The sequence below is a fragment of the Spinacia oleracea genome, chromosome 2, assembly GCF_020520425.1.
Source record: "Spinacia oleracea cultivar Varoflay chromosome 2, BTI_SOV_V1, whole genome shotgun sequence".
Lineage (NCBI taxonomy): Eukaryota > Viridiplantae > Streptophyta > Magnoliopsida > Caryophyllales > Amaranthaceae > Spinacia > Spinacia oleracea.
Genome location: NC_079488.1, coordinates 81,472,886 through 81,544,974, shown reverse-complemented (window position 1 = coordinate 81,544,974; position 72,089 = coordinate 81,472,886). Strand labels below are relative to the sequence as shown.

The 72,089-nt window shown below is 40.6% G+C and overlaps 2 protein-coding genes and 1 pseudogene across 2 annotated transcripts; all 3 read left to right on the top strand.

Annotated features, from left to right (window-relative positions):
* The first annotated feature begins 10,455 nt into the window (after window positions 1-10,455).
* Window positions 10,456-12,444, top strand: LOC130467573 (uncharacterized). Its single transcript, XM_056836118.1, has 2 exons — window positions 10,456-11,162; window positions 11,250-12,444. The coding sequence occupies exons 1-2, from the start codon at window positions 10,456-10,458 to the stop codon at window positions 12,442-12,444; spliced, it is 1,902 nt and encodes a 633-aa protein (XP_056692096.1).
* A 32,463-nt stretch (window positions 12,445-44,907) lies between these two features.
* LOC130467572 (probable CoA ligase CCL7) lies at window positions 44,908-52,598 on the top strand (annotated as a pseudogene).
* Window positions 52,599-57,324: 4,726 nt separating this feature from the next.
* LOC130467571 (secreted RxLR effector protein 161-like) lies at window positions 57,325-57,759 on the top strand. The gene has a single exon (XM_056836117.1). The coding sequence runs from the start codon at window positions 57,325-57,327 to the stop codon at window positions 57,757-57,759; it is 435 nt and encodes a 144-aa protein (XP_056692095.1).
* Window positions 57,760-72,089: the final 14,330 nt, after the last annotated feature.

Here is a 72,089-nt window from a genome sequence, read left to right as displayed (position 1 = left end):
GGGCGCGCGAGCCATCGCTCGCTGGGCGCGCGACATCGCTCGCTGGGCGGGCGACATCGCTCGCTGTGCGCGCGAGCAATGCTAGGCGCAGCGCTCGTGGCACGCGAGCTTGCGCTCGCTGCGCGCGAGGCTGCGCGCTCTTGTGCGAGGCAGCGCGCGTTGTGGCGCAGCTCGCTTGCTGCCCACACGCGACTGCCTTGGCTCGCCCTACGCCCATGCCCATTCGTCCATTGGTCGTGGCACACGACACAAGGCAGGGCTGCTGCCTTGTGCTCGTGCACTACGCCCTTGCTCATTGCATTCGTGCCGCACGGGCGACGAGTTCCCTTGCTCGTCGTCGCATGCCCGCATTATACAACACCCCTTAAGGGTAACACGAAGCGTCCATTGCTTCGTGCGTGCAAGTTATATGAACGAATCGCATAAAAATTTAAAATTTATATTTAAAATTAATGACAAATTAATAAATAATATTAATTTCATAATTTTAGGGCGAAAAATCGAAAATTTATTATCCAATTGATTTCCGATTGTTATGGATTCAAGTCTAGGTCATAAAAATTTAAAATTTATCGTAAATTTACAATTTTTATGGTGGTTTTTAATCATAGGTTTCTAATTAAATTACAATTAATTATGAAAATCAAATTAATTCTAAATTATTCTAATTTTCAACAAATTAATCATAATTACAAATTAGATTGCATAATTAACAAGACTAGGCATTCAAACTTGTTAAACATATGCAGTAGGTCAATCAAAAATTCAAGATTTATCAACAAGAATCGCAAATATTTAATTTAACATCTTAAATTTACGAAATTTTGCATTCGAAAAACTAAAACCTTCGAAAAGTCATAGTTAGGCTTCGTATTTGAGAATTCTGGGTTCGGCAGAAAAAAACTATTTTTGTCAAAATTTTAGAATTCCTTTTACATGCGGAATTGACACAAAAATCACTCAATTCGGATGAGTAACGAAGAAACTGCCGAAAAACTGCGTACGTATAATTAAATAAACGCAATTTGCAATTAATTAACAATTACGAAAATTAATCACCCCTTTTAATTCTTGCAAATTTGTAATATTTAACCATGTTCATGCAATTTAGATTATGAAAATAATAAGGGGCTCGTGATACCACTGTTAGGTTATGATACATATGACAATTCATAAATCATGCGGAAAAACCATAAACCCAGGAAAACATATTATTTACACATAATCATTTAGCATAGATTAGATGCATACTCTTTGTTGCGTGCCTTCCCTAGCTGCGCCCGAACCGAACAAGAACAAGTCTTTAGGACTCCAAGTGTCGTCCCTCCGTAGATAGTCCACAGCACGTCCGGATCCGCCTTAAGATTGACCAACTAGAATCGCCCTTAAGGTACTATTATTTTCGGCACTTTATAGGCAAATGTGTGACTGAATTTTTCTCTCAAAAACTCACTTTGAATACTTTGAAACTTGTGTTATAAATTGTGAGCCCTAGCCTCATATTTATAGCAGTATGGAAAGGGAATCGAAATCCTATTCAGATACAAATTAATTAAACCTAGAATCCTACAAGAACTCTAATTTAATTAATTTATCAAATAGAATTAGGAATTTAATCATTAACCGAACTCTGCATGTTTTAGGAAACGTGCACGAACACAAACACTTGCACACACACGCACGGCAGCCACGATGGGCCCCATGCGTGCGCGCGAGCAGCAGCCCACTTAGCGCCCGCGCGCGCTGCGCGCTGCGCGTGCTGTGCGCGCTGTGCGCGCTGCGCGCTGCGCGTGATGTGCGCGCTGCGCGCTGCGCGCAGCCTGCTGGGCCTGGCCTTGCGCTGGGCCTGGCGTGGCTGTTTGTGCGGCGCGCTTGGCTTGCTGGGCGATGGCCTGGCTTCGTGTTGGGCATCGTCCGGCAGGCCTCGTCCGATGCTTATTCGTACGATGCGCTTCCGATTAAATTTTCCGATTCCAGAATTCATTTCCGATACGAACAATATTTAATATTTCCGATTCCGGAATTAATTTCCGTTTCGAACAAATATTTAATATTTCCGTTTCCGGAATTATTTTCCGATTCCGGTAATATTTCCGATTCTGACAATATTTCCGTTTCCGGCAATATTTCCGATTCTGGCAATATTTCCATTTCCGATAATATTTTCCGACACGTACCATGTTTCCGTTTCCGGCAACATCTACGACTTGGATAATATTTATATTTCCGATACGATCCATATTTCCGTTTCCGGCAATATCATCGTTTCCGGAGTATTCATTCCTTGCCTGTGACGATCTTAGCTCCCACTGAAACCAAGATCCGTCGGTTCCGAATATTCATAGATGGAGTATTTAATGCTATTAAATACTTGATCCGTTTACGTACTATTTGTGTGACCCTACGGGTTCAGTCAAGAGTAAGCTGTGGATTAATATCATTAATTCCACTTGAACTGAAGCGGCCTCTAGCTAGGCATTCAGCTCACTTGATCTCACTGAATTATTAACTTGTTAATTAATACTGAACCGCATTTATTAGACTTAACATAGAATGCATACTTGGACCAAGGGCATTATTTCCTTCAATAGCTCATGTCGTTAACATTTAAAGCTCCAATAAGTTTCCTTTCCCATTCAAAAAAGTTAGTCAAGTTTAACTCGACATCCAGAATTTCTGATGCTTTGATTGTTGTTTTAGACATTCTACATTTGAAAAGAATTTGCAATAAATAACCATTCATAATCCTTTAATAACATTGAAATAAAAGCAATCATGCAATCAGTAAAGCTATTAAACATTACATTCATGCAAAATAAAACATGGTCCACAATGAATGAAACGATTCCAAGACCCTAAAAGTCCTAAATTCTTAAGCATGCTTTGGCTTGTCTTAAGTCTTTTAAGATTCTAGGTAAGCAAAAACCAATTGCTAGTAATCTCCAAATTACTCTTGGTTAATAAATTAATGCCATAATTTATTCCTTTGCCACAACATATGCCATTGTTGTTTGAGTTAAAACCACAATCAACGTGCTCCTTTGGGATACCTTACCATCTAAGTCTACTAAAGTAGCACCTCGCTTTGGCTGAAACCTACTACCTTAGGTCCTTAGATTTTTGTAAGTGCTTGATTTGGAAGGCAATTATAAACTCAATATTACTTTGGACCTAGTTGTTTCTATGTTGGTTTGATTATTTAGTGAACTAAATCTAATCAAACATACAAAAAACATTCATGCATAATATACATTCATTCAAAATATATATATAAGTGCATAAATAACTTTGGTGAACTATTATGGCCCAAAACTTGGTCTTGGAGCATCCAATTTTCCCTTCACCTTGTTAGCTTGGTATCGTCTTGAACTTCATTCAAAAGCTAACTTAAAGTTCTAAATATCCTAGAAGAACTTGAAATAATAACTTAATTACATCAAAACTTCAATGGTACGCATACCATATTTAAAACTTTACATTCAAAGATAAAACGGTACGTAAACGGCATTTAACTATCCTAGATTGGCCATACTAGTCACCTTCAATACCCGCAATACATAAAATAATTTCTATGCATTCATCCATTCGTGTCCTAAAACGAATGGCCCAAACAAATATGCAAGTATTTATATGATTTATTTAAAAATCACGTTCACGTGAAACGCGTCCTAAAAGATTAATCAATTCCGAATTATTAATCCTTAGAATTATTCTAATCAAAATTTAATTTAATTAAAATAATGGTGCCCTACGAAAAATAATTAGAATTAATTATTTTAAATAATTTCATTAAATGGCTCCCACTTAAACCAATATTTTAATTTGGACAATTTAATTTTAAATATATAAACTCACGACCCGGCCCAAGTCCAATAAAATAAAATAATCAAAAGTCCACGTACCGTTAGCCCTTTTCGTGCAAAATTAAGCCCAAAACCCAAAATTTGGGGCTTGAAATAAAAAGCAAAATTGCACATTCGGGTGCATCGTGGGATAGACGAGTGCCCAGCCAAACGACGCGCAGTGCCATCGTAGTATCGCACCAACACGAGGGCGCAAGCCCATCGCGCAGGCACGAGGCATCGCAGCAGCACATAGCCTCGTCGCCCATGCCCGCTGCCTGCTGCTGTCGTCGCTACTCAAAGTCTCGACCCAGCGCTGCTGGCCTTGCCGTGTGGCGTGCCGCGAGCTTGCCTTGCTCAGCGCGCACCCACTTCCTTGCTGCTGCAGGCATCGAACCGCACACAAGGCCAACGCCCATGCTGCCTTGCTGTGCGTGCTTCCCTTTCGTTTCGCATACGGGCAGCAACACTTGCTTCGTTCAAGTGGCTTGTTGTCCGATCCCTTTTTTTTTTAAAAAAAATCAATTTTTAATATTCGAAACAAAATTTCACGAAAAATTATTTTTCATAATATTAACAAAATTATTCGTTTCATTTACGAAAATAACATTTTGAGTGATTTTATTAAATTTCAAATAGTCCAATTTGAGAAATTAATAAATCATGGCTAACAATTATTCAAATTTAACGTACGATTAATATCAAAAAAATTTGAATGATTTTGATAATCAAATCCAAAACTTTAAATCGTTCTAAACATTTAAAAATTAGATTTTTATCAAATTTGGTTTAGGTGATGATTAAAATTAACGAATCCAATAAAAATTTTAATCCATGAATTTTTAAATTTGTCATTTAAACATGAAATCATATTCCCCTTCTCACCTAAATAAATTTTCAGATCTAAATAATTAACAAAATCGATTTACGATCTAAAATTCATTAAATTAGAGAAAAATCAAATTAGGGTTTATACTTAATATTCATGGACGAAAAAATTACCTTAAATCCATAATATAACCAAGAACAGTAGGAAAAAATTTAAATGAATTCCGAGTTGTTTATGTCGAGTAATTAATTGAAAAAGTTTCCAAATTTGTTAATTTAATTCATTAATTAACAAAAACGTCCAAAAACTCAAACGTCGGGGCCTGTTTTTGCAATTCTTTTCACTTGAATTCATCTTAAAACGCCATTTTCAATCAGATTAGGGTCATAAATATCGAAATTCCGACATTTTACGAATTCAGAATATTTTCTACGACTTATCCAATAATCCAGAAAAAATTCAAAAAATTCACGAACTAATTCAGAAAAATTCGACAATAATCACAAACATAATAACATGATAATAAGTACTTTAAATACATGTTTCTCATGATAACACTGCAGGGGTTTACAGTTAAATACATATTAACATAGCGGAATAATCCCCACAGCCAGGAACCATGTATAAAGTACAGATCAAGCAGACTTACGTTTGTAGCGTGTTTTCCCTAGATTCAACGTATCACAAACACGAACAAGAACTCCAGATGTCTTTCCTCTACTTGGTTCACCGACACATTCAGATCCGTCTTGAGATCGATGGCTTAGAAGTCACTCAAGATATTTGCTTTTTGGGAAGAACATTTTGTAACGGAGGCACAAAGAGAGTTTAGGGTTTTCTCTTTTCGTTTAGGTTAAAACTGATTACGTAAAAGTGTGTGGAAAAACATAAGGGGTGGGGTGGTGTTATAACCTTAGGGTTATAACACCAACCGGCCAAGGCACTAAGGCCAAGAGCTGGCCAGCATTGCCCGCACAAGCCCACGAGCACACAGCCACGCGAGCTGGGCCGTGGGCCTTTCCGTGTGCGCTATGCTGCTGCTGCTTGTCCCCGCGTGCGCCCAGCCGAAGCATGGGCCTTGCTTGGCGCTAGCACGCTGTTGCGCCTCGACGGGCCTTGCGTGGTTGCGCGCTTGGCTTGTTGGGAAGGTAGTGTGCCTTCTCATATTTTGCGTCTAATGCCTTCCGGAGATTATTTATTGTATAGTGCTTTGACGATCCAATGTCGTGCATATACGATTATTCATTTCGCGTAGGTTACAAATATACGCAATATGATATACATTTCCGATACAACGTCATATCGTATATTTATGTTTTTCCGAACTAATTCCAGATAAGCTATTAAATGAATTTCCAATTCATTTAATCCGGTGATCTGTTACATGTCAATGGTGTGACCTTATAGGTTTAGTCAAGATTAAGCTGCGAGCCTAATATAGATTAGAACTCACTGATCGGAAGCATTGCTCCAGCCAGCTGTTCCGATCACTTGATCTCACTGAATTGATTGTTTGTAATTAATCTGAATCTTAGTATAAGACTAATGCAACTTTGGTGAAGGACATATTTCCTTCAACGGTAAGATTTGAATTTGAATATTTTATTCTCGTATTCTTGTATTCTTGTATTTTGTATGACTTGGATCTTGTATATGTGTTTGCAGGTCGAGGAGGTGGACCCGGAGGATGTTCCTCATGCTGACAGGGTTCTCCGTTATGTGGACTCGGATGGGGAGCATATAGAGTTCGCTGTCTCGGTGGCCTCTCCTTCAGAGAGGATGGCGGCAAATGCTCTTCCTGAGTAATACACAGCTGTGAGTGCTTTTGTATTTCTTGAAATGGTTGTATTCTTGTATATAGAAATTGACTTTTGAATTTTGTATGTGTGCAGGCGCCTCGAGAAAGAGTGCAACGCTGGATGATCGTAATAGACTCTTTGAAGAAGCATTGCGTTAAGCTGACTAGGAAGCTCACTGGTCGAGATCGAGCTGTAGGTTTATCATCTCTGTACTGTTTGTATCTTGAAACTTGTACATAGATATCCGATGCTTTAATTTTGGACTTTGTATAAGAGCGCCGTCGGGGCCGTAGGGAGTCCGAGGATAGAGCTCCCCAGACTGGTGCTTCGATGGAGCAGACTGGGCGGAACTTGGGTCCGGGCCCTGGCTCTAGTGTTAAGACTCGTCGGAGGCGCTCAGATGCTGATCTGAGGGATGTTCCCTCTTCTTCTACCCAAACTGACAGCTACTCGTACTCCTTTGTAGATACGAGTAGTCAGCCGCTTTAGGGGCTGACTATGGGTGACTATGGAGTCATGGGTGGATCTCCATCATTGAGTGCCAGCTTCACAATGCCGACCATGACTTAGTGGCAAGAGTATGAGAGGATGCGTTTGTATGAAGAGATGGAGATGCGACGTCGATTTGTTGCGCCCAACATTCCTATCAGTTCTTTTCCCATCAGCAGGGACCTCAGCAGTTTCCCAGTACACTTTGTATTTCGGAGCAGGAGCCAGGTACCCCGGGGATAGAGTTTGACCAGGACTTGGAACGGTATATGAGTCGGAACAGGGGAAGGGACCTGTCGAGACTATGATTGATGATGATTCAAATTGATCATGCATGGTAGCGAGATTTAGCTTTGCCTTGGATGGGCTTTTGTACGTGGGATTTTTGTATGGATATTTGTAGGTTTGTACTCGAATTGGATTTGTACGGTTTTTGAATTTCGGATTTTGTACTTTCTACGATTTTGATTTTTATGGTTTGAATATGTTGCTGCGTGTTTTTTGCAAGATTTGAATTGAACTTGTATGTGTTGTGTGTGCATCTTGAAATTTGTGGCTATATGTATGCATGCAAAATGAAAAAAAATTGCCCATTTTTTCGGGTGTATATAGCCACTATAATCCCCCACTTTGACTGAGGATTTTTTGTTAGAAAAAGAGCAAGTCAAAGTATATTCGACTTTTTCTTATGCATATGATGACTTGACTTAAGACGCCGATCTAGGAATAGAATGCTTGAATTTTGAACAAATAACCCGAAATTGACCCGGGTCTTGATTCGAACTGCTTGAATTTTCGCGACTTGCGGCTTTTCGGAACATTCGGTCCAATCATTGAGCTGATTTGTTTGTACATTGCAATGAAGAGAGGCGTACTTGATGCAATAAAATGAGGAGTTGGGCTAGTCCTTCCGGCAGGCCCTGCCCCCGGCGCCGGCCTTGCGCCTAGCGGAGGTGGTACTTCTAAGTACCGCCATAAATGTTGGCTCTTGTATAAATAGTGGGCTTTGCAAATCATTTTCTTTGCACCTCTCCTTCCCTGTTCTGTTTCTCTCTCTACTTCTTCTTAAAAAAAAGAAAATGGCTATGTCTTTTGTAAACGCCTTGAACTCGTGGCTTGGTTCTCTAGGCAAATTGGAGAAAAGAGAGCTATATGTCATGCATCTTGGAGTGCTCGTCTCTTTTCAATTTGTAAAACTTGATCTACACTTCCTCCATGCTACTTTGGAGGCTTGGGATACGATGAATCACGTTTTCCGCTTCGAAACCAACAAGGTATGTCCCCTCCCTGAAGAGTTTAGAGCTATATTGGGTTGGCCCCTTATGATAGAGCCTTGTTTGCCTAGTGTTGAAGAACACTTCTTACCGACTTTTGAAAGATATCTCGGTCTTAAGCCCCCACTCTTGAGTGTTGTTGAATATGGGCGGAGGTTGGACTTATCCCTCTTTATTTCTCACTTTGCTGGAGTGGACATCCCCAAGGTCCGCCGCTTGAGGGCCTTGAATTTTTTTTTATCTTTGCTCGTTTCTTCTTCTCGAAACATGGGGTTGGCAATGGCGATGCCTCCATAATAGATATTGTTGAGCAATTCGCTTGTGGCAAAGACCCCATGTCGTTTGTAATTGGAGAGACATTGCTAGGTCTTGATATGCTGAAATCAGACCCCTCTACCATGCCTTCAGGAAGCCCGGCGCTGCTCCAAGTAAGAATCTGGCATTTCTTGTATATTGAAATTTGTATTTGTATATAGAACATTGAATATTGAATTGTTTTCTTGTATTTTCCCCAAGGTCTGGCTTATGGAGAGGCTCATGTCGGTGGAACCACCGGAGAACATGGCGAGCTATAATAAAGAGAGGTTCACCGTACGGCCCATGTTGTGTGGCCGACTTTCTTTGGATGAGTGGCGCTGCGCACTCTCGGAGATTGGATCTTCCATCAGGTGGGTAATTCCGTGGTGAGGAATTGCTTCTATGAGGCATGCACCTGACTACCCGTATCTACAAAGGAGTACGAATACCTGTCAATCTCGGTAGAAGAAGAGGGAACATCCCTCAGATCAGCATCTGAGCGCCTCCAACGAATCTCAGCACTAGAGCCAGGGCCCGGACCCAAGTTCCGCCCAGTCTGCTCCATCGAAACACCGGTCTGGGGAGCTCTATCCTCGGACTCTCTACGGCCACGACGACGCTCCTATACAAAGTTCAAAATTCAAACATCAGATATCTATGTACAAGTTTCAAAATAGAAACAACACAGAGATGATAAACCTATAGCTCGGTCTCGACCAACAAGCTTCCTAGTCAGCTTAACACAATGCTTCTTCAAAGAGTCTATTACAACCATCCAGCGGTGCACTCTTGCTCGAGGCGCCTGCATACATAAAAAATTCAAAAGTCAATTTCTATATACAAGAATACAACCATTTTAAGAAATACAAAAGCACGCACAGCTGCGTAATGCTCAGGAAGAGCGTTAGCCGCCATCCGCTTTGAAGGAGGGGCCACCGGGACAGTGAACTCTACCTGCTCTCCACCCGAGTCCATATAACGGAGGACCCTGTCAGCATAAAGGACATCCTCCGGGTGGACCTCCTCGACCTGCAAACACACATACAAGATCCAACTCATACAGAATACAAAATACAAGAATACAGTATTCAAATTCAAAGCTTACCGGTGGCACAAAATGAACTGCCGGAGAAAGCCTCGGCAGGAAGTCTCTGTAGTTACTGTTATCCCACTTTATTGAACTAACGACATAACTTCTTTGACGTCTGATACTGTCGTGCCATCCAGGTATCATCGTGTCGCAGGTAACGTCGCGTCAAGTGGACCTGTCAAGTAAGCGACAGACGACAAGGCTTAGGCGACATAAGACCAGCGACAAGGCACTAAGGACAAGGGAAGAACAACGCTCGAGCAAGTAAGTGAGGATAGGTCAAGATCTAAGCCCAGAAGCCCAACACAGGCCACGCCGTCATAAGATTGGAAAGAGTCCAAGCTTTGACCGAAGACTGCGGAGTTTGTTGAAGATGGGAAGGAGACGTGAGCAACGGCCAAGGAGAGATCCCTACCTTCCAGGGATTTTCCCAACCAATAGGGCCGTTGGTATTTGGCATATAAAAGCATAAGGAACAGCATAATGGTGGACATACGTTAACTCAAGCACTCAAACTCTTAAGCTATCAAGTGTTTTAGCATTCATTGTTATATTTTAGATTTTCAGTATTGATTCTTAGAAAAAAGCATAAACAATCATACAGAATACTTAGTGGATTGATAGCCTCATAGCTATCCGCGGTTTTTTACCTTATTCCTGGGTTTTCCGCGTCAACACTTCTCTGTGTCGTGTCTCTTTATTCGTGTTATTAATTCTTTGCTTAGTTAGTGTCGATCCTAGCCGAAAGTCGCCCCCATACGAATTTTGGCATAAACAGTTTGGCGCCGTCTGTGGGGACATTAACTAGGTTTTACACAAAATCACTCCTTTCACCATGACTACTGGAGAGATGACGATCGCAGAGATGAAAGCGGCTTACGAGAAAGCCCAAGCTGAGCAAGCCCAAGAGAGGGCATCCAATGAAACCCTCCAGAAAGAGCTCGAATCCGTGAAAAGCAACAAGCACCAGTCCCGCTACAAAGGTGGGAAGCCAAAAAAGCTGACGTTCGAGATGCCCGATGACTTCGAAGATATGACCGATGAGGAGGAAACCCGTGAGGAAGAAGACGGAGAAGCTCCCGATCCGGTGACCCAGCGCCTGAACAAGATGGACGCACGCATGACGAAGCACTACTCTCGCCTGATGAAGTTGATGACCAAGTTTCCCGGAGCACCTACGCCAGTGGAGACCGAGCCAACCGACGGGTACGCAGCGTCGCCGTTCTGTGAAGCGATCGCTAGAGTGACAGTTCCACACACGCTCCGACTCCCTACCTGGACCACCCTGTACGACGGGACATCCGACCCCTACAGGCACGTCAACTTCTACAAGCAGCGCATGTGGCAGATCGGGATCCCATACGACCTAGTGGAGCCTGTCATGTGCAAATCTTTCGGCGGCACCCTTGATGGAGCAGCTTGGGAATGGCTCACGAACGTCCCTCCCGGATCCATCTCCTGTTTGTCCGAACTCATCAACGCCTTCTACCAACAGTTCGCCAGCAGTCGCCAATTGGAGAAACAAACCAGTGATCTCTATCGGTTGGTTCAAGGGCCAACCGAGTCGGTACGCGATTATTTTAACCGTTTTAATTGTGAAAAAATTGGTATAAAAAACTGTGATGTCAGGACTGCTATTGAGGCGTTCAAAAGAGGCCTCATCCCCAATTCGGAGTTATACCGGGAAATAACCAAATACCCCTGTGCAACTTTCGAAGAGGTGCGATCAAGGGCCACCGCCCAGATGCGAATCGAAGACGACGAGGTCATCCGAACAGCATCTCAACGGTCGACAGGGGGCAGCAGCGACAGAAGATCGTACACCCCGAGGAACAACAACTGGCGACACCAACCATACGTTCGGCAAAACCAGGTACAAAGTGTCAATCAGTATTATGATACTAACGATGTTTACAGGAATGAGCGGGTCGAACACCCTAACATCTCCGACTACGGCTTCAACGTCGACATCGGAGGTGTGGTGAACGCCCTTCAAAATGTAGGTGGAACAGTCAGATGGCCCCGGAAGAGCGACAGACCGGACTCCATGAAGAACATGAGCAAATGGTGCGACTTCCACCGCGACAACGGCCACACAACCGAGGAGTGCATCTCCCTCAAAAAGGAGGTCGCATACCTCCTAAAACGGGGGCATCTAAAAGAGCTGTTGAGCGACAAGGGAAAAGAAACGTTCTCCAAAGAGCAAACCACCCTGCCCGGCCCAACAATAAGCAGCGAGCGACCAGACCCACCACCGTTCAATAAAGTGGTAAACGTTATTTCCGGTGGTTCAGATATTTGTGGACTAACCTCTTCTGCAGCTAAAAAAATTAACAGGGGAGAATCTGAAACCGTGGAAGAGGGGCAAACCGAAGACGAGGTCGCACTGCACAAGTCCCTGACCGCAATGGCTATCACTTTCGACGACTCAGATTCTGTAGATACACAGCGGGAACATCACGACGGGTTGGTAATATCGCTCCCAATAGGGAACGCTTTGATAAAAAGGATACTGGTCGACAACGGAAGCTCAGCCAACGTACTGTTCTTGGAAGCACTGCAGGAAATGGGATTAGAAGAGAAAAATATTGTAAGGAGATCAACAGTTCTGGTAGGATTCAGTGGAGAGGCACTACGGACAGTAGGAGAGATATTGCTGCCTACATACGCAGAAGGCGTCAACATGATGACCAAGTTCAACGTCGTCGATTGTCCATCAGCATACAACGTCATCCTAGGACGACCATGGATCCACAAAATGAAGGCAGTGCCATCAACATACCACCAATCAATCAAGTTTCCAACCAAATGGGGGGTCATGTAAATCAAAGGACAACAAAGAGATGCGAAGAAATGTTATGAGACGGCACTGAAACCATCCAAGTCGTCCATCTAGCAACTACAGCCAGGGTCGACATCGGACGACCCCGACGACCAACAAATCGACTAGATAGTCCTGGACCAGACAAAGCCAGACCAAGTCATAAGGATCGGAGCCTCACTGCCTGACAACATCAAAAGTCAGATAGTGTCGTTCCTAAGAGAAAACTCGGACTGCTTCGCTTGGTCGCACGAGGACATGACAGGAATCAGCCCAGACGTCATCACCCACAAGCTCAACGTCGACCCCAACTTCAGACCGGTAAAACAGAAACGACGTAAGTTCGCACCCGAAAGGAATAAAATCATAGACGAAGAAGTCCAAAAATTGATAGATTCAGGGAAGATCAGGGAAGTTAAATATCCAGATTGGTTGGCGAACGTCGTCGTCGTCAGTAAAAAGAACGGAAAATGGAGAGTCTGCATCGACTTCACAGATATCAACAAAGCTTGCCCCAAGGATCCATTCCCACTGCCGCACATCGACGCCCTGGTCGACGCCACAGCCGGACACGAGCTGCTCACATTCATGGACGCCTATTCAGGATACAACCAAATCCTTATGCACCCAGACGACCAGGAAAAAACATCTTTTGTAACGGATAGAGGAATTTATTGTTATAAAGTCATGCCTTTTGGTCTTAAAAATGCAGGTGCGACATACCAAAGATTAGTCAACAACATGTTTAAAGACCAACTCGGAGACACAATGGAGGTATACATTGACGACATGCTAGTAAAATCGAGGAAGGCTGACGATCACGTGGAACACCTACGACAATCCTTCGACGTATTGAAAAAGTACGGTATGAAACTTAACCCAACTAAATGTTCTTTCGGAGTGTCCGCAGGAAAGTTCTTAGGTTACATCGTCACCCAACGAGGAATCGAGGCCAGCCCCGACCAAGTGCGCGCGATAATCAACATTCAATCCCCCAGGAACATAAAAGAGGTACAGCGCTTGACAGGAAGGGTGGCAGCACTAAACCGTTTTATATCGCGATCGTCGGACAAGTGTCGATTATTTTACGATGTCTTGCGCAAAAACAAGGGGTTTAACTGGTCCGACGACCACGAAACAGCCCTGCAAAACCTCAAAAAATACATGATGTCGCCACCCCTCCTGTCCAAGCCAAAAGAAGGAGAAGTCCTACAACTCTACTTAGCCGTCAGCTCGGCAGCAGTCAGTGCGGTCCTAGCTCGAGAAGACGAAGCACAACAACTACCCATTTATTACATCAGTAAGTCACTACTGGAAGCAGAAACCAGGTATTCCTCCCTCGAAAAACTCATTTTAGCACTCGTTACCGCAGCCAAAAAATTAAGGCATTATTTTGAAACTCACCAAATAGTGGTGATGACTAACTATCCAATCAAGTCTGTGATGCGTAGGCCAGAACTGACAGGTCGAATGGAGAAGTGGACAATGGAACTAGGAAGCTTCGACATCAAGTATCAACCAAGAACGGCTGTAAAATCGCAGGCCCTAGCAGATTTTGTGGCAGACTTCAGCCCCGACTTAGAGAGAATAGCAGACGACGAAGTCAAACTCATCAACAACATAGAAGGAATATGGACACTCTTCGTCGACGGCTCATCTAACTTTCGTGGTGCAGGTTTAGGCGTCGTACTAAAGTCACCACAAGGGGACATGATAGCACATGCAATCTGCTGCGATTTCAAGGCAACTAACAACGAAGCAGAGTACGAGGCGCTAATCGCTGGAATGACATTAGCTATGGAATTAGGGGCAAGCGGACTCAACATCTTCAGTGATTCACAACTAATCGTCAACCAGATTAACGGCGACTATGAAGCTAAAGACCTAAAAATGACCTTATATCTCGAGAAAGCGAAAAAGTTAACCTCCAAATTTAAACCCTTCTCCATCAAACAAGTACCAAGAGACCTAAACACGCAAGCCGACGCCCTTGCCAACCTAGGATCCGCACTCAGAAAATCACCATTCTCGACCATACCTCTAGTACACCTACTGTCACCCGCCATCGAAAAAGACATACCACAAGACGCCAGCCTCGTCCTATCAACCGTAAACACAGACAGTTGGACCAAACCCATCTTCGATTACCTAAAGCACGAAACTCTACCCGACGACAAGCTAGAAGCCAGAAAGATACTTTTCAAAGCTTTACGATATGTTATTTTGCAGGACGTACTATTTAAGCGATCAGCAAACGGAATGTTGATGCGATGTGCCGAAGAAATCGAATGGGAAATATTACTGAAACAATACCACGAAGGAGAATGCGGAGGACACGAAGGAGGACGAAGCTTATCAACCAGAATCAAAAGAAATGGATACTATTGGCCAGCAATGCTTAAGGACGCCATGAGGTACGTATCCAAGTGCGACAAGTGCCAACGACACGCAGGTATGACACACAAACCATCTGAGTTCTTGCATCCAACTCTAACTCCGTGGCCTTTCATGAAATGGGGGATGGACATCGTTGGCAAATTGCCCGTCGCCCCAGGACAAAAGGTCTTCATGTTAGCCCTAACAGACTATTTTTCCAAGTGGATAGAAGCAGGCGCATTCCAACAAGTAAGGGACAAAGAGGTATGCTCGTTCATATGGACTAACATAATATGCAGGTTCGGAATACCGTCAGAAATCATCTGCGACAACGGATCACAATTCATCAGCGACAAGACAAGGGCTTTCTGCAAAACATGGAACATCGAGCTAAAGACGTCGACGCCTAGATACCCCCAAGCAAACGGACAGGCGGAATCCAACAACAAAACGATCATCGCGTCGCTGAAAAAGCGGCTGGACGACAAGAAGGGGCGATGGGCAGAAGAACTGCCATCCATCCTATGGGCCAACAGGACGACGCCTAGGACGGCGACGGGACAGACTCCCTTCTCACTCGTTTACGGGTGCGAGGCAGTACTAACCCCTGAAGTGACGTTGCCCAGTGCACGATATTGACTTATGACGCCGGAGAAAAACGACGTAGAACTCAGTGAAAACCTCGACAACACACAAGATCTCAGGGAAGCAGCGTTGATAAGAATGGCGTCGCAACAACAGATCGTGGCAAAATGCTTCAACAAAAATGTCAAAGTGAAAATGTTCAAAGAAGGAGACTGGGTGCTGCGCAAAGTATTTCAAAACACAAAAGAATTAAACGCAGGTAAATTTGCGCCAGCTTGGGAAGGGCCGTACTTGATCGATAAAATCGTCGGAAAGGGGGCATACAGACTCATTACCAAAGATGGCAAGTCGGTCCCCCGAAGCTGGAACGCTACACATCTTAAACTCTACCATTTTTGAAATCTCGTCGTAACCAATTTTATCAGTCATCGTATCGTCGTCTTTATTTTTCTTTATCGTTTTATTTTCGTTTAAAAACCATTACTGACTTAAGCATCGGAGGGCCGTTGGCATCCCCAACGGCCAATCCTCCTAGCGACCCATGTTTTCTTTTGCAGAGTGCAAGACGCACGACGAATGATATCCATAAGCAACAACGTACGACTCAGAACGAGATCGCGAGAGACAACGAACAAACAGCGCAGGTATGATTTTACACATCAGTCGATTCAATACTTATTACTTGCAAAGCATCTACCACACGAAACTAAGACATCAAAACGCGACGGGATAACCATAAGGAACAAAGAACTAAGGGAAAGAAAAACAAACTTATCATACACAACACACAACGCGCGACCCCAAAGGCCACGACTTTCACATTACCAAGCAAAAGCACAAACACACAAAATATCCAAACACCTCGCCGCCGCCATCTACGACGAGTAAAAACATCCAAAATACGAAAACAGAAAATAAAATATCCATACCACTAACTATTACATAAACATCAACCAGCCATCACACCTGTTCGTCTGGAAGGGGGGTCGAGCCAACTTGATCCAGTATCGGGGGCATGTCAACATTGACCGTCGCATCTGCCAAAGCCACCTCTGGAGGGGCGACGACGGAAACATCTCCCTCGCCTTGCTCCATGGGCACTTCCCCCTCTCGATCCACGGAAGAAATGTCCTCGACCAGAGGAGCGACGTCGGCATCAGCTCCGTTGGTACCAGCAGTGTCGGCTTCCATCGCCAACTCATCCGCGTCCACCACCGGCACCGACAACTCCTCAAGGGTACCACCATTAGCAAGATAGTCATCCACCTCTTTTTGGCATGGCCAGAGGCTGGTCTCCCCCTTCAAACACGAGAACATCATCTGCGCCCTCGTCCTCCACACAGCCAAAGCCTCGCAATCCTTAAACTCCTCCTGCAAAGCGTCGTATAAAATCCTTAACCCTTGCATTTCTTCCACGGTCGACGCCAACTCCCCCTTTACCCTTTCCAACTCCTTCGACGCGTCAGCAATCTGGTTGTTCATCTTTTGACTCCCCCTTTAGTTGTTCATCTTTTGACTTAACCACCGCAGCAAGGTCAACCGACTTCTTCTCGGAAGCCACCCACTTACCTTCCCAAGAAGCCGCCGCTTTCTTCACCATAGCCACTTGGTTCTTCAAAAAAGTAAGCTCGTCGCACAACAAGGAGCACTGCCTACGCACGGCCAAAGCAGTCTGTGACGCCTGTAAAGAAAAATATGTCACAAAAGCGACACACGACGCGCTCACAAATACCATGAACTGAATAAAATAACAGAAATACACTTACCCGCAGGCTTAGTTCAGCAGCATCCGACGCGACAGAAAGAGGCACGACCTCGTGATAACGCTGATACGTCGAAGGCAATATCAACCGGTCTGCATACGGCCAAACAACGACACCTTCGCCGTCGCCCAAGAAGTTCGGGGGCAGAGTGACGACAGTATCCTCGACAAAACTTTCGTCAGCAGGACGCTTCTTGTCCGACGCAGCAGGGGGCCTAGTCGCAGCAACAGCAGTCGATGACACCTGAAACGGCCTCGGTGGCGACGACGACGATAGAGGATGAAAACCTTCACCCCCTATAACAACGGGCGTCTCAGGCGACGCACCTATCTTAGAATAACGAGGCACAAGAGGCATCGCCTGACCACCCGTCATGGCCGACGAACCCTGCCCACCAGCGGCACTGTTCGACCTCAACCGCTTCCTCGCTCGTTCCATCATCTCGCTCTGCGACATCCTCGACACAGGCTTAGACGACAGCGTATGTTCTTCAACAAACAAAGAGGGAAACCATCAAAAACACACTCCACAGATAAACCAGGCAAATAAGAAATTAAACCAAAAATACCTGATGTGTCAGCCATATCAACCTCTTCCTCTGATGCAGACGACGAATTCGCGACAACTTCCTCGCGTAAGTCCAACTTCCGTCGACGACGAACTAAGCAAACCGTCTCGTCTTCAGTCTCCTCCTCGTCAACGTCACCAACTTGACTCCCCTCTTGACTTCCCAAGCGACCTCCGTCACGGCTGAACGATCTCTCCACGACAGAACAACCCAGAAACCTCAAACACTTATCGTGAGAATCAGAGTTCAAACCAGCTAACGACGTATCAACAACTGCAAGACAAAGCCAAGTAAGACAACGTTCAGTAAAACATCAGAAATCAAAAGTACAGGAACATAAAATACCTTCCGTCGTCCACCCTTCCACTTAGAAATTTCCTACTTCTCCCAGAGACGCCTTATTCACATAAACAAAACGACTTTGCCAACCTCTATCATTCACAGCTAACCCGATACACAAATTCTTCCTCTTTTTCTTCGTCACCAAGGTATACCGACTACACTCCTTCAAAGATAAATCATAAGCATGCATCAGATCAGCCAAGTTAAACGGTGTTCGCCAACCCGAAGTAACCCTATTCACTACAGTAAAAATACGCCAGATCTGGGGCACTAATTGGCCAGGGATTAAATGAAACACCTCGACAAAAGATCTAGCCAGAGGCGTAAAAGGAAACAAAAACCCCAGAGTAAAAGGGTACTCATACATAACCACATAACCCTCCGGGCAATCCTTGGCCTCATCCTCTTGACCGGGAATCCTTACTTCGGCCGAAGGCGGCAGACCGGCGAGATTTATGAAAGCCACTGGATCCTCAACAGTAGAATAGATCGGGTTGAGTGACTTGACCCGACTAGCCCCAGCATCTTCCTTATCTTTAACCACGGTCGGCTTAGTTTTAGCCATCGCTCTACTAAAATCTATAAGAAAATCGAAGAAAATAATCGAAATTTTACCTGGGTGTGGCTAACTCGAAGCAACGAAAGCAATTCCTCCCTTCTTTTCTCTCCCTTGTTTTCAGATCTGGAAACTTTCTTCGAAAATCCCTAAAAAGCTTTATCGCATATCGCAAAAGTTGGCATTTATTACTTCGAGAATCGGAACGGTTCCGTCCCACGAACTGGACGGTTGTAGGCGGTTTACTTTTTGAAATTTGAATTGTCTCTTTTGCTTTGTATACACTCCGCAAACTCACAATTGGGGGCAAACTGTTATCCCACTTTATTGAACTAACGACATAACTTCTTTGACGTCTGATACTGTCGTGCCATCAAGGTATCATCGTGCCGCAGGTAACGTCGCGTCAAGTGGACCTGTCAAGTAAGGCGACAGACGACAAGGCTTAGGCGACATAAGACCAGCGACAAGGCACTAACGACAAGGGAAGAACAACGCTCGAGCAAGTAAGTGAGGATAGGTCAAGATCTAAGCCCAGAAGCCCAACACAGGCCACGCCGTCATAAGATAGGAAAGAGTCCAAGCTTTGACCGAAGACTGCGGAGTTTGTTGAAGATGGGAAGGAGACGTGAGCAACGGCCAAGGAGAGATCCCTACCTTCCAGGGATTTTCCCAACCAATAGGGCCGTTGGCATTTGGCATATAAAAGCATAAGGAACAGCATAATGGTGGACATACGTTAACTCAAGCACTCAAACTCTTAAGCTATCAAGTGTTTTAGCATTCATTGTTATATTTTAGATTTTCAGTATTGATTCTTAGAAAAAAGCATAAACAATCATACATAATACTTAGTGGATTGATAGCCTCATAGCTATCCGCGGTTTTTTACCTTATTCCTGGGTTTTCCGCGTCAACACTTCTTTGTGTCGTGTCTCTTTATTCGTGTTATTAATTCTTTGCTTAGTTAGTGTCGATCCTAGCCGAAAGTCGCCCCCATACGAATTTTGGCATAAACAGTTACCATCCCTGTTTACAAAGTTCTCCCACGGGAGACAAAGGGAGTCGCCACCCGCCTCTACAGCATCCACATAGGCTCGAATAGCTGCGGGACCCTTCAGCATCATGGATTCTGGAGGGTCCAGCGGAAGAAGCCGACCTGCAGTACTATGTTAGAGTCGCCCGCTCACCCAGATATCACATGGGGCAATAAACCCCCGGAAACAACACCCGTTGCCCAGACAAGAAATAGGCTCGGATGGCCGAAGCGGGCATGGGCACAACAGAAAAAGGGCGTCAATGCACCTACAAAGCAGGCAGCTCATCAATATACAAAATACAACCAGTACAAGACTCTACAATATACAAACGTACCTCCTCAAAAGGCGTGACCCACAAAGCTCTGCGGAAAGCTGCTATAGTCATCCTCGTGCACTCTGCTCCTTCCCAAGAGGCAGCAAACGGGTAATCCGCAACTCCAGGCGAGCATGCGCCAAGCCGGAAAAATTCTCATACGCCCAAATCTTTAAGCAAACAAGACATCAGTTAGTCTTATGCATATGAAATACAATATAAAAAATACAAGTACAAGATACAAGTTCAAGGAGTTTCGAGAACCTCCAGCACTCCCCACGGGGCAGCTATGACAATTGAGCTCTCCAAGGCAGTCCTCGAAGGATTCTTCATCTCATGAAAGAGGTGGCTATAGGCCAGGCTACCCTAGATGAGCCTCAAAACAACCCGTAAGTCACTCAAAGGCCTCAAGAAGCCCACCAGCACATGGCTATTCCTACCCGGGACAACCATCCGGCATACGAGCGCCAGAAGGAAGAGTCGAACCTTCTGCTCCGCCGTGGTACCAACCATGTCGATACCCCTCAATATCACTTCCACTAAAGCAATGGTGTCGCTATCAGCAAACAACTCTACAACAGGGCCCATCAAGTCTCTGACGCCAGCAGATCTCCATGTTAAGGTAGAGTCAAAAGCAACCTCCACCTCAGAAAACGGGAGGCCAGTAATCATAGCAAACTCGAAGGGAGTGATGGTAATATCCCCCTAGCTCATATGGAACGTGTCAGTGGTGTCCCACCACCACTCCGAAAGAGCCTGTGTCTGGGCGTTGACGCTCGTCGTCCCCTCCAAACCCCTGACTGCGTCCAAGAAAGCGACAAAACCAGTCTGAGCCCAAATCCCTCGGCTGGGTCTCCTCAACCTCGAGAATAGTCTGAGAGGCCTCCAAAAGATCCTTCCAAGACCAGAGCACTCGGATCCCCGTCCTATCGGTCTACAAAAAACAGGTGGGTCAGTACAAACAAATACAATTCAAGTAGCAAGTTCAAAAGTGTAGAACAAGGCATACCAAGCCAGCACGTGGCCGCTGAGACAAATAATGTCTCGGGTGGAATACAAGGTCCGTCGGCTGCCAGCCATGACCATCAAAAGTAGGTCTTCCCCGAGGGGTCATGCTTGAGGGGAGCGCCTCCATCTCAGCAACTTCATTATCAGAAGCGTCCTCCATGGCTGCCCGACTGCTCGAGAATTCAGCTAGCTAGCTTCCTCCGAGTGTGACGAGGCATACTAGAAGCATTCAAAATACAAAAATCAACGTCCAAGTCTGGGGGCTATCTCATACTAGCCCGTACAAAATTCAAGAGCCTGAAAAATCCCCAGTGGCAGTATAAGTCTAGCTAGGGACTTCTATTTCAAGAGACTATCCAAGGTCAACACCAACGCCTAGGATATCCATGTCAAAACAGGTATTCAAGATCAACACCAACGCCTAGGCTATCTATGCCGAAGCAGGTATTCATGGTCAACACCAAAGCCTAGGCTATCCATGCCTATTCCTATACAAGACCCATAAAGGTCCCCAGTAAAGTCTTCATCCACAAATTCTAAGTACAAAATTCCAAGTGCAAAAGTTCAAGTTCAAATTCTACAATGTTCCAACAGTTCAAGTTTGAGATGGCTATCAAATAATTTTTCATACAAAGTACAAGAACCCTACTACTATTCAAACATACTTAGGATACCAGTGCAACATCAACAAATACAAGAACATTTCAAGTGCAAAAATTTACCCTACATGCTAAGGTAATTTCAAAAGTAAACTTGAAATACTTACATGGACAAGTGTAGAGGAAATGCAAGAGTAACAAGACCAAAGGGAGAGAGAAATCAAACTTTGAGAGAAATGAGAAGCAAATCAAATGTGCTCGACCAAGAGCACGGCGGAGGGTATATATACACAGCCCCTGCGCCAAGCGTTGGTGTTGCGCCAGGCACAAACCCTGGTAGTCCGCATGCGCGAAATCTTAGCGCGGTCCTCCGTGCTGATTGTACGTACTTTGCTGCTACGGTTTTCTGCACCAGGCATCAAACATCGAATCAAGCTCCTTTCCGATAAATACGGGTATACATCTGATCTATCAACCCTGACGGATAAACATCTCAAGCATATGAAGTCCGAAAAATGTGCGGATTTAAGCTTTCTACTCCCAACGGACCCAAGCTTTGGGAAAATCAAAGAAATCCAAATTTCAGGAGTCAATAAAAAACTCATCTCCCCAGTGGATATATTCCCCACCAGGTCAAGCCTCAGACGGCATTTCAAGCAAGTAAAAAAACCCAGCGGATTCACTCCGGGAATTCAAAATTCAAAATTTCAAAATTCAAAATTTCAAAATTCAAAATTTAAAATCTAAGATTCAAACTTTTCGATGCCAAGCTCCGTTCTAAATCAAAGGCGGAAAAGAAATGCAATCCATACAAAAATCAGAGTTGTCAAACCGCGCGAAGGTAGACTCTATACTTTTTTTAACACTTGTCTTGTGCAGGTACCGGCGTACAAAGAATGGTCTTGATTTCAGAACATCTTGACTATTCTCCGCCCCGATTTGAAAAACTCTGACTTTCGCTTTCCTAACCGAACGCTCAGTCAAAGTGGGAGCTTCTGTAGACACCTAATTTGTGTCTCTCCTAATGGGATGATGACGAAACCATTATCCTTGCTAGGTTGTTGGAAAAACTCCGTGCGGAATTCCCAATTGCTAAAATGTATTCCAAAATCCAAAATCCAAAGTCCAATTCCCGAGCCTGTTCCCATTTCAGAACTCGATACAAAATACAATTACCAAAATTAAAGTTCAAAATCCAAACACAATCTCTCCCAATTGACCTCTCCATTGGTTTTACAAGGCCATTTCCAATCAAAATTCCATTAAGCAATCCAAAATCGGGCGCCGACCCACAAAACCGAGCATGCCGGTCCCCGTCCTATAAAACCGAGTCCAAATACCAAACCCGAATACAAAAGGTGAGTTTTTAGTCCCAAAATATTGCCTTAACCACCAAAAAGATCGTACAAATGTACAAAGCCCCGGTATGAAGAAAGGACGGTGTCATTGTCCTTCTTTGGCGGCATCTGGGACACGTCAGCAGCGCCTACGCCTGGCGCTGGCGTGGTTTGGCTTTTAACCGAGTAATCCCCTATTTAAACCCTTAATTTTCACCTAAATGAGGAGGAGAATTTTAATACAACGTCGTAGTACACATTTTCCCTCTCAAATTCCAAATACAAAATTCAATCTTTAAAAATCTTCAATATTTCCTACAATTTTTCAAACATTAAATCGGAAATCTAACCTAAACCTAACAAGGTAAAACCGTATTCCTCATACAAATCACCATGATTTAATCCAATGTTCTACCTTTCTTATTTCAAGTTTACTAATCCTATGATGTTCTTGTGATGTTCATACTCACTTGAACTAGGAAATGTTTCAAAAAGAGTAATCTTTGAGGGGATTTCATACTTGAAACCCCCCTCAAATGATCTTCCAAACTCCCTTTACAAGTTTCAAGTTTCAATCTTTATGCTTTGTTTTCAAAAAATATGATTAGTAAGTTGAAGCTTTTATTCTTGAAAGTGTTCCTTACAACAATCATCATCAAATCTTAAAAAAATACCTCAACTTTATACAAGTTCAAGGATTTTTAGGAAAGTGAAAATCCTTTTCCAAACTAGAACACATGAACATCCAAATTTCTATGTTCAATATTCAAAGTTCTACATTCAATATTCAATGATGTTTAAATGAGGTCAACTTCTCTTTAAACTATAATCAATTTCAAGTCATGGAGCATATTAAAGGTGAGGCCTTTTAACATGGAAAGGTCTCATCTTTAAGAATCAAACCTCCTAATTTCAATATTCAATAAGTTCTATGTTAAAGTTCAAGTTTCATTTCAAGTTCTATTTCGATATTCAAAATCAATGATGCTTCAAGATGAGCAACTCATCTAAAGTTAAGATTTTCTAGAGAATTGAATACGTGTCGGGCACACTTATTATTAAGAAGTTGCTTGGCATTCGGATCACAAATACAATAGTACAATTTCAATACCGCAATTTTACTATCGCACTTTCAATACCGCAATTTCAATATCGCATTTTCAATACCGCAATTTCAATATCGCACTTTCAATATCGCAATTTCAATATCGCACCCTTTACTCGCCTTTCCAAGGCGATGTGGTTTTGTACGCATTTCAATAATTCCTTTTCTATTTGTGATGATGCTTTATGTGTTTATTGCTTTCATCACCCAACATGCTAAATACAACAATATACAAAAGGTTACAACACGCTTATCCAAGATAATTTTTGGACAAACCGGCCTTAGGTTCTTTGAATTAACTTTAAAGCAAAGTGACCACGTACAAGTAGAAATTTCAATGTTTCTAAATGCATGATTCAACCAACCTAGTGCCATGATTAGGATTTTTCAAAACAATCCTTGTCTTGTGTTTAAATGTGTTTATAAAACCTACCCAAATAAGTGGTTTGTTCCCGTACCCGAATCTCACACATTCGGTTTCAAGATTCAATGCCTTGTCCAAAAAGAGTCAACTTTGGTCCTTCCAAACGGGGCCCTTAAAATGTTTGGTGGCGACTCCGTCAAAGTTCAATATTTGAAAGCCGTAGGGGTATTTTGCGCACTTTCATATATTTTGAGCTTTGATTTTCTATGTTCAAATTCAATTACATCATTTGTGTGAACTTAGAATTTGTCTCCCCTTTTGGGGTGGGATTGAAAAGATCAAGTCAAACCTAGTTGATCACACACTTGGCAAATTAGACAAGTTAGAGACTTTGGTGAGTCTTAAATAAGATTCATCAAGCTCTCATAACCTACATACAAAATTAAATGTACAAGCTATACTAAATACGAAAAATACCACTACAAGAGCAAATGCAATTTTTTTAAAAAAATAACCCTACACTTTCTCTTCTTTTGTTTCATTATTTGTGTTTTATGCGTTGTGAGCGCATGTATCAACATTTGTGCCTGTTGTGCACCTTTTTTTGAATGATGTTTTTTCCGTGGTGGCATCTCGACTTTGAATAATTTATATGCCTGGGTGACATTTTATTCAATCAGCGCGTCTTCCTATATTTATTTGGTCAACACGTCTTACATGAATCCTATGCATGTAGTTGTATGCCTTGTGTTAATGGCCATCTACTGAGATGTATTCTTTCATCAGTGTGCATTTCCATAATTATTGGTTTACATAGGTATCTTAGCCGAGGAAGATTTATCTGTTAATTCGTAATCTTACGTTTCTTGTTGCTTACGGCAGTTTTGGCATTTTGATGTGCCTGTCTATGTTCAGACTTGATTTGAGTTAATCAATTAATATGATTTAATATTATTTCCCCTAGGCTGGTATGTTAAAAAAATTGTGCCCCACTATATATCCCCAGTCTTGTTAGTGGAAGTCGTCCGCTGACTTGTAACCTGCACGGTCCTTGCAAGCACGTCTTAAACATCTAAAGGTGAGTGAATGGTCACTTGTTTTTTTGTTAGGTTTGACTCAGTAGGTGATTTTGAAGGGTAAACCATGTGTTTAGATGATCAGTCTAATAGGGGCGATAATCTAGGCCACTCCTCAGGCCGTCAAACAATTAGTCATTTTGAAAAATAGTTTTGATAGTAGATTTGGGTCAATTTAGGGACGCCCTTCAATCCATTCATGTCATAACACTTAAACATGTATGATATAATTTATATTCTTGCAAGGAATATTCTTGTTTATTTATAACATTATAGGACTAGACCTAATACAATCTTTAGCCGTTTTGTTGGCACTTATATACTAATCTATCAGTGGTTTCACTTTTAGCCACTTTTCTCAGTCTTGACAGGAGCAGTGTCTTCAGTGAGGGTCACATAATTAAGCACTTTTATTTCAAGGGTAGTTTCTCCATGCTTTCTTTTAACGCATGTTTCTGCCATTTCTTTTTTCCATGCCGCTGGGTTGAGTGTAGTCAGATAGCAGTCTCGTGCTTGCTGTTGATCACCATGAATAGTACCAATACTTCCATCATCACAGGCATACTTCAAGAGCATTAGGTGTGTTACCACAATAGCCTTAGTTTTCTTTAACGTTGGACGCCCTAAGATGATATTATATGCGGTTAAATCTCTGACTATTAGAAATTCTACATTCATTTTTCTGTCCGCTATGCGTCCTCCTATCCTTACTGGTAACGGTATGACCCCTACTAGGTGAATGATGCTTCCGCCATAGCCTATGATGGGATAGTGGATTTTCTCAATTGTTTTTGGTCATGAGATAAGCGGCTCATGCATTCAGCGCTCCGTAATATCAGATGAACTTTCAGTATCTACCAATGTTCGACAGACTCGTAAATTGGAAATTTTTACTTCAATAATTAAAAGGATCATCATGCGGAGTGTCTATCTTCCCTCGATCGGATTCGCAGATTTCAACTTTTGGAAAAGGGATCCATTGGGGACTTGGCTGAGAGAATTACTTGCCCCAGCCTCCGAGCATAATCTTTCTACCCTCTCATAGTTGGTCCTCCTAAGGCTGATCCACCTGAAATTACTGCTACGATACCACCGTCCGTCTGATTGCCATATTTGATTGAAGTAGGGGATTTGTTCTTCTTGTAGATGTTATTTCCTACGCCATGGGTGCGTTTTTGTAGGTAACCCTTTAAGTGCCCTTTAGCTGCTAAGGCGTCCAAGGGCCTCTTCAAGCTTCTACATCCCTTTGTGTCATGGCCCACATCTTCATGAAATTGACAGAATAGTTTTGGGCCCCGGCTTTCTTTGGGAAATTTTATTGGAAAAGGACGCTCTAAGTCAAATTTGGTTCCCACGTCAACAAGGATTGTACAGATATCAGTGTTGTATTTAAAAGTTCATTTTCTTGCGGATGTCCTCTCTTTTGTCATGTTGAGGTGGTACCATGCTCTTTGACTATGGCCCAAGTGTCGTTGGTCCTAGTGGTTTTTTTATCTGTCTTCTCCTTTCTTCCAAATGAATCAATTGTTTCCCTTGTCTTGGCGTTCTTTGACACACTGCAAATCTCAGTCGCGTGTATAAATGCTTGGGATTCGTCTAACACCTCGGCCATTGTTCTCACACTCTTTTTAACCAGGTCAAATTTGAATGACCCCCTTTTTTTAACTGAGTGGAACCTTCTCATTCATATTTTTTTCATAACTATTCCTCTTACTACAGGACGCTTACGTAGCCAACGCTTAGATCCGGCTCCATCCAACCTTTTCTGGTTCACTGCAACATCCCCCACGTGTCCAACTGTTGCTGAGAAGTTTTTGGATATCAAACGGACCTCCCATAAGGTAATTTTAATGTGGCCGATTTCCCCTTTTTTGCAATAAGTTTCGCTATAGCACCCGCTTCTCTAGCTAATTGTCCACCCCTTCTAAGTGTGATTACTATGTTATGTATGGAATCCTCTTATGAAATTGTCAAAGGACACACCGTCTAGAAAATTGGGTATATGGTCGTCTTCCAAGTTAAAACGCTTCAAATAGCTCCTAAGTGACTCGTATTTCCCTTGCTGGATTCGCCCAAGATGCATACTAGTTTTCTTCTCTTCTTTATAATCTATGAATCGAGTTGAGAACAGAATTTTTCAGCTCGGCCAAAGAAGTAATGGATCCCGCTGGTAATCTTTCAAACCATTTGGATGGTACCCCTTTTAACGTTGCATGAAAATAATTGCACCATGTGGCCTCGTTTGTTCCCTGTACATACATATGGTGACGGTAGGCAACTAGGTGCATGTCGGGATCAGTGGTGTCGTCATATGCCTCAATGGTAGGAGTTTTAACCTTGGGCTCTTTTGGGTGTTCATTATGGCTTCACAAAAGGGTGTGTTTATGTGCCTAAACGTCATGTTTTCCAGTCCCTTTTGAATTTGATAAGTGGGTTCTGGACGCCTCAATATTCCCCCAGCCGAAGACCGGCCCTAGGAGGAGTTGTTCGGGTCTGACTTCGTATGGAGGGTAGAAAAGACGATCCCCCATGACAGGAGTGGACCCAGTATCTGATAATTCAGATTTGGCCTCATAATTTTCATGTCGCCTGCCTGTTGGTCACTGTGTGGCTGAGGGAAATCCCCTGGATGCCGATATATGAGGCCGAGTGAAATTCTCCCGTCAAGGGAGAAATGGGATCCGGTTGCTTTGTTCTCTACTTAGATTTCTTGTAGTGGGGCTAACACGTCTAGTTTCCACATGCCGAGAGCTTTTCCTGCCATCCAAACATTTATTCTCACCGGCATCCTATTTATCCGAGTGATGCCAAGGCTAATGTTTGGGTCTTGGGCGTCATTTCCACCAGGGGTTTCTCTTTCCGTGTTCGCGTTATATACCATCATACTTCTTCAGATTTCTTCTTGTAACGTAGTGCTCATATGTTGTTGAAAAGTCTGATTCGTCTGTTGTTAAAATCCAGCTAGGATTTCTCGCAACTTCCCCACTGAGATAGGTAGGTCCAGTTTTTTGTCTAATACCGCATCCCATATACTTGGGCTAAGGTGTCCCTCAGGAGGAGGCAATCCGGCGTCGGGATCCCCTTCCTAATTACTTCAACCTCAGGGACGCGGTGTGGTGTGTGCCTAGCATTGGCGAGACGATTAGCTGCTTCTGAATCAAGGTGATGGTTGTTTTGTGATGGACTTCTTTCTCGTGGACGTCTCTATTTAGAGTCTCTACCATGCTCATCCTTATCAGATTGGAAGTCTGCCATACTACTGTACCTACCCACAGAAGGCGCCAAATGATGTGGGACTTATTAATGGTGCTGACGTGTCACCTTTCCATGGAGGTATCAGTTATGCGCTGGCACGATCTTCTTCTAACCTGCAAAATAAGAATATTTCCGTAGGAATATTCCCTCCAATGTTTAAGTATTTTCTAGAGAGAGAAAGTGTTTAGAGAAAATCCAGAGAAGAATGAGAATGTTAGGTAAGAATGTATTGAATGTCTCTTTTACCTTGGGAATTGAAATATTAATAGGACTAGGGTTTTGGGGATTGTTCCCAGAACCTAGCTATCTGATTGGCTAGTTTCTATAGATCGAGGTGACACGTATCCTTGGTATGCATAATTTAGAGGGCTTAGTGGGCCTCTTTATTCTAGTTTTTTAATAGAACCCAACTTGCTTCTAAGGCTGCGGACCATAACTGCAGGGGCATGTTGATACTCTTTGTAGTTGTGCCACGTTGTAGACACCTACTTTTGTCCCCATTCCCGAAAGGGAAGGTTCGATGATGAAAGCATAAATCTTCACTTGATAACGCATCTCCTATAAAATAAACGGATCTCAATTCCCCTTTTCATTTCACCCGAAACCTGATATTTATAGAAAACTGCTATTTATGGAAACCTGCTAAAAATAGTAACTGCCGTAAAGGGTAGCTTCTAAAAGTGGCAAGTCATAAAAGATAGAAACCTGTCAGAATTAGGTGTTGCATTCCAACATAAATCCTAAATGAGATAGAAAACTGCGAGAATCCTATTCCTAATATGATTCGGAAATAAGAGTTACGTATTAATTAAAATCCTAACGAGCCTAGAGTTCGTAACGGGCCCAGACGCATTCCGTCATGAAATTGATACTTACTAAAAGACTCGATTAAGTCTCAAACTCTACGGATTTCAGGAATCCGAATCTGACTAAAGAAAACAGCCCAGACCCTATTTTCAACGCCTGGCTCTGGGCGCCGAAATCTTCGGCGCCCAGGCCTGGGCGCTGAAAATACCTGGGTACGTGTTTTTTCCTAATTCTTTATGGATTAGAACTCTGCAATTCTATCTTTCCACGAACTCTTCCCTATAAATAGGCCCCTAAATTCGACGTGAAAGAACACACAACAACACACAATTATATTCTGAGTATTGACTCCAACCCTTAGCCTAAGCCTCTCGCTGCGAAATTGTTCACGCGTTCTGTCGCAATCGATCCATAAATCGAACAGAACGTATCCTGTCCCATAATTGAGATTCGTTAAATAAAAAGGAGAAATAGCAAAGTCAAAGTGGTTAGTTTTCTGAGAACCGTGACGCACCTCTCAAGGGTGCGCCGTAATGTGTCCCTTTTCGATGATTTAACTGCTTTCCTCGCCCTTTTTATGAACTGTTAAACTAACTAAATCTGATTGTTCTATCACGCCTAACAAATATAATATTTTTGGGAAATTGGATTATCATGCTAGGTCCCTTAATGCAATCTAAATCAGATAATCGCGATCGATCTAGTATTATATGTTGCATATTGCTAAAATCAACTCAGATTAGTTTAATAGTTAACGCATGTCCCTTCAATTATTTATGCTGAGCTAGTAAGGATACCCTGCCTCTGGAGTTATCGAAGAGCGAATACTCCTCTCGGTAGTTACAGTCCCCCGAACCCTCAATCTCTACCTTGCGGGTGTATGTTGAGAGATCCCCACACCAGGGATCACAAGGGATCCTACGGCCGTCGTGGTCAAACATAATTGCACTCCCTTTATGTCACGATAACCGGGTTTTGTCAGTTTTTCTCATTGTCGTTAAAAACTGAATGGCGACTCCTATATTACTAGTCAATTGGGTGTAAACTCACAGGAAATCTAATTACACTTGATTGAATAAAAAGAAGCGTCACACCCACGAGGGACGAGGTCACGCATAAGCCTCGTGCTTTTTTCGACCCCCTCACAGTGGCGACTCCACTGGGGATAGTGAAGTAAATACTCGTGCTTGTAGGTAATCAAAATAGCCGAAGGGTGAAACGATCCTACCCCGCGTTTATTTCCCCCATCAAGTTGGGACGACCTGAAAATCAGCATATTAATGTGAAGGGGCAGAACCGCATAACGAATCTCGGCTCCCTCGGGAGTTGGGACTAAGGATACCTTTTTCCGCCAATAGGGGGGTGCATACGCTGCGCATGTTGCCCACTCGGTACTTGTGCAGGTAGTACACCTATCTCGAACCCAATCGCTCGCTCATTTGGTCCCTCTCGCCTGCATGCCCCCTTGGCTTGCACTTGCGGGTTGGCCTCTTGAGCGAAATTCGTCTGTTGAAGACACTACCTCGACCGGGGCATGTGTCGGATCTACGATAGAAGCGGTACCAAGCCAGGCGCAAATAAACTACCCATAGAAGCCTATCATAAACTACGTGACATATTTAATTTTCAAATCCATGTTTGTAATGTAGTTATGTGTAGCGAAATATGTGATTGTGTGTGACAAACTATCCTGGAAAACCAACGACCTTAAAAATTTCCCAAACATTCATAGACTAATTTGCCAAAGAGTTATACCGAAATACGTGTTCCGCAAACCCGAACGATCGCCACAAAAATAAGCGACGCTCGGGATGGCCTGTAACGAATCCCACAAACGCTGCTACGCGTAAAGGACGTTATTAGGCAAGCACGCAAATCGAAGTCGCATAAACAAAAGACAGAAAACGAGAACCAGCTAGGGACGCATTTTCAACGCCCCTGGCTGGGCGCTAGAATTTCTCACGCCCCTCGCTGGGCGCTGAAGTTGCTGCTTGGCCTTCTGGTCAGGCACAGCAGCCTCGGTTCCCGCGCAAAAGGAAAATACGTAGCACAAAAAAATGTTCGGAAAAAGAATTGCTACGAGGGTGTAAGAAAAGCACTCGATTTCAAAGGCGACTCGTAAAAAATTAATAACTCTTTGTGTCGTTGTTAGGCCTCCTACGACGACAATGCTCGGCACCAAAACCGAACATGCTAATAACTATGAATGTCACACGAGCAAGTGTTTCGAAAATCCAAAGAATGACCAAAATAAAAAAATAAAACCAAAAAGTGTATCGACAAAAGAGAGAGTGAAAAACCAATTTAGAGAGTCGAAGTCTAGACTAAGTAATGCTTGAAACTTTGGGAACCTAAACTTTAGCTTATCTTATGCCTAGGACTGGTCCTGCCACTTGGTGCCGATCAGGGAATCAACGGTTAGTGCGTCTCGAAGATACATCACCAACATCAGGTTTAGTGACTCCAAGCTCCGTCCGTCGTCCCTCATTTCAAGGATCTCCGCTTCCCAACCTCGATTCGCACCTTCAAACATGTCCATCAAAGATTTGCGAGACCAGATGGTCCAAATGACCCAACTTATGGGCCAACTGAAAATGGAAAATGAAGCTTTAGCGGCTGCGCAAGCCAAAAATGACCTCGATAATGAGAAGAGGATTAAAAAAATGGTCCTACAGCAAACCATGGGGAGCAAATACTTCTCCCTCGATCCTGAACCTTTTCCTGGCAAACTACCAGAAAAGTTCAGTTCATCTGACTTACCAAAGTTCAAGGCCACGGAAAACTCCCGTGATCATCTACTGAGCTTTGTGAATGCCATGAACTTGAAAGGCGTGGACAAATCCATGTATTTACCTGCCTTTCCTTTGTCCTTGGAACCCGTGCCGCTCAAATGGTACTATCACCAGGACCCTAAGCTCTTCCCCACTTGGGAAGACTTTGTCAATGTCTTCATCAAGCAATACTCGTCGAACATGGATTTCCAAGTCACCATGCGCGAGCTGGAAGTTCTCTTCCAAAAGAAAAATGAGGGTTTCACGACCTACTTTGCTAGATGGAGGGACCAGGCGGCCCAGCTAATCAATAGGCCTCCCGAAACAGAATTGGTCCAAAAATTCATTGACAACCTGGACCCGGCTTACAGGCAACACCTTAGGTACCTGGGACTTGACACTTTCAAAAGAGTTTATGATGTGGGAATAAAGATCGAGGACGACCTCGCCAAAACCATACAAAGCAAACCCACATATAAGAACAACACCTATAATCGGGGTAACACACCCCAAGCCCAAGAAGTCCATGCTATAGAAGAGACTCCCGCCCGAAGAAGCCCTGGTCCGAGACCGAAAGTTTGCCCCACTCGGGTCGACTTTGGTACAAGCCTTTGAAAGACTAACCAATCAAGGAAAGTTGAGACCTATAGGCCCCACCCGTGACCCTCCTGTCAAAAGCAAATATTGGGTCGAAGGTACTTACTGCAAATTCCATCAAGGAAATGGGCATGACACTGAAAAATGCTGGAATCTAAAACATACGATCCAGGACATGATAGAGGATGAAGTGATACCTCTCCCTAACGTTGGCAAACCCAACAACAACAAGAGCCCACTCGGCTCTTGTCACATCTCTCTCGACCAACCAGAAAATTTCGACCCCACGGTGTATATTACACCTCAAGGTGCACCACTCGCTGTGGTCCCTATGGATCGAATCGAGAGAGAAGTGTGCGGTGTGTGGAATGATGATGCTGAAGATATTTACCTATCTCAAGTGTCGGGCCAGGACCTCTTCACTGAAACTTGGCCCGGGTATGCTCTCATTGACACCACCCCTCAGGAGCCCGAGGTCGACAACCTCACCCGATCCGGAAGAATATACGTTACCAACCGGATATTCACCCACCTCCTATGGGCGACATCCCGGTTAGGCAAACTCCTGAGAATGGACGGCACGCCACCGTCGCAGAAGTCATTGAAAATCCTCTCCTGAAACAACTAAAAAAAACCAAGGCCGAGATTACCATCTGGGATCTCATGTGTACTTCAAAGGAACACCGCGAAAAGCTTATTCGCTCACTTGACCTCATCTCAGTACCTACAGATATCACACCTGACTCATTGGTTAGCCACGTCACGAGAGATGCTGGAGAAAAGGCCATAGTTTTCACTGACAAAGACTTGCCCAAAGAGGGGGGTGCTCACAATAAAGCCCTTTATCTAGTGGTTGGATGCAAAGGACAAAACATCCCTCTAGCGCTCGTAGATAACGGTTCGGCGGTTAATGTCTGCCCATTGCGAACCGCCCATTGCTTGGGGCTAGGAAACGATGACTTCCAAACCTCCACGCAAGGGGTACGAGCTTATGATAACTCCCGAAGGCCTGTATTGGGAAAAATCAACCTTACCATACAAACCGGGCCTGTGGCACGCACCAAGGAGTTTCAAATAATCGACATCAAGCCCACTTTCAACCTCCTCTTGGGGAGACCTTGGCTCCATGACTTAGGAGGTGTTGCTTCTACCTTGCACCAAATGGTTAAACTTAACCATAACGGGGTAATACTAGAAATCCGCGCCCCTCCTCTCGACGTCAGTTGTACTTTGGTTGGAACGGCCGAAACTGCAGACGACCTTTATGGGTTTCAAATGGAAGAAGCAATCCAGTTCATCGAAGATTATGATCCAGCATTCCTAGACCCGCATGCATCCCGAGTCATCCCTAGAATGCTGTTAGCTCAAGGTTATTTCCCAGGAACCCCATTGGGCATAAGGAAGAAGGAATACACATTCCATCCTTTTTCCCAACAAATCTACTCCCTTTGGCTTAGGCTATGAACCAACGGAGGAAGATATTGCTGACCGCCTGTCTAGGCTACGCCTTAAAAAGGCCAAACAAACCACCCTCCTTCCCCCGTATCAAAGGACCCTTAACGGGATGTTCGTTCGGGAAGGAGAAGAACACCCATGCTGTGATTTCCCTGAATTCTTCGTTCAGGATGGCTTGCTAAAACCCGGATTTGAAATTTTCCATGACTGCTACACCTTGGATGAGACACCCCACCTCACCAAGACTAAAACAGTTGAAATATTGGACAACTAGGCTCTATGGACATTGTTTAACGAATCGAGGCCTATGGAGAACGAGACTGTGATGACTAGCCTAGCTTTACAAGATGAAGGTTTCGATCCAACCCGGTTAATCTCTCCTGCATCAACACTAGAAGAGGTCGAGAACGGATGGGTGAAGACATATTAGTGGGTCAATGCAAAAGGAACGGAATTCAAGATGAGTACCGGTGAAGGACCGAAGTTTTATGAGACTAAACCCCAGGCTTGAGCCATATAGAGCACCATTAGTAAAAAAGCGCCTAGTAGTTCTTTAGATTGATAGAAAAAATAATAGAGACTTTAGATGGTCCTAAGGCCCCTTAGAATATGGGTCAGTTTTATTTCAGTAAAGGCGTAATATTTCTCCTAAAATTTTTCTCTAACACTAAATAAACACCAAATGTACTTGCAAAATACAAAAATAAAGAGGCGGCCCACTCTAGGCCCAATAAACAAGGCCCACTCGGTCTTGAATCGTGACATCGAAATTCATCAAACCCCAAAAGAACCACATTATCATATTGCCACAACATGAGGGTCTAACCCATGCAACCCAAAGAAATCAAAAGGAAGTCAAAATTCAAACAATACAAATGTTGCTCAAAAAAAAAAAACTCACAAAAATAAACGCCGCCCCCGGCATCAACACGCACCTCAGCCCACTCAAAAGCCTACACAAAGATCTTCATAACTTCCGCACCCTAACTCCATTTTCAAAACTGTTTCGAGTCACGAATAGAAAAAATTAATCCGGACAAAAATGCATTCCACGCTAACAGTAAAAAAAGCCTCCAAAATAGCCTCAAAATTGACTTTAAATACGAGCAAAATATCAAGGCACAAAAAAAGAAATAAATGCAAGAACATGTGAAGCAAAGCGTCAAAAATTGACCGCCCAAGTCATTTTCAGCGCCCAGGGCTGGGCGCCGAAATTTCAGACGCCCCAGCCTGGGCGTTGAAACTCTCTGCCAGCCAAAAATTTTCTTCCAAAAGTGCTCGTCATTTTATCCGCACACAACGGAAAAATAACGAACACTTGGGGGGTACATCACGTATCCAAATCGGTTTACCAAGAATATAGCTATACAAATTAGTCGAATTTTACGCGACTTATGGCAAAAAAAAAACGGCAGATGAAAATAATGATAATACTTCACTCATTTGACCGTTTAAGTAATATGCTACCACCTCAGGGCATATCTACCGAAATCCGGCATACTAGAATTTATTCAAAAGCTAGAACTACGCGCGACCTGATTCTGACAAGATACGTAGGCAATCCTGACCAAGGATTCGGTCCAATAAAAAAAACAAATATTCTTTGTGCAAAAAGTGTTAGACATATAAAATACATAAAAAAGAGGAGAAACAAAAATAAATGAAAATGAGAAATAAAAATACGCCTTTATTGAGAAATAATAAGAAGGAAAACAAAGTGTTAGGAATAAAAACAAACACAACTGAAATAAATAGAGGGCACCTACACCCTAGCAAGAACTACACTACTCTAGTTCTTCCGGATCATCAAATAAGGTCTTGTAGAGGGCAATGTTCGCAGGATCCACCCCCACAGTCTTCTGCGCTGCCCCAATATCAATCTCCATAAGAACCGGCTCCTGGACACTAACTTCCAAAGATGTCAAGGCTTCAGGAACATTCTCAGTTATAGCCCGCTCAGCCTCAAGGGCACAGACAATGGTGGGAGAAGGACTATTATCATCAACTAGACTAGCCACTGTTTCTACAGGCGGCTGAGCCTTCCTAACCCATACATTGTTCCGGCGATGATCTCCGCGAGAGCTTGCATTTCTTTTAACAACAGCAGGCCCCTTCATGTTAGGCATCTTTTTAGGCCTGAAACTGGAACGGGGAGGAACTTCCTTTCGCTTTCGATCAGGACGAGCTTTCACAGTCTTAATACTATAGGTACGAGGTTTGGAAGAATCAGGACCCTCATACTTAACACGAATACGAGGTATCAAAAGCTCAGCCGGCTCCCCATTTCGACCCTCGGTCCTCACATCTTTATCATCGGAGCTCATCCACAACTTGTAGTTTTCAGAAAGACCCACAAAGCCATTTGTAGCTACGGCCCAACGCGGGAGACCATCATAATACTTAGCCCACGCTAGGACCCGTGTTTGTGAAAAGGCCGCTACCTTAGGTGGTACCGTATCAGAAAAGGGGATAGTCTGCCTTAAACCATATTGACGCATGACTCGGTAAGGGAAAATATAAATGGGATGAGACAGCCCCAACAAAGAAACATAAACCGATACATCAGAACCCCCTGTCATAGTAGTCAAACCCCACCATGGTACCACCCACTTAATAGAACAAATGCCATAAGTAAAAAAGGAGGTCCATTCGGCCTCGTCCTGGCCTTGGTGCAAGTATTTTCGGTTACCCAAGGCTATAGGGCGATGATGTTTAGGATCGGCAGGAGCTTCCAAAAGTCTAAGCCGTTCCGCAAGCCAAATCTGCGAAAACAGGTACAATCGAATCAAAAGAATGAAAAAAACGGTCCCTGGGGCGCAATTTCAACGCCCAGGACCAGGCGCCGAAAACTCCAGCGCCCAGCCCTGGGCGCTGAAACTCAGCCCCAGGCAAAAGAAATATATGCAAAAGTGGCGTATGCGTGCGCAAAGAAGAAAATTGATTACCTGCAGTAGTAGGGGGCTTCCCTTAAAATGTTCAGATTTGGCATCCTTCTTCAGCTCATCCGCACTCAGCAAAGTCTCTGCAACAACCAACGACATGATAGAATAGCAACTTTCCATCTAGCTAATCAAGGGGATCAACCTTATGTCACCGAACTCACCATTGTTATTCGACAGCAAATAATGATTCAACAAGCAAAATACAAGGGCTCGGATATTCAATTTCTATTCGGTCATGTTCTTACTAGGCCTAAAATGATGTTTTACAAGTTTTGCCAAGTTAACCTTATCATCTACAACAATTTCAGCAAACATGTTATCATCTAGTCCTAGGAAAGCCCTTATGGTTGTTTTACGCTCTTCAATAGTGCCAGGGGTAATAGGAGTAGCATTAGTAGGATAACCAAGGATCGCAGCAAATTCATCGGGCAAAGGACATATTTCGTTGCCCCGAAAGGCAAAAACATGATGATCGGAGTCCCAAATGCTTAGGGCAACATGCAGAAAGTTATAATCAATATTAATTTGTTGTAAGCCTAAAAGTGCCTCTAAGTGGTATTCTTTTAACAAAGGTTTTTCTGTAGGAGTAAGGGCCCGTAGCCAACGCCTAACAGTCCGTTGGAGTGAGAAAGTAGGGATCGACATGGCAAAAGCAATGAGTAATTAAAGCACAGCAAAAGAGAGAAAGAATTTGAGAGTGGTGGAAAATAGGGACGTATCTAGCTCCTATATATAGCTGAACGCACCCAATGACATCCTGATCCCATTCGGAAACGTGTTAGGAAATCTGAAAGTCAAATATCACCAGGAAAAGACTTTCAGCGCCCACGGCTGGGCGCCGAAATGTTTAACGCCTGGCCTTGGGCGCTGAAAATGCAGCCCAAGGCCCAGATTTCACAAAACACGGAACAGGAAAGGACTTAAGACCGTGTTGCTAAACACGAGGCCCTATTGCAAGTAGGATCAAGCCCAAAGCACCTTTAGCTCCCAAATAAGCAAAAAAATAAACATTAAAAACTTGGTGGAAACTTAGACTCGTCTCAGAAAATGCTTATGTACACTTTTCAAAAAAAAAACAAGTTAAATATCATGGTCATTCTTCGAAACACCAAAAATATGTGTCGTCAAGTCGTTGGTTTTCCAAATAAAAAATGTTTGTGTGTTAAAGGATTAACCCGGGCCAAGCTAAAGTCGGATGTCGCCTGAAAACTAAAGTCGCACTCCACGGCTTCGCTAAAGTAGCACACTACTATAAAAGGTCGCTCGCACATACGAGCATGACCCCAAACATGATTACAAGATGCGAAAAACGACCGATGAGCCCCAGTGCTTGGGGCTCGCGAAAAAATATACTCCAACAAGGAGCGCACAATCAAAATCACATTCCCAGACTACGCCATACACCATATCATGTTTGGATATCTAAAAAAAACAGGTTCGACCTCAGAGAAAGGTCGTCATTGACACTTATGCACGGTCCTCTGATCAAAGACCAAGTAGTGGCAAAATTGAGCCGTAAAGACTAGCTCAAACCACAAAACCAGACGGTCACAAGACAAAGGTCCGTCTGAATACGTTGTCAGCCCACGTTCAGGTAACAACTAAATTCGAGCATCCCTCGAAAGAATTCGCTCTTGCAAGAATGAATAAAAAGAAATTCTCGAAGAAATCACAAAAAACCAAAGAAATAGAAACTTGCCCATCTTCAGTTGGCAAGACCGCGGCACGCGAATCCCAAATCAAAAAGACGAATTCAGGTTCGTTCACCTCCAGCGAGTGGGGCGTCCACCCTTAGCGGACAGGGTTCGCCCACCTTTAGCTGGCGGGGTCTGCGTCACTAGCCGCGCAGGTCCTCAGTTTTCGAAAAATAAAGTCTTCAAATTCAAAACAGGCTCGCCATCTTCAGCCGGCGAGGTCTACGGCGCAAGCCACGTAGGTCCTTATTTTCAAAAACACAAAACAAATTTCAAAATAGATTCGTCCACTTCTATCGGACGGGGGTGTCCACCCTTAGCGGACAGGTTCGCCATCTTTAGCTGGCGGGGTCTACGTCACAAACCGCGTAGGTCCTTATTTTCAAAATTCAAAACAGATTCGTCCACTTCTATCGGACGGGGTGTCCACCCTTAGAGGACAGGCTCGCCATCTTTAGCCGGCGGGGTCTGCATCACTAACCGTGCAGGTCCTTAGTCGCTGCAGCGATAACTTTTTCTGGTTTTCCCTTTTCCAAAAATTAAAAGGATTGGTTTCCCGTTTTTTTCCAAAAAAAGAGCGATGTGCTGGATTTTCCTTCGTTTTACGTCCCATAAAAACAAGGGGGTTTTCTCGTTTAGCTAGCCCTGAAAATGAGAATCTTTTAAAACATTTTTACCTCGTGATTGGGCTTGGCCAGGCTCAATTACACTTTATAGCTTTGATTTCGAAAACATCTGTAGCTACTCCCAATGACAAGTGAGGGAGTTTCTACGCACCTTTAGATCCTTCCAATGACAAAGTGAGGAAGTTTCTATACTATCAGTTGACAAATCCCAATGACACGTGAGGGATATGTCGACATTTCAAGTGATGACCCTTAAGTCAAATGTTATCACTCGGGGGCTCGTGAGACCCTCGCAAAACAGGTCACATACACCATGGCTTGTGTGACGCACTCCGTCTAGTACTTTGACCATCGTCTTACTCAAAGACTCAGTCAAAGTGGGGGCTAACTGTAGACACCTACTTTTGTCCCCATTCCCGAAAGGGAAGGTTCGATGATGAAAGCATAAATCTTCACTTGACAACGCATCTCCTATAAAATAAACGGATCTCAATTCCCCTTTTCATTTCACCCGAAACCTGATATTTATAGAAAACTGCTATTTATGGAAACCTGCTAAAAATAGTAACTGCCGTAAAGGGTAGCTTCTAAAAGTGGCAAGTCATAAAAGATAGAAACCTGTCAGAATTAGGTGTTGCATTCCAACATAAATCCTAAATGAGATAGAAAACTGCGAGAATCCTATTCCTAATATGATTCGGAAATAAGAGTTACGTATTAATTAAAATCCTAACGAGCCTAGAGTTCGTAACGGGCCCAGACGCATTCCGTCATGAAATTGATACTTACTAAAAGACTCGATTAAGTCTCAAACTCTACGGATTTCAGGAATCCGAATCTGACTAAAGAAAACAGCCCAGACCCTATTTTCAACGCCTGGCTCTGGGCGCCGAAATCTTCGGCGCCCAGGCCTGGGCGCTGAAAATACCTGGGTACGTGTTTTTTCCTAATTCTTTATGGATTAGAACTCTGCAATTCTATCTTTCCACGAACTCTTCCCTATAAATAGGCCCCTAAATTCGACGTGAAAGAACACACAACAACACACAATTATATTCTGAGTATTGACTCCAACCCTTAGCCTAAGCCTCTCGCTGCGAAATTGTTCACGCGTTCTGTCGCAATCGATCCATAAATCGAACAGAACGTATCCTGTCCCATAATTGAGATTCGTTAAATAAAAAGGAGAAATAGCAAAGTCAAAGTGGTTAGTTTTCTGAGAACCGTGACGCACCTCTCAAGGGTGCGCCGTAATGTGTCCCTTTTCGATGATTTAACTGCTTTCCTCGCCCTTTTTATGAACTGTTAAACTAACTAAATCTGATTGTTCTATCACGCCTAACAAATATAATATTTTTGGGAAATTGGATTATCATGCTAGGTCCCTTAATGCAATCTAAATCAGATAATCGCGATCGATCTAGTATTATATGTTGCATATTGCTAAAATCAACTCAGATTAGTTTAATAGTTAACGCATGTCCCTTCAATTATTTATGCTGAGCTAGTAAGGATATCCTGCTTCTGGAGTTATCGAAGAGCGATTACTCCTCTCGGTAGTTACAGTACCCCGAACCCTCAATCTCCACCTTGCGGGTGTATGTTGAGAAATCCCCACACCAGGGATCACAAGGGAACCTACGGCCGTCGTGGTCAAATATAATTGCACTCCCTTTATGTCACGATAACCGGGTTTTGTCAGTTTTTCTCATTGTCGTTAAAAACTGAATGGCGACTCCTATATTACTAGTCAATTGGGTGTAAACTCACAGGAAATCCAATTACACTTGATTGAATAAAAAGAAGCGTCACACCCACGAGGGACGAGGTCACGCATAAGCCTCGTGCTTTTTTCGACCCCTCACACACGTGTCACGCTATGGTTGGTCCTAGGTCAGCAAGTGTTTTTTGCCACATCATTTACCACTTATTTAACTAACCTTGATCTTTTGTTGCAATTGCTCGATAGCTTTATATATAGTTCTTTCCGTTTTTAGTTCTACTGATAACGAATCTTTTACGGAGTAATAAGTTGAAGATAGGTTTTTCTGTGAGAAAAAGAGACATGCTTCTTATAATTATTCCTTTAAAATAATACTCCGTAATAGTAATAATTAAAGCATTTATACTTGCCCAATCATATATTATGGCCTCTAATCAATAAAAATGATGTTTCTATAACATTGTTTTTCCCATGCATGTAGAAAGATATCTTAATTTGCAAGTGATTTTCTAACTACTCATAATCTAGCCATTTTACTCCCCTTTTTCATAAATGGTGAGAACCCATAATGTGTGAAGGGCCTACAAACTTTAGTGGGGCAAACGGTATCACTCTTTTTCTAACAAAGGACTAGTCAAGTTGAAAGGCATAAAAGGCCATTGATTTTTAAGTCCCGATTTGCAATTTTATGAAAAAGTGTTCAAGATAAACAAGTTTGATACTCCCTCTTTTCTCAAATATTAGTCTTTTTTTGAAATCTTGACAATATTCACAATTGAAGAAATTTTTTTTAATTTTTTTCCAATATGTACTTCGAAACATATTCACGCGAGATCTTATTTTGTTCGTCTTAATGTGTAGTTTAACAATATCAAATTTTTATAATTCGTATTTATTTAACATACGTATTTGGAGATATTTACATTTAAATATTGAGTTGAAACGAGTTGAAAAGTCATAACATGATTAATATTTAAAAACGGAGGGAGTATACAAGTATGTAGAAATTTGAAAACAGATTATTATGTTGATTTTATTAAGAAAATCAAATGCCTAGAAAATTATGACGTAGAAACTAATATGCGTATTAAGCAATTTTTTAAATATGAGTTTAATTTTTCAATTTATCATATGAAAAAAAGAATAAGTGTATTTCATTTTGTGTGTCACTAAGAAAACAGTGAAATAGAAATATAAATGGTATATTACTTGAAATTAATAGAAAAATTGAAAGATAAAGATGAATGAATTTTATTGAAGGTGAAGGGGCATGATTTTTTATTTTATTTTATTTTGTGTGGTGAAGATACGTGAAATTGGAGAATGAAGGACATGAAATTTAAAGAAAACAAAATGGGAAGGTATTTTCAAGGAAGGACACGTGGCACTGTAAATTTCTTTCAAATTTTCCTGTTATTAAATGTTAGTATAGATATATAAAATCTACAAAAGTTCTTGCACGCACAAGGTGTACAATAAATTTATTGTAAAACAAGATAACTTTTACCTAGTTTTTGTAACTTTTAATGTGTTCTGATTAACTTTTATAATAAAATCGGCCAAAGGTTGGATAATATTAACAAATTTTCCTAAAATTTTATATATCAACTTTCTTTATCCAACCTACGACATATTTTTTTTTAATAATTTTAACTTTACTACCCAACGACTTTTATTGGGCTTAAGTGACCCGTAACAGGTGAAAAAGTCAACGAGATCGTGATAAATTGATGATGATGGCTAAGTATATCGAGGGAGAAGAGAGAGAGAGAGAGAGAGAGAGAGAGAGAGAGAGTACTGCCACGTAGGGACATATTACCGCCTTCAACAGGTTTATGACCTGTGGGTAGTAAAGGTAGGATTATTAAAAAACATATGTCATATGTGAGCTTCTATAACGCCCCGACCTCTAAATTACTTATTAAAGCATAATTAGCAGCGGAATTAACCTAATTTGGTCGGGACATTACCTGCCGTAATTCCCTTTTGGAAATTACAAGGCAACATTATACATAAGCCCTAAAAACCTCCAATTAATATAATAATCCTTTATATTCTAAAAATAAAAGTACATAACTTACTAAAAGTCTTTAATTAAAATATTATAACTTTAAGCATAAACTAGGTGAATTTTATTAAAGTGAAATTGCTCGCCTCTACTCGTTTCCATCGATCCCCGCAGTACCTAAAATGGAAAACAAAACGGTGAGCCGAAGACTCAGTAACGACTACCCTAGCAACGTAAATTCATTTCAACTCATTTTATTTAATAACATAGGGAGAATAGAATAAGTAAAACATTTAATAAAACATCATATTTAATTCATTCATAAACTTTTAATGAAAATGTCATTCATAAACTCTTAATTAACATGCTAGTTGTCGGCAAGTACGAACCGTGAAGGAATTCTCCACTGGGCCTGGGCCCATAAGAGCCTAGGCTCATCGTAACATGGGGCATGGGCCCTGAGCCTGGGCTCATAAACCATGGGAGCCTGGGCTCGTAATCCATGGTGGACAGGTGTCCGTGGTGCATGCATGACTGATAGATAGGAAGATGGTAGTTTATATACCGCCAGACAAACCAGGTCTTTCACTTTCATTTATCATGTTGTATGTAATTTTACCAAGCCTTGGCTTGTAATTCAATTCGAAATAACATAACTCATTTAGCTCATAAAACATCATTTTGATCCTGGGATCAATAAACATATCATTTCTTTCAAAGCATTTCATAAACATCATTTTATGAGAAAACTCAATCAAATCATATTGTAAAGAATAATTCAAACAAATCATAATTCATTCCCACAATCCATAAAACATGTCAAAACATTTAATTCATAAATCCAATCATAACGTCATAATTTCATAATACATTTATAAAGGGATTGCGGGTACTAGCAATAGCCGTTACCTCAACCGTAGTTTTATGCTTCCCGTCTGATGGATCGTTCTTCCTGAGCTTCAAGTCCGATTTCTTTCAGAATATTAAATTTATTGAATTACTATTAAACGATAAATAATCTAAAATTAATATTTTATAAATAATAAATTTTATAAGTAATGAATTTATAATTAACGAATTTTAATAAAAAGTATATTTTCGAAATTTAATGAAAATATTATTAATCGAAATTTCAATCGAAATATATTTTATATTTCATAAGCCGATTTTCATGAAAATATTATAAAAATTCGGTTTTTGATACATAAAACTAGTAAGTTATTTTCGTAAAATCAATAATTTAACCTGAAAAATAATAACGATTTATTAGTAACTAATTATATAATAACAATTATTAAGACATGCAAATTCATAGTTTAAAAATCTGAAATTACAATTTAGTTTTAACTTACCAAGGCCCAAATGAAAGTGGCCCAACTTAACTATGGTTTTTAAGGAGAATAAAACCAAAAAAAAAACAGAAATTGGTTTTGGTGAAGCAGGGCACGAAACAGAGGGAAAGGGAGGGGCACGAACAGAGGAGAAAGGGAGGAAAGAGAGGAGGGAGGTGGCGGCTGGTTGGTCGGCGCAGCAGGGTTGCGCCGAAGGTGACGGCGATGGTGGTGGTTGGTCACGGCGGAGAAACGGCAAGGTGGGGGGAGAGGGAGATTTGTGCGAAAAGAGGAGAAGAGGCAGGGGAGTTTGAGGGAGGGGTGTCTCGGGTCAGTTCTTGCCGGCGACTCGCCGGAGATTGGGGCAAAGATTGATTGATGATGGCGGTTGTGGTAGTGGTGGCGTGACGACAAGAGAGAGAGAGAGAGAGGAGGGAGCGCGACTTGGGCAAAAACAGGGGAGTTTTCTGGAGGTTTTTCGTTCGGTTTTTGGGGCAGAGAAAGGGAGGTGGCGAATGTATGGGTGGCGCATCATGGTTGCGCCGGTGTTGGTGATGGTAGAAGGTGGTGGGGCGTGGCGTTGGTGGTGCGACAAGCGAAAGGGAGGAGGGAGCAGGGGAGTGCGTGAGAGGAGAGGGAGCAGGGGGACGGTGGAGTGCGTGCGGTGGTGGTGGTTGACTGAAACGGCCCGATGGTGTGGCTGGGTTGTTGGATGTGGTGGTCAAGGTGGTCACGATGGTGGTTTGATGGTAGTCAGTGGTTGAGATGGTTGTTGTTGGTGGTGGTTCGAACAATGAAGGAACAAGGGAATTGATTTCTCAGTTTTATGAATTGATTTTGGTTGAGAACAAAAATTGAAATTGATTGTCTGATTATAAAAAGTCAAGAAGAGTGAAGAACAAGGTGCATTACTTGAGGTCCAAGGAGCGAACCTGGACAGATTTGAGGGAAGAAAGGAAGGAAATTCCTTCCTGGTTTATACGTGGTGAGCAAGGGAAGAAAAGAAATGGAATTTTGGTTATTTGAGGGCATTTTCGTAATTTCACAATATTAGGCAAAAATTCAGAAATTGTTGTAATTTTCAGAAATTTATAAAAATAGAAATGTTTAATTAAAATCAAGTTTTAAAATAATTCTTTATAAAAAAAAAATATCGTTAACGAAAAATAAATTTAGTTTCCGAATAAAATAAGAACGTTTCGAAATTATTCAAAATTCGAAATAAATTACGAAATAATTAATATTTAAAGAATAGTTCAAGCTCGTAAATTTGAAATTAAATTATAAACTGAAAAATAAATCGTGTAACAATATTAAAAATTCAAGCGAAATAAAACTTCGTTAATTAAAATAAAGTTCGAATTTAGGACTTAAAATGATTTTAAGTTAAATAAAAATAATTAAGCATAATTAATCGAGTTTTAAAAATTCGGGGTATTACAGCTTAATAAAAGACAATCGGCCGAAGATTTGATTAATAATACCAAATTTTCCAAAATTTTAAGGGTTAAATGATTAGTTTTATACATTTATTAGTGATTAACTGATTTTGAAGAAATACTTTTATTAAAATGGAAGTTTTTATCACAAAAAAATAGATAACTTTTACATATGTAAGGGTAAATTTTAAGCACTTTTGAGTTGCCTTTTACTCTGATGTACAATATTTATTGTACACCACTTGTAAATAAGAATTTGTGTTAAATATAATATAGGAATTTGTTTTAAATAATCCAACCTTTTGACGATTTTTCATTAATAATCCAACCTTTGCACCCATTAACCTCTTTTGCACCCAACCGGTCATCAACCGGATACATTAGGTAATCTATCGTGTCATTCAATCATTTGTTATACTCCGTAATTTATTTAGTTTCTCTTTCTTTTCCATTTTTCCGTATTTTGGGTGTTGTTAAACGACGCCCTGAAATTCAACATAAACGCCCTAATTAATCCCACCCATTCCTATTTTACCCTTACCATTATACAAAAGATTTTTTTTATTGTTTCCCTTACATTCTCTCCCTTCTTTTACCATATCTCTCACTCCTCCATAATGTACCCATCACGACATCACCATAGGTGCCGACTTGCCGATGCATAACCATTAGTTCGACATCGCGACTAGCTCAAAGTTGTCTGCCTTCGACATATTCGGAGATTGTGCCACACCAACGCCACCCACCATGAAAGTACCCAGAGCACCATCATAACCCCATGTCAACGTCTTATACCTAAATCCCTCTTACTTGCTGGAGCTAACTAGGTCACCGACATGACTCAAAGATGACGATGATACAATAAGTATGTTGATTCCTAGTTTTGATGATGACAAGCTTACCTTCTACTAATAGTTCGTTTTGGAGAATGTCAGGAACAAGTTAATATCTAAGAAGAACAAATGCAAAACCGAAGCAAGCTAGGGAGCTATGAAGTAATCAAGTTCAAAGTACGTGGAGAGATTAAATCAAGGATCAAAACAAGCAAATTCTATAAGTGTCGAAAGGTATAAGACCAGCGTAATTTAGTGCAAGCTTAATATGGGAACAGAGTATTTTTAAGAGTCCTAGTTATATCGTGAAACGAAATAAATCAGTTTTAATTTTACAAAAAAGATAAACGTCAAAGTTTTTAAACTGATTTTACAAAACTGTTTGAAGTTATACTCTTGAATTTGAGTTAACATATAACTCTCAAATACGAAAAGATTGATTTTACCTAAACGCGTTTGAAGTAGGATTTGCGAAAATCTATCTATTAAAAAGAGTCCTAAACTGTGTTGGATTTGAATCTAGGGTAAACACTTAGATTCTTATAAATACAACCTATGTTCTTTGCGAAACTTTTTATCAGACTTATTTACATCAACCGGAAGCTTTCAGGTATCACCCTTAAAGTCTTATTCTTTAAAGAAGTCTGTTCCTGTTCCCATATAGAGCAGTATTTGTTACTTGGTCTTATATCGTCTGTTAGTAGATAATTAATTCTTATACGTTTGATTAAAGTGTTGAGTTATTGTATGATAAGCCTGAGTCAGGCTTACTTGAGCAAGAGAGAAGATCTCACGAGAGATCAGTGAGTAGGAACAGTTGAGGGACTGTTTCCATAAGGGAAGGAACAAAGAGGGTTGTTCCTAGTCATCTGCAATCAGAGGCGATTGGAAGATTGTGGCCCGAGTAGATTAGGTTTGTAAAGAAACTGAGTTGTTTTGCCTAATTAGTGAAAGTGTTTAAGTCCCCAAAGGGGCCGTGGTTTTTTTCCTCTCTATTGGGCCTAGAGAGTTTTCCACGCTAAATCTTGCTTGCATATTTTACTATTTCTGTTCCTAGTAGTTTAATTTTTATAAATACGTAAAATATCAATTCACCCCCCCTCTTGAGGAACTCTGTAAAACTAACAATTGGTATCAGAGCCAGAACCCTTTAAACTGCAGGTAACGCTGACGGGAAAAACGATTCTGAAGCTATGAACACTACGGAGAAACTAGAAGAGGGATACTCAACACAACGACCTCCAATGTTTAGTGGCAAATACTATTCCTACTGGAGAAACAGGATGAAGATTTTCATTAAGGCTGAAAACTATCAAGTATGGAGAATGATTGAAGTAGGAGACTTCCAAGTCACTAAGCTGAATACCTCTGGGGAAACTGTTCCCAAACGTGTTGCTGAATTTGACAAAGCCGACTATGAAAAGCTTGAACTCAATGCCATGGTTGTCAAAATCCTTCATTGTGGACTAGGTCCAAATGAACACAACAGAGTAATGGGCTGCAAGAACGCGAAGCAGATTTGTGATCTGCTTCAGGTTACTCATGAAGGAACAAACGAAGTTAAGAGATCGAAGATTGATCTCTTAATGCACCAATACGAGCTGTTCACCATGAAGACATCTGAAACGATTCAAGACATGATCACTTGTTTCACAAACATTATCAATGAACTAAATTCTCTTGGCAATATCATAACTCCTGAGGAACAAGTCAGAAAGGTCCTAAGAAGTCTACCACAAGATCCCTGGATGGCTAAAGTCACAGCCCTCCAGGAAACTAAAGACTTCACCAAATTTAACCTGGAACAACTGGTTGGATCTCCCCTAACTCATGAACTGCAATTGAACGCACGACCTTCAGAGAATACCAAAAATAGAGCTCTTGCTCTAAAAACCGAAAATGATGAAAACTCTGAAGAAGATGAAGAGACAGCTCTGTTTGCTAGGAGGTTCAGAAGAATGTTTAGGAACTACAAAGATGTGGAACACAGAAGTAAACCAAATCGAAAGTTCTCTAAAACCGACACTGGATGCCATAAGTGTGGAAACTTGGAACATCGCATTAGGGAATGTCCTCTATGGGATCAAGAACGAGGAAAAGGAAAGGAAACAGCAAAAGACAGATTCAAAGACAACAGAAACTCCTTTTCCAAAACTGAGGTAAGAAAAGCCATGATTGCTGCATGGGGAGATACTTCTTCTGATGAGGAACAGGAACAGCCCAACGAAGAAATTGCTCACCTGTGTCTTGTACACTAGTGGAAAAAACCCCTGTTGTAGCCCCCTTGTTGAGGGGGGCGTATATAAGTGAGCCTCAATAACCACTTAGTCAACGCGGGTCAAAAGTTTAACTAACAGGTTGGGGCGGGCTTTTGTTATGTTCGCTTCTATAGACCCTGTTGAAGGGGGCTTTATGTTGCCCGCCTCAATAGGTAGCATCCTGTTGAAGGGGGCTTCGTTTTGTTCGCTTCAATAGATATTCACAAAACAAAATTTAAAACAATTAAGTTACTCTCACCAATAACACGTACAAATCTCTTCAAATCTCTATTCGAACAAATCAATTGCAAGAACCTTCCAACGCTTCTGCCGGCTCCTCACCGCGCGGCTCCACCACCACCTTCCTCGACTCCTCTTCCATAACAGTCGCCGCCGACCGTCGTCTTTCTAGCTATCTCGGTTGACTCTGTTTCACACAGTGACGCAATATATCTATCAAGGTTAGTTTATAATTGATTCTTGTTTTGCTTGTTCTTAAAATTCAGTTTCTCTTCAATTAGTTGAGCATAATGAGTTGATTATGCAGAGAATTTAGGCTAATGTTCCAATATTTGATGAATTTACAAATTAGGGTTTGATATTTGTGGTTTTTCTAGTTCAGTTACAAAATAGAAGTTAGGTTAATTTTTTGTGGTTTTTCTAGTTCAGATAAATTTTTGTAGGGTTCAACTTGATTAGAAGTTAGGTATTTTCTAACTGAGTGATCGAATAATTAGTATTATTAGCCCCAAATTCTATCCAATACCTTGTAATTTTTCTGGGTGTTATTGCAGTTGGTGCAATTGCAACTACTGTGAATCCAATATATAGAGTTTCAGAGATTAAGAAACAAGTTGATGATTGTAAGCCCAAATTAGTTGTCACAGTTCCAGAACTTTGGGACAAGTTAAGGGTCTTAATATGTCTGCTTTGATTCTAGGGTCTAAGGGAAAAGGGGTTTTAAATTCGAGTTCTAAAGTTGTATATTTCATTGATTTGGTTAATGGGTCTACTGTGGAATTTCAAAAGGTTTTGATAAAACAAAGTGATACTGCTGCATTGTTCTATTCATCTGGTACAACTGGTATCAGTAAAGGTGTTATACTAACTCATGAGAATTTCATTGCTGCGTCTTTGATGATGACAAGTGATCAAGAATTCAAGGGCGAAACCGATGATGTGTTCTTGTGTGTGGTTCCTATGTTTCATGTGTTTGGACTGGCTTTGATTTTGTATGCTCAATTGCAGAAAGGATATACAGTTGTTAGTATGGCTAAGTTTGATTTCGAGTTGATGTTAAAAGCTATTGAGAAGTATAAGATTACTAGATTGTGGGTTGTTCCTCCAATTATGCTTGCATTGGCTAAGCATGGTGCTGTCAAGAAATATGATATTTCATCTTTGAAGCGGATTGGTTCTGGGGCTGCGCCTTTGGGGAAGGAGATGATGCAGAGTGTTCTAACACTATGCCTCAGGCTATGATAGTTCAGGTATATTGAACTACATTTCTCTTTCATCATTTTTAAAGAATTGTTTATGATGTTTTCTGTCACATTCTTAATGAGTATGAAATGGTTTCTAACAATTCTCTATCTTTTAATGGCCTGAAAAAGAGGAAATTTCCTTTGAATATTCCCATGATACATTATTTATTGTTTATTTAGTAGAGTAATTCTTGTTATTCTTTGACTTCACTTGATTTTGTTATATTTTATGATTCTTTTTCCTACAAGAATATTAACAACTCTGAATCTATGCATACTAGTTGCACACGTCAAGATTCTTCATGAATAGTGTAATTCTATAAAACAAAGGTCAACGAAGTATGTGATTGCTTTGATAAATAAAAAGATTCAATATTTTTGTTTAGACATTATCTTTTTCAATTTCACAAGGGATCTCAAGTAGTCAAGTGTTCCCTTGTTTTTTTTATTTTTTTAACAGGTCAAGTGTTCCCTTGTAGAATAGATATTTGACTTAATCCCCGTATAACTTTCGCAGTTAGCAACTTAGCACCTGACGTTGTCCTGTTGATGAAATATTGAAATTATAGACGTCTAGGCTTTTTATGACGGTGAATGATCATGAATTCGTGGATGATAATACTCTTAAGATTTGATAATTGGAAGTAGAGTATCTACCGCAGCTTGTTACTTATTAATGGAACTGACTAGTATTACTTTACGGATGTACTTTCGCGTCTTGGTTAGCGCTTGCGGGTTTATTTGGTAAACTGTTCTCTGATACGACTCACATTGTGCCTTTCAGGGGTACGGTATGACAGGAACATGTGGAGTCATCTCTATAGAACACCCAAGACTAGGTGGTCGACATTCTGGCTCAACTGGAATGTTGGTTGCAGGTATTGAGCTCAGATAATTAAAGTAGATACATCCTAAGCAACTGGGTGAAATATGGGTCCGCGTAATATGATGAAAGGTAATGATTAGTTTTACTGTTTTTCCCATTGAAAAAGGACTTTATACACATTTTCCTTATCATATTCGTTTGCGTAGACTGAAGATTATCAGTAAGCATTTTACTCTGAGCTGCTTTGATCCTAGGAAAGTTACTATCATGTTTATGATCTGAAACCTTAAATGGTAGGTTTACAGAATTGTGTGATTTATGCCGGGAAGCTATAAATAAAACTATGTTTAGAAGCTAGGCAGTTTCCGAAAAATAATATGTTTACAGTCTAGCTCTTGTTCTTGGAAAGCTGTACATGCAACTAATATTTGGTTATACAGTAGTGTATACTTTAGGTCAAAAAATGAAGCTTTGAGATGGATAGAACCAGCGTTTACACAGAAGAAAAAGTGAAGTTGTGGACAAATAATAGTTTTACAAGTTTAATCGCATTTATTTGCAAATGCATTAATATTAATGGCCTTAGATAATTGTTGCGATGAGATAAGGTGAAGCACAATGTTGTTCTGTTTTCTGTTTTGGTTATAGTTTCCCAACGTAGTACTCATTATTGTGTCATTTGCAGGTTACTTTAATAATCCACAAGCCACCAAGTCGACTATTGATAATCAAGGCTGGGTACATACAGGAGATCTTGGGTACTTCGATGATGAAGGGCAGCTTTATGTGGTTGACAGGCTGAAAGAGCTCATCAAATACAAGGGTTTTCAGGTGTTTGTTCTTGCATGAGCATATTTTGAATAATAGCATAATTAGCATCCTGTTTTTATTTCTGATTTCTGTGGTTCGGTTCCTAGAACATGAAATGGTAAATAGAATGCTATGCATTACCAGAATTGTACAATATGTTTATTTAACCTGGCGGTGTTAGTTCCTGAGACATGGATGATTATCAGGAATTTCCATGAAATCCAAGCATACATCCGTGCATCTAAAAATATAGACACTTATTCTGATTTTAGCATTAAGAACTAAGTGAAAGAACACAATTTAGAGCTAAAATGGTATTTCCGCTCCCAACTTTGAACTAAACAACCTAAGGATTCATTTGATTCTTATTACATGACTAATATGCATTATTTTAACTTTCTAAAACTCATTCGAATCTATTTATGCACATTTAAGGCTCATTGGGTCGTTATAGGTCATATTTAGAGCTAAAATGACATTTCCGCTCCCAACTTTGAACTAAAGAACCTAAGGATTCATTTGATTCTTATTACATGACTAATATGCATAGTTTTAACTTTCTAAAACTCATTCTAATCTATTTATGCACATTTAAGGCTCATTGGGTCGTTATAGGTCATATTTAGAGCTAAAATGACATTTCCGCTCCCAACTTTGAACTAAAGAACCTAAGGACTCATTTGATTCTTATTACATGAATAATATGCATATTGTTAACTTTCTAAAACTCATTCTAATCTACGTATGCACATTTAAGGCTCATTGGGTCGTTATAGGTCATATTTAGAGCTAAAATGACATTTCCGCTCCCAACTTTGAACTAAAGAACCTAAGGACTCATTTGATTCTTATTACATGACTAATATGCATAGTTTTAACTTTCTAAAACTCATTCAAATCTATTTATACACATTTAAGGCTCATCAGGTCGTTATAGGTCAACAACGTACTTAATTATCTCTATAGTCTGCAACTATATCTTTTAATTTTATGCTTCAATGGAATGTAAAGACAATATCGTGAGTGTAAACTTTGGTACTCATATATATTTTCCTTCCATGCAACTTGCAGGCTAGGGATCGAGTCGATTGGAAGAAAGTCAACACGACCTTACTTAAGGTTTGTAATGCATGATCTAAAGGCACCTAAGTGGCTGGATTAGAGACATTTGTTAGATTAGCTCTCTAGCCTTTTGTCTTTAGTTGTTAATATTAGTTGTAATTTGTTAGACTAGCTAGGTGTTTAAAAATTGTAAACATACGTACTATATATACGCTTTGCTCTCTTGGGTTAATATAAATGAAGTTAATGTAATGATTTATTTATCAAAGATAAGCAGATTCATACCTTTGCTATTTTGGTGTTGATTGGGTACAGGTTTCAATACTCAATGGAGTATATATCTAGTTGTGGTTATTGCCGCCTATTTTATATTTTAAAAGAATTTGGAAAAAAAAATTAATGTTGTTGAAGGGGGCTTTTAATGTACGCCTCAACAACATATGAATTTATGGCGCAAAAATAAGGACCTGTTGAGGGGGGCATTTAAGAAGTGAGCCTCAACAGAGGAGGCTGTTGAGGCGGGCTTCTTAAATGCCCCCCTCAACAGGTCCTTATTTTTCGCGTTTTTGTAGAGGTTGTTGAGGCGGGCTTTTGAAAGCCCCCCACAACAGATCACCTGTTGAGGCGAACAAAGCCCGCCTCAACAGATCACTGAGCTGTTGAAGCTACGTCTGTCGCAGCGGGCCTTGTTCGCCTCAATAAACCCAAAATGCCCCCCTCAACAGGTATTTTTTCCACTAGTGGTAGCTGAACATGAAGAAGACGAATCAGACTCAGAATCTGACAAATTCCAGGCAAGTCTTGTTCATATTAAAAGTAGGCTTGAATCCATGTCTAAAGTAGAATTGTTTGACTTACTTTCTTGTCTCACTAGTGACTATGAGGATCTCCTAAAAGAAAAACTAGACTCAGACAGAAAACACCAAGACAGTGTCAATAAACTCACAGAGGAGTTAGAATGGACCAGAAACTCAAACTTAGATATTGACAATCGTTTCTTTAAACTCTTCGATCAGAACCTTCATATAAAAGAAATGTGTGAAGCCTTATGCAATGAAAACTCCTGGCTAAAACAAGATCTGATTGACCTAGAAATAGCCAAAACCAAGAACCTCTATAAAGCAGAACTAGAAAAAGCTCAGTTAGAACTAGTAAAAATTCACCAAGAAAAGACCCATCTAGAAAGTGAATTGGCTAAAAGGACCAGACACAGAATAGAGGTAACACCAAAATGGATAGAAGAAGCTAGAACCAAACACACAGAAGGTTTAGGTTTTAACCACAAAAAGAATCATCCTAGAAAAACCAGAGTAGATTTATACAGTGACATAGTATGCACCTTCTGTGGTCAAATCGGTCATTATAGAGTATCTTGCCCTAAAAACCAAAGGTACTTGGAAAAGAACATCGAATTCACCAAAACTAAATGGGTAAAGAAAAGTGATTTGATTCCAAGTAAGGAACCCAAGCTATGCTGGGTTCCTAAAAACTCTAACTAAAAACTTCATGCAGGTCGAAGTGAGGGGGAACAACACATGGTACCTAGACAGTGGTTGTTCCAAGCACATGACGGGAGACAGAAATAGATTTCTCTCACTCACGACCTACGAAGGTGGAACTGTGACTTTTGGCGATAATAAGAAAGGTAACATCATTGGCATTGGTAAGGTCGGTAAGCCAAAGTCTCACTCCATCGATAATGTGTTTTTAGTTGAGGGACTAGGTCATAGTTTATTAAGCATTTCTCAATTCTGTGACAAAGGTAATTATGCAAAATTCTTCTCAAATAAATGTCTAATCATCAATAGTAACACAGAGACAGTGATCTTAGAGGGACAGAGGAAAGGGAACACATATGTGGTTAACCTCAACTCGGTTCCTCACTCCAATCTAACCTGTCTCAGTGTTATTGAAGATGATCCTTTGTTATGGCACAAAAGATTTGGTCATGCTAGCTTTTCTCTAATGAACAAATTAAAATTGAAAAATTTAGTCACAGGTCTTCCAAATACAAAGTTTGCAAAACAATCAGTCTGTGATGCCTGTATCAAAGGAAAGCAAGTAAGAACGTCCTTTAAATCAAAGGGGGTAATCAGTACAACAAGACCACTGGAGCTGATCCACATGGATCTGTGTGGACCAATGAGGACTCAGAGCAGAAGTGGAAAGAAGTACGTACTCGTAATTGTAGACGATTTCTCAAGATACACATGGGTGATCTTCTTATCCAACAAGGAAGAGACGTTTGAAGAATTCTTGGCTTTTGCCACGAAGGTTCAACGACAAAGCAGTCATAAACTGGTCCACATCAGATCAGATCATGGTACAGAATTTCAAAATAAAAGATTTGATGATCTATGTAAAGGTTCAGGAATAGATCACAACTTCTCTGCTCCCAGAACACCTCAACAAAACGGTGTTGTAGAAAGAAAGAACCGAACTCTTGAAGACATGACAAGGACTATGTTGATTGCTAGTGGACTTCCAAAAGGTTTCTGGGCCGAAGCTCTAAATACAGCATGCTATGTGCTCAATCGAGTGCTAATTAGAGTAATCAAAAACAAAACTCCATATGAACTGTACAAAGGAAGAAAACCCTCTATAACTCATCTTAGAATCTTTGGTTGCAAGTGTTTCGTTCACAACAATGGAAAGGATCAACTGGGAAAATTTGATGCACGAAGTGATGAAGCAATATTCCTAGGATATGCCTCAAACAGTAAAGCTTATAGAGTATTTAACAAAAGGACCATGTGCATGGAAGAAAGCATACATATTATATTTGATGAAACTGACTCCCAAAACTATGTTGCAGGTACAACTTCTGATGGAAACTTCGAACTAGGACTCACTAGAGAAACAGAAGACGAAGAGATAAGGAAAAGTTCCCACTCAGAAGAACAAACTCAAGTCGTAGAAACATCTGAAGATAACATAGTTGAAGAGGAACCAGTACAGGCCGAAGATCATGCAGAAACAAATGAGCAAGTTGAAAAGTTTGTTGTGGAAACAACTACACCTTTCCAACCCAGACCTTGGAAACATCAAAGCTCACATCCCCTTGACCAAATAATCAGTGATCTTGGACGTGGAACTACGACCAGATCCCAACTCAAAAACTTTTGTGCTTTCTATGCTTATTTATCCATGATTGAACCTAAAAATTACAAAGAAGCACTAACTGATTCTGATTGGATCATTGCCATGCAGGAGGAGCTTAATGAATTCGAAAGAAATAAAGTATGGCATCTTGAGCCTATACCATTGAACAATCGAGTAATAGGTCTCAAGTGGGTATTTCGAAATAAACAAGATGAACATGCTACGATTACCAGGAACAAGGCCAGATTAGTTGTCAAGGGATACAACCAACAAGAAGGAATAGACTTTGAAGAAACATTTGCTCCAGTTGCCAGAATGGAAGCAATACGCATACTAATAGCATTTGCATCATATATGGGATTCAAACTCTATCAAATGGATGTAAAATGTGCCTTCCTAAACGGTATTCTCAAGGAAGAAGTCTATGTGGAACAACCTCTAGGCTTTGAGGATCCAGAATATCCCGCACATGTCTACAAACTAGATAAGGCACTGTATGGACTGAAACAAGCACCAAGAGCCTGGTATGAACGTCTCTCACACTTTTTACTAGACAATAAGTTCAATCGAGGTAAGGTTGATAGAACTCTGTTCCTTAAGTCGAGAAATACAGACATATTAATTGTTCAAATCTATGTTGATGATATTATATTTGGAGCAACTAACGAAGATCTTTGCAAGGAATTCTCTGACCTAATGCAGCAAGAATTTCAAATGAACATGATGGGAGAACTCAACTTCTTCTTAGGTCTCCAAATCAAGCAAACGGAACAAGGGATCATGATACATCAATAGAAATACATAAAAGACCTCATCAAGAAATATGGAATGGAGTCTGCTAAGAGCAACCACACTCCAATGGGAACAACCACGAGACTGGATGAGGATCAAGAAGGTAAAAGTGTAGACCAAACAAGGTACAGAGGTATGATAGGCTCCCTACTTTATCTTACAGCAAGCAGACCAGACATCGCATTCAGTGTAGGTGTCTGTGCCCGCTTCCAATCTAATCCAAAAGAATCTCACCTCACAGCTGTCAAAAGAATTCTAAGATATCTAAAAGGAACAGACGATTTGTGCCTATGGTACCCTAACTATGATCACTTTGATCTCAAAGGATATACAGATGCTGACTATGCAGGTGACCTAGTAAACAGAAAGAGCACATCAGGAATGGTTCAATTCCTAGGAGCATGTGCAGTCTCCTGGGCTTCAAAGAAACAAACACAGTGGCATTATCCACAACAGAAGCTGAATATGTAGCTGCTGCTTCATGCTGTTCCCAAATGCTATGGATCAAACAACAACTTAGAGATTTTGGTATGAAATTAAAGTGTGTTCCTATCCTATGCGACAACACAAGTGCAATCTGCATATCAAAAGACCTAGTGCACCACTCAAGGGTCAAACACATTCACATTCGACATCACTTTTTAAAAGATTATGTGGAAAAGGAACTAGTCAAACTTGAATTCTGTCCCACAGAAGATCAAGTAGCTGACATCTTGACCAAACCACTTAACAGGGACAGACACGACAAGCTCAGGTTAGAACTTGGTATGATACGAATACAATGATACCTGTTGTCCTTAACAACTTTCTAACCTCACTGGTAAATATTAAAAAAAAAATTAAAAAATTAAAAAATTAAAAAATATGTGTTTTTAATTATCTTTTTCGTTTCTGTTATGCACCATATTTTCTGAATGGACTAACAATCAGGTTCGGATTGCAAAATCCAGTTGTGCATTACCACAGCCACGTCTGCACATTATTAAGGTAATCGCACTTTTTCCCAATACTTGCATTCAATTCGAGGTCTAAGTGGGAATACTAAAAATGAATGGAAAGCATTTAATTTGATTCATCGAATCTTACAAAACTCGGTACATGCATTACCTTTCCATTTTCTACACTCAAACACGCTTCCCACACTCTGATTCCCAATACAAACCCTTCAACTTCCAAATCATTCCGTCTATAAAAACTCACGGAACATCCCTTACTTCTCGTCAAATCCCCAAATTTAAATTTTGAAATCCCATCTTAACTCTCCTAGTAAATCGCAACACTCACCCCTATAAAATCATGACACTCTACAAACTCCAATTCCCAAACCCTACCGATCCCTCTTCTCCTTCCACACCAATTATCACCGTCATACCGCTTCAAACAATGCCTCCCAAACAACCAACTCCCAAACCATCCGCTGTGAAATCCACCGCAAAGGTAACCACCAAAAGGAAGCTGGTAATGAAAAAGGAAGTTGCCGCACTAACTCAGGGGGAACCTCACCTTCCGATGGAGAAGAAGGTCAAACTTGAACCCACAAAATTCTTCTATTTTCCCCCCGATCGTATGCTCCCTGGTCTCAGTATTGATTTTGTGTGGTGTCGAGAAGTCGGGTTCGTCGAGTTGATGGAGACCATAGAATCTCAGGGATGGACTCATCTTTTTGAGGTCTGTTCAAAAGCTAGTATGTATCCAGAAGGAATGGGGAATTTTGCTCTAATTTCGTAAATAAAAAGGGGGTTTGTCATTCTGAAGTTAATGGGAAACAATTTAGTTTTGATGCTGAAAAGTTGGGCTCCTGGTTCAAGGTCCCAGTCTTGGGTGAGGAGGTCTATCACAAGGGTAAGGGCCAAATTGAGCTTGGGGGTGCGACTATGAAGGAGGTTTATTCCTATTTTGGGGGACAAGGGAAACACCCAAAATCTCTCAATCAGTCTGTCCTGACTCCGTTTCAAAAGGTCCTTTTCAATGTTGTTCGACGGGGTCTGGTTCCGCGTCATGACAAGCGCGCTTTGGCTAGCAGGTTAGATTTCATCTATATATTTCTCCTAGAATCCCAACGCCAAATTAACTTTCCTGTTGTTTTTATCTCCCATCTCTCTCACTCCATCTCCCAAAACAACATGATCGGGTATGGTTCTCTTCTTACTTTCATTATGCGAAAGGTAGGAGTGGACCTTACCCGTTACATTGTTGAGCCACATACACCAGCCCACATTCTTAACAAAGCCTGCCTAAATGGGATCAGTCTAAGTGTGGTGGATGGGGTGGTCTGTGTTGGGAAGTCGAGTGTTGAAGAAGCCACCCCACAGGAAGATGAGGGAGAGGAGGATGTAGATGATGAGGAGGAGTTTTCAGAAGACGTAGGTGAGGCGGCCTTTCCCTGTCAGGAAGAGGAGGGCCAGTCAGAGGAGATGTCACACTCTGCATGCCCAAAGGGGAAATGCTCAATGCCAGCCACCTCACCTATCAACAAGCCACATCCCTCTCCTGTGTCTACTCAGCCCATTCGTCGCAGCAGCCGTCTTGCCAGTTCATCTAAGGAAATGCCTCCAGTATACAGGGTTGAAGACTCTGAATCAGACAAGGATGGAGAAACCCAGTCTGCTGCACCCTCACCAGATGATTCTGTCAAGCTCCTGATAGCCAAAGTGGATCAATTGCAGCTGGACAATGCAGTTCTGTTATCTGCTGTTTCATCTTTGCAGGAGTTGATCAACAAGGTGAGCCAAGATCAGGCTGAGTTCTTCAATGATATGACGGAGCGCCTGAATGACATGATCGTCGAGGAGGTGACACATGCTGAGGATGCTGCTCCTGGATCTCCCCAAACCTGACCCTGCTACACAAAATTTGCTTACCCTACCCCATATAATCTGCTGTCCATCAAACATTTTATTTTTTTGCTGGCTCTTTGAACAATTTTATTTTTGTTGTTGGTTTTTGGATGCGCCAAGTTTATGACTAATGCTCATTAGTGTGCTTTTCCTACGTTCTGATAGTTGCCCCACTCTGACTTGTAGAATTTTTGCTTGTGTTGTGCTATATGCTGCGTTTACCTTGTTCTGCTTGCAGGGGTGCGGTCAAACTCGTTGACCGACTTGATCTGCATGATGACTATCTGCTTGCTAGGGTAATATAATTCCCATATCCTCCTTCTTCTTCTTCTCTTTTGGTTCGGCGTTTTTCCCTGCTCCCTTTTTGATAATTCCAAAGGGGGAAGATATTGAGAGGACAACTTGTGTTCAATTATATTTGTTTTTATACTTGGGTTTACCACCTACGCGACACATCTGTTCCTGGTTAAGTTTTTGACTCTGGATTGTCAGGTTACATATCTCATTCCTTAAGTTATTTACTCCTATCAAGTTGTAAGGTTGTCATCATCAAAAAGGGGGAAATTGTTGATTCCTGGTTTTGATGATGACAAGCTTACCTTCTACTAATAGTTCGTTTTGGAGAATGCCAGGAACAGGTTAATATCTAAGAAGAACAAATGCAAAACCGAAGCAAGCTAGGGATCTATGAAGTAATCAAGTTCAAAGTACGTGGCAAGATTAAATCAAGGATCAAAACAAGCAAATTCTATAAGTGTCGAAAGGTATAAGACCAGCGTAATTTAGTGCAAGCTTAGTATGGAAACAGAGTATTTTTAAGAGTCCTAGTTATATCGTGAAACGAAATAAATCAGTTTTAATTTTACAAAAAAGATAAACGTCAAAGTTTTTAAACTGATTTTACAAAACTGTTTGAAGTTATACTCTTGAATTTGAGTTAACATATAACTCTCAAATACGAAAAGATTGATTTTACCTAAACGCGTTTGAAGTAGGATTTGCGAAAATCTATCTATTAAAAAGAGTCCTAAACTGTGTTGGATTTGAATCTAGGGTAAACACTTAGATTCTTATAAATACAACCTATGTTCTTTGCGAAACTTTTTATCAGACTTATTTACATCAACCGGAAGCTTTCAGGTATCACCCTTAAAGTCTTATTCTTTAAAGAAGTCTGTTCCTGTTCCCATATAGAGCAGTATTTGTTACTTGGTCTTATATCGTCTGTTAGTAGATAATTAATTCTTATACGTTTGATTAAAGTGTTTAGTTATTGTATGATAAGCCTGAGTCAGGCTTACTTGAGCAAGAGAGAAGATCTCACGAGAGATCAGTGAGTAGGAACAGTTGAGGGACTGTTTCCATAAGGGAAGGAACAAAGAGGGTTGTTCCTAGTCATCTGCAATTAGAGGCGATTGGAAGATTGTGGCCCGAGTAGATTAGGTTTGTAAAGAAACTGAGTTGTTTTGCCTAATTAGTGAAAGTGTTTAAGTCCCCAAAGGGGCCGTGGTTTTTTTCCTCTCTATTGGGCCTAGAGAGTTTTCCACGCTAAATCTTGCTTGCATATTTTACTATTTCTGTTCCTAGTAGTTTAATTTTTATAAATACGTAAAATATCAATTCACCCCCCTCTTGAGGAACTCTGTAAAACTAACAAAGTGGACATGAGATAATTTCTGAAATTCGTACTTTTTCGGTAAAAGAGATGAACTACATCTAAATGAGGGTACACTATGGATGAGACTAGCCAAATTTCAGTTGGCAACAAAGGGAAGACTAAGATAAACTGAGTCTATGTCGAGTCTACATTTAACAGAGTCTAGCCCATGGCGAGGACTCAAATATATGCAGTTATAGCCATGGTTGAAGCTGGATATAAGCTAGTCTTTTCCATTTTCTAAAAATACATTTGGGGATAGCTCCAACTTCGACGGAACCATACATTTGGTATTCAACTTCAACGACATTGCAGCCCCCACTAGTGGAGGGTTTAATCCATCTTTAACAACTACATAATAACCACTTCAAAAAAAATTAATCTCTTGTGAGTATTAATTGTCTTTATTTGAAATATAAAAAACACCAAAACAGAAAATAAAACTCTGTTGGAGAGAAGGTGACAGGAGGGCGACTACTTTGATGGGCATTAATAATCGACAATTCGACATCTACTGTGCAGTGAGGTTGAGGGGAATGGAGAATGTTGGTAGCACCGTAGCCATGAAGATGAGATGAGAGAATATCATTGAACATAGGAAATATATGAAGGGAAGTGAGTAATTGAGAGTAGTAAATAATAAGAATAGAATAGGAAAGGATGAGTAAAATAAGGCGTTTTTATGTAATCATAGGGCGTCAAATAACAATTCACTTTTTTTTTTCCTTTTTTTTTCTTTCCTATACCTGTCATAATCATGGAAGCAAGGCAGAAAAACTGAGGATAATAATAGAATTCTAAGGAATTCTTTGAGAGAGAAAATTATTGAAAGAACAAGAGAGGAAAACAATCTGTTATTGCTTAGCTTCATCTTACAACTGATTCTCAGTTTATATACAACAGTGGTGACTTGTCTCAACCAATTAGAATACACCTAACAAACTAACAACCAATCACAATGATCCTACTGTACATGTCAGCATCTAATACTAATCATGACAAGATGATTACAGCTTTGGATAAATAACAGAATCCCTAAAAACTAGGAAGTCAGTTACACCATGGAATCTTCTAGAAGAAGTAGGTTGTAGCAGTTAGCTTGCTGAATTGATATGTTGCTGATGCTGGCATGTAGATGAGCTGGTAGGAGAGCATATACCAACACCCCCCCCCCCCCCCCCCCCCCTCAAACTTGGGATAGGTTGAATGTTAACCATGCCAAGTTTGGAAGATAAAATCCTATGTTGAGCACTAGGAAGGATCTTAGTGAAGATGTCAGCCAGTTGGTTGTGTGTAGGAAGATAACTTAGTTGCAACAGGCCCTCAATGACCTTGTCCCTTGTAAAATGACAATCCACTTCTATATGTTTAGTTCTTTCATGAAAGATAGGATTCTTTACAATATGTAAAGCAGATTGGTTATCACAATGAAGAAGAACAGGTTTGAGATTATTAACACCTAATTCACTGAGCAAACGAACCACCCAAGTAACCTCACCAGCAGCATGAGACATAGCCCTATACTCTGCTTCAGAGGAGCTTTTAGAAACAGTTGATTGTTTCTTTGACTTCCAACTAATAGGAGAATTACCTAGTAAAAGAACATAACCAGTGACTGATCTCCTTGTAGATGGACAAGCTGCCCAATCAGAGTCTGAGAAAGCTTGCAAAGTTAACTGATCAGTGGCTTTAAGAAGAATCCCTTGTCCAGCAGTATGATTGACATACCTAAGTGTGTGAGTGAGAGCTTCAAGGTGAGGCAATCTGGGAGTATGCATGAACTGACTCAAAGATTGAACAGCAAAAGCCAGATCAGGCCTAGTGTGAGTGAGAAAGTTGAGCTTGCCTACATAACATCTGTAGAGTTCAGGGTTAGAATAAATTTCTCCATCAGGAGAGAGTTTAAGATTGAGTAGAAAAGGAGTGACTGCATGCTTTGAAATATCAAGTTCACAGGCATGCAACAATTCCTTGGTATATTTCTTCTGTGTGAGAATATATCCATCATCTGACTTGCTGACCTCAATCCCTAGAAAGAAGTTGAGAAGACCCAAGTCCTTAATACTGAAAGTGTGGTGAAGATGAGTTTTGATATCAGCAATAAGAACTTCATTGGAACCAATGATGATGATATCATCCACATAAACAGCCATAATGGTGATATCAGAAGAGTCCTTCTTAATGAAAAGAGAGTAATCACTTTTGGATTGTTTGAAACCCTTTAGCTGAAGTTCAGTAACAAGTCTTGCAAACCACTGCCTTGATGCTTTCTTAAGACCATAGAGAGACTTTGTCAGCTTGCAAACATAACCTTTAGGAGCAGAAACACCTTCTGGAACTTTCATGTAGACTTCTTCATCAAGATTGCCATGAAGGAAGGCATTGTTGATGTCTAACTGAAATAAATTCCAGTTTCTGCTTGCAGCAAGGGATATTAAACATCTGACAGTGCTCATTTTGACCACAGGAGAGAATGTTTCATGATAGTCAATACCATATTTTTGTGTAAAACCTTTAGCAACAAGTCTGGCCTTGTATCTGTCCACAGAACCATCTGCATTTTTCTTTATTCTATACACCCATTTACAACCTATGGGTTTCTTGCCTTTAGGTAACAAAACAAGATCCCAAGTGTGATTCTTTTTTAGAGCATTGAGTTCTTTATCCATAGCTTCTAGCCATCTGTCATCTGCAGAAGTTTCCATGTAACTAGTGGGTTCAACATACTCCATATGTGCAGCAATTAGAACTTTGTGATGATCAGGCAGACTATCATAAGCAACTAAATTGCACCAGTGTTTTGTGGATTTGGGGCAAACATAATCCTTCAAATGAGAAGGAGGTTTAATTGTTCTGGTGGATTTTCTAGATGGAACAAAAGGTGGAGAAACAGGTAAAGAAGAAGAAAGAGAAATATCAGGTGGTGGAGAATGTGGTGAGACAGACAATGTAGGTGTTTGAGTGGGAGAAGAAGGAGGAGTAATTTGTGAAGTAAGTGGGGAGATAGTTTCTGTGGAAGTATCTGATATTAAATTAGGAGTTTGAGTGAAAAGAGAAAGAGGAGAGGAAGAAGAAATATCTGAAAAGGGAGTAGCTAGTGGCAGAAAAAACTGAGTGGAATATGCATCTTTAGGATTAGATGAAAAATGAAAGGGAAAGTGTTTTTCATGGAACAAAACATCCCTAGAAATTATATGTTTGTGAGTAACAAGATTGAAAAGTTTGTAAGCTTTGTGATGTACTGGATAACCAACAAAAACACAAGGATCTGATATAGGATCAAATTTTGATCTGTGATTTTTAATAGTTCCAGTGTAGCATAAACAACCAAATACCCTAAGAGAAGAAAGATCAGGTGGTTGATTGAATAGTTTTTCATAAGGAGTGGAAAAACCTATGCTCTTGAGTGGCATTCTGTTGATTAGGAAAGTAGCAGTAAGAACACAATCACTCCAAAACTTGTCAGGCAATTTGGATTGAAAAGAGAGAGCTCTAGCAGTGTCAAGGAGATGTCTGTGTTTCCTTTCAACCACTCCATTCTGCTGTGGAGTATGACTGCAACTCTTCTGTTGAAGAATACCTTTGCTTTGAAACAACTCCTTCATTGCACCCTCAGTTAAATCGGGAGCATTATCTGACCTTATTTGTTTAACAGATAATCCAAACTGATTCTCAACATAAAGCAGAAAATTAGTCATAATCTGAACTGAGTCTGTTTTATTTCTCATAAGATGAGTCCAAGTCATCCTTGTAAAGTCATCTACAATAGTGAGAAATTGATTGCACCTAGAGTGATCATACACTGAGTAAGGTCTCCACACATCAATGTGCAACAATTCAAATGGCTTAGAACTCTTAATACTGCTAGAAGGGAAAGGGAATCTGGTCTGTTTGGCTAGAGGACATATCTGACAAAAACACTCAGCCAAACAACCTTGAACATCTACATTTTTGATGTTCTTTATTCTACCAAATGATATGTGTCCTAGTCTAAGATGCCACAATTTTGCTTCATCTACAGCACTGTGACTAAGACTTGTAAGAGCACATTTATTGTCAGTGGAACTGATCCCAGAGGTGAGAAAATCATCATGAAGACTGTATAATCCCTTTTCCAGCTTACCAAGCAAAGTAGGCCTGCTCCTGGAAGGGTCCTGAACAAAACAATCACCATTTGTGAATGAAACTTGACATCCATCATCAGAACACAACTTAGAAATGGAAATCAAGTTGAACTTGAATCCTGGAACATACAAAACATTGTTTAATGTAATGTTGCTACCAAGATTAACTTGTCCTTTATGTGTAACCTGTAATTCTTTGCCATCGGGTATTGTGATTGTGTGTTGGCTATGTTGAATAGGAGTAAGAGTAGTAAACATAGACATATCAGAACACATGTGATCACTGGCACCACTGTCCAAGATCCATTTTCTGTTAAAGTGAGACAATAGACAGAATGTACCTTTGATTTGAGAGCTAGTTGCTAAACCAAGTGAGCTAGAACCAGAATGCTCAGCTTGGCTAGCAACCTGTTGAGTGCTAAAACACTTCATTAGTTGGTTGTACTGCTCTTCAGTAAAAGTGGCATGAACAACACCAGTTTCACCTTCACACTGCTTCTCTTTCTCTGTATAATCTTCCAGTTGTGCTGCTGCTGCTACTCTTTTTCCTGTACTCTTGAAATCCTTTGGATATCCATGCAGTTTCCAGCACTTGTCAACTGTATGATTCTTCATCTTACAATGCTCACAGAACAGATTATTTCTACTGTAAGTGAAGTTTCTTGATGGAGCAGCTGTGTTCTGTAGACTGTTACTATTGCTTGTTGTGTGCTGATTTCTATACTGATTTGTGTATGACTTGTTTTCATTAAATCTTCTTGCTGCAAATGTTGCAGATTCTGAGTTAGACTGTACTCTATTGGTGTAGACTTCCTTATGCTTCTCTTCTTGGATCAATAAACCATAAGCTCTTGATATTGTAGGAAGAGGATTCATCATGAGTATTGTGCTTTTAGAATGATCAAATTTCTGGTTGAGCTTCATTAAAAACTGTATCAGCCTTTGATTTTGCTGAATCTTGAGTAATTTTTGTGTGATAGTGCAGCTGCAACCAGTACATACACAAGCAGGTATAGGATCCAAACCATCGAGTTGATCCCACAGAAGTTTGATCTTAGTGAAAAAACTTGACATCTCTTCATTTTCTTCCTGATTAAGATCACTAAGTTGTTGCTGAATAGTGTATAACTGAGGACCAGAAGATTGGCAAAATCTTTCTTCTAGATCAAGCCAGATTTCTCTTGCTGTTCTGAGATACAGAACACTTCTTCCAACTGAAGGTTCTAAAGAAGCTAATATCCATGAAATGACTAAGTCATTACATCTGTTCCAAATCCTATAATTTGGTGAATTTGAAGGTGGTTGGTTCAAAGTTCCATCAACAAAACACAGCTTATTTCTTGCTGATAAAGCAATCACCATTGAACGCTTCCAATCATTGAAACATTTACCTTCAAACACGATGCTCACCAATTTTGAGGCATTCAGATCATTGTTACTCAAGTAATAAGCTGAATTAGGATTCGTGGTGGAATCATTCTGCTGATCTGCAGGCATTTTTGATGATCAAACAACTGAAATTCTACTGAATTGGATCAAAAAATTTGAGAATCTTGATTGTTAATCAAGAATTTTGCTGTGAATGCTTGATAGTAAACGAATTGACTGAAGAAAGAAATCAAAAAAATTGAGCAGGATCAATTCTGCTCTGATACCATAATAGAATTCTAAGGAATTCTTTGAGAGAGAAAATTATTGAAAGAACAAGAGAGGAAAACAATCTGTTATTGCTTAGCTTCATCTTACAACTGATTCTCAGTTTATATACAACAGTGGTGACTTGTCTCAACCAATCAGAATACACCTAACAAACTAACAACCAATCACAATGATCCTACTGTACATGTCAGCATCTAATACTAATCATGACAAGATGATTACAGCTTTGGACAAATAACAGAATCCCTAAAAACTAGGAAGTCAGTTACACCATGGAATCTTCTAGAAGAAGTAGGTTGTAGCAGTTAGCTTGCTGAATTGATATGTTGCTGATGCTGGCATGTAGATGAGCTGGTAGGAGAGCATATACCAACAGATAATTAGAGAGAAAAGAGTGTTATTAGGCTCCTTAAACAACCTCATTTGTTAAAGATGACCAGTCCTATAATTCTCTTCGTGCTATCAATCTCAACTCCCACAGGGCAAAAAAAACTCGATCTTACTATTATTATCATGATCTTTGACATAATCATGATCAACTACAACAAATCTCAACCCTTCATTCTTCATATGACCTTCAATCTAATTAGCTTCTTTTACCATTGAATTCCACAAACCCTTTTCTCTCCCCTCCAAATGGACCAAACCCACCCCTGATTTTACAGTTTCTAGTTGCCCAAAAATCCCAAATTCTTGAATTTTGCTCTAAAAAATCTAGGGTATTTTCAAAAGGGTACAATGATTTGAGTGAAAAGGTGGCAAAAATCGAGGTTAGGAGCATAATTTCTAGCAGCCAATTCGGCAAAAAATTGCTTGTTTGGACAAAAGAATTATGTACGCCATATTTAAATAACAAAGAAACAGAGACAAAGGGTGGTTGGGGTTGTGGTTACAGTGGTGTTAGAGGATATAGTGGCGGAGGGTGAGTGTTGGGGACGGAGAGAGAGGGTTGGATTGTGCAATGTTAACCCTCGTAATTTTGTTTGGACAGAGAAAATTGGGTAATTTGTTGGTGTTTGAGATTTGAGGCAAAAAGGCGTTGGTGAGAAGGAGGTGTAGAAAGGAGGAAAGAAAAAAAGGGGTTGTCCTCATGGCTAGATGCCTGCCATGGAAGCTCCAGGAAGATAAGAGGAGGAGGAGGGGGGAGAGAAAAGAAAATTAAAAAGTTGATGATACATAAATAAAAAAGAAAAAGAAAAAAAGTGACCTTATTAGCCGGTTCCCTGTCATTTTGGTGCAATAAAAGTTAATGGGGGTGTAAAGGTTGGATTATTAGATAATATTACGAAGGTTAGATTATTAACCGGAAATCGTCGAAATGTTGGATTATTTAAAATGATTTTCCCTATAATATAAGGTGATTCTATAAAATCTCTAATCTATAAGGGGACTCTTTGAATCTTAATTTGACGTTTTGGTGTCCTCTTATATAGAGTCTATAATACCCTCATTCACTTACTTTTATTTTGGTGGGGAAAAACAATATCATTAATAATCAGCCATACGTAGACCTGTCAAAAATCAACCCGACCCGAAAACCGACCCGAACCCGACCCGAAAATACTGGGTCCTGAACAAGATTTTGTGACCCGTAACCCGATTTTATCCGAACCCGAGCAACCCGAAAAGTAATGGGTCAAAACCAGACCGAACCCGTTTTGGACCCGACCGATTGAAAATCGTTGTATTTATAGTAATAAATGCGATTATGAGAAAATTTAAGCATAATAAACACGCTGTTTTTACTATTATTGTGTGTAATATGATTTTAATTTGAATTATACGCCATTTTATGGTTGAATTTGACTAAATATAAACTTGTGTAGGAAAATTTGTTAATTTGTGCCCATATTTTGTATATTTATCACCTAAATTAATGAAAATATAATGCGCGTTTTAAAATCTCTCAACCCGTTGGGTTGACCCGAACCCGAAAGTTCTGGGTCTTGAACAAGCATTTGTAAACCCGAACCCGAAAGTGACCGACCCGATCTAACCCGAACCCGAAAATAATTTTTTACAACCCGACCCGACCGATCCGTTTGACAGGTCTAGCCATACGTCAACTACAATGATAAAATAAATCTGCATACCACAAATTTAGAGAAAATGTATAACTGTTACAATCACAACAATTACTATTCTGCATTTATAGCACAACTCGTGCTCCGCCGCTTCTAGTTTGACGCGAGTAGTGATTTTCGGCATTTCACATCTTTTCGAGTGAAGCTTTTCGCAATTTGCGTATGAATTGTTCCGGTGATAAACTCGTAAAACTGTATAATTCAAATCACCTTCCCGATTATTAAAACCCGAAAATAAAATTCTCATCCTTTGATTAGAACCAGGAATCTAGGAAAAAACCAAGAATAAATTGGGAACAAACCAACGGAAAAGAAACAAAAAAGAAAGAACATGAAAAAAAAAAAAGCACGTAGAAGGGTCGGAAATAGTCTATTTTCTACACTATTTCTGACCTGAACGACCAAGAAAACTGAAACCCTAGAAGATGAGAAAAATTAAACAGAGAGAAAGAAGCGGTTATCTCATTCACTTACTCGTTTGGTAGATGGCCATAAATGGTGTCAATGAAAATGGATTTGTAGGTTAATTTGTATGAAAAATCAACATTCATTCCCAAGGTAATGATGGTTTACTCAAAATTATCTATTTTTCTTCATACATTTCCATAGCTATTTAGGGAGTGGTATTGGATGGGAATACAAATTTATGAAGTAAAACAACATGATTGAGATAAGTTTCATTACCATGGACATTATGATGTTATTTTTCTTTTAAAATAACACTTAGATTTATTCTTATTTCCGTCGTTTATTATCGACTACCAAACAAGTTGTTAGTACTTTAATTAAATAACTGAATTGAATTAATTAAAAAATGATGCAAACTTAATCAAGGGATTTTGTTATACATGTACCGATGTACGCAATAATTATTGTCATTTACTCAAGTAGGAAAATTTGATGTAAAAATTATAGAGCGATTTCCTTTAATATTTCTTAAAAAATGTTAAATTCTCAAAATACGTTACTTTATAACATATTTTCCACCATACCGTCCACGTCAGCATGGAATAAAGAAAAGTAATATTTTTTCCGGTTCAGCACAAAACCGCCAACTCAAAGTGCGATTTTGTTTTAAAGCAAACCACTATTTGAATTGGCGGTTCAATGATATAAACCGCCAAATTAAATGGCGGTTTGCTTTAAAACAAAACCGCTATTTAAGTTGGCGGTTTTGTATGCATCCACTACAAGAATTTGTATCTTTAACGACAACCTAATTACGACGGGTCAAAAATCCCGTCGCAAAAGTCTTTTGCGACGGGGCTAACAACGAAACAATGACGGGAATAACCGTCGCAAATATCTTTTACGACGGGATTTCTATTAACGACGGCCCTCTTTTATGACGGGTTCGCGACAGGAAATCCCGTCGTTAATAAACGATTATTGGCCTTTCGCGACGGGATTTCCCGTCGTTAATAGTACAATTTCTTGTAGTGATCATACCTCACAACTTGTTGTTTCCAGTTTGCAGCTAGAAAATGGTTGAAACCTAAGCCGCTAATTGAAATAGCGGTTTAGTTGGGTCAACCGCTAGCTATTTCAGTTGGCGGTTTAGTACCGATTGATAAAAAAAAAAAATTAGACCGGTCTTGATGCTGACGTGGTCTATATGGTGGGAAATATGTTATAAAGTGGCGTATTTTGGGAATTTAACGTTATTTAAGCAATATTGAAGGAAATCGCTCAAAATTATACACGGGGAATTAGCACGCAACTAAGTACCCCAAATCAATTTTGCATGTGTGATTCTATTTAGTTCCGCACGTATTGTGTGCTATATGAAACAAAAAGTCTTGCACGTATAAGGTGTAAAATGAATTTATGTATATCGGGATAACTTTTACCCAGTTTTTAATTTTTTTTTAATATATTTTGATTAACTTTTATATACGAAATATATTATGAAAAAAAGTTGATGAATAAACATTTTAGTTAAACTCTTACCTTTATACTTCGTACATTATTAGTGATTTTAAAAAAATATTTTTTATTAAAATAAAAAAAAAATTACTAAAAATACTTTGTAGATAACTTTTATATATATAGGGGTAGCTTTAAAGTATTTAATTTGAGTGAACTTTTATTTCGATTTACAAATATTTATTATACACCTTTAATTTAAATAAGAATTTGTGCATATAAAATCAGTAGAAATTGTGCGAGGGGATAGTGTAACGAATATGGTATGTACATACCTAACATTTTGGCATCTATCATTATTTTAAAATGACATAAAATAAAAATCCATTTTTTTCACTCTCCTTATCGAGTGGTATTATGATTTTATGGGGATATTTTTGTCATTTCAAGTGTATTAAACACTTACTAATAACTAATTATGTGACCTCCCACCAATTTTCTATATAAAACATGTGCAAAATACTTTGTATTGATTATGACAAATTAAAAAGAGTATGAGCCATCTACATATTTC

Coding starts and splice junctions, on each gene's coding strand:
- LOC130467573 (XM_056836118.1), top strand. CDS start 10,456: ATGACTACTGGAGAGATGACGATCGCAGAGATGAAAGCGGCTTACGAG. Junction 11,163..11,249: donor CAAACCAGTGATCTCTATCG/GTTGGTTCAAGG, acceptor CTGTGATGTCAG/GACTGCTATTGAGGCGTTCA.
- LOC130467571 (XM_056836117.1), top strand. CDS start 57,325: ATGGAGTCTGCTAAGAGCAACCACACTCCAATGGGAACAACCACGAGA.